The sequence below is a fragment of the Dermacentor variabilis genome, chromosome 11 (assembly GCF_050947875.1).
Source record: "Dermacentor variabilis isolate Ectoservices chromosome 11, ASM5094787v1, whole genome shotgun sequence".
Lineage (NCBI taxonomy): Eukaryota > Metazoa > Arthropoda > Arachnida > Ixodida > Ixodidae > Dermacentor > Dermacentor variabilis.
Window position 1 is genome coordinate 37,686,243 of NC_134578.1, and position 59,207 is coordinate 37,745,449.

The 59,207-nt window shown below is 45.3% G+C and overlaps 1 protein-coding gene and 1 long non-coding RNA gene across 9 annotated transcripts; one reads left to right on the forward strand and one right to left on the reverse strand.

The window, feature by feature from the left end:
- Positions 1-15,018: 15,018 nt before the first annotated feature.
- LOC142564323 (uncharacterized) lies at positions 15,019-44,631 on the reverse strand. Of its 8 annotated transcripts, none has more exons than XM_075675281.1 (10): positions 44,412-44,627; positions 36,900-37,194; positions 34,653-34,754; positions 33,736-33,891; positions 31,198-31,416; positions 28,284-28,445; positions 25,952-25,996; positions 21,383-22,039; positions 19,923-19,950; positions 15,019-19,823 (listed from the first exon to the last, which is right to left on the reverse strand). In XM_075675281.1, the coding sequence occupies exons 1-10, from the start codon at positions 44,465-44,467 to the stop codon at positions 18,904-18,906; spliced, it is 2,640 nt and encodes an 879-aa protein (XP_075531396.1). In that variant the 5' UTR covers positions 44,468-44,627; the 3' UTR covers positions 15,019-18,903. The 8 variants fall into 8 exon arrangements, with proteins under 8 accessions (XP_075531396.1, XP_075531394.1, XP_075531395.1 ...); XM_075675285.1 differs by having other exon boundaries at positions 19,649-19,809; positions 44,412-44,621; XM_075675279.1 differs by having other exon boundaries at positions 15,019-19,950; positions 33,742-33,891; positions 44,412-44,628.
- Positions 44,632-45,471: 840 nt separating this feature from the next.
- Positions 45,472-47,733, forward strand: LOC142563124 (uncharacterized). The gene is made up of 3 exons (XR_012824302.1): positions 45,472-46,046; positions 46,822-46,856; positions 47,659-47,733. It is a non-coding gene; the product is annotated as an uncharacterized LOC142563124 (long non-coding RNA).
- Positions 47,734-59,207: the final 11,474 nt, after the last annotated feature.

Consider the following 59,207-nt stretch of genomic DNA (forward strand, 5'->3'; position numbering starts at 1 on the left):
TTTCTGTGGTTTTGATTATTACGTTGCACCTGGGTACAAATCGCACGAAAAACAAGGAAAATTACACTGCTTTAATGCTGAAGTTGGTAACACTGCGCAAGCACGTATAATCGCTGCTAAATGCAGCGGTTCCACTTACCCACGCGGCCTTGGCGTAATGGTTTCGTTATCGGGCTTCTGTGGCAGCGGTTCTGTGGTCCACTCCTGATGTCAGACAATTTTGATAATGTTTATTGAATTGTTCATAACGCAGTAGTCACTTAAGAATGACCGCTTTCCAAAGTCACGCAGCCATTTAAAGCCACTAGGAGCAAATTTAACCAAATCCATGTGCTACCCGTATTCCCATCGTGGCCAAACTGCCGTGCTTGCAGCCCCCACACACACTTATGCTACAGCTATCTATAGTAACTGTACGAAACTCTGCGTAAGGAATAATGTTAAATTTCTTTTCCTGTTCATTACTTTTCACCATACAACTATTCCGGTGGTCCGGCAAATGTGTGAATTTTTTATAATGTATACGGCGCAATCTCGCTAGCAGGCGTCTAATCGAATCAGCGCCGGCTACAAGATATAGCTAGCCATGGTCGTCGTTCGATGCCCTTTAGAAAAAGATTTGCTCTGCGTAATTTTCTATGTGTCAATAAAACATGACAGTGTTATTAATAAAGGTGGAAGACGAATATACCTCCATTTGAAGTTGATGAAAGAATACGGCTTCCAGAGAAAGTCTGGGGTGGGATATTGGTGCATACACTGCAGAAGACCCGCTATCACCTCACCCTTTGCATGAGGGAAGTAGGAGTAACGTCAGACTGCTAATTTTTTTACTGGAATGTCTTCGGAATCTGCACACATTTTTGCCTGAAAAAGCGTCTTGCAATTTTCGGGATCTGCCCACGTTAAGCGTATCGTGAGGAGCAATGGATGGTAAATATAATTTCTGTGGTTTTAGGTGCTAAAACTACTCTCTGATTACGAGGCGCGGCGTTGTTGGGGAGAGCGTCCGTGGCCCAATGGTTACAGCATCGGGCTCCTTGCGCTACAAGCCCTCCGTTCGGATCCTACAGTCGTATAATGTGGTTGATGTATATATATATATATATATATATATATATATATATAGAGAGAGAGAGAGAGAGAGAGAGAGAGAGAACCGGCAGTGTCGCCCGAACCATTCACCGTGATAGCAAAGCTTAGCGTTGTACTTGGACTTTTCGCACGCTGTTCAAACTATACACGTGTGCGGCATCTTGTCACGACACAGCGCGTAAGGCGACCCCTGCTGGAGAGAAGTAAGGGTGCCCTGTTAGCTACGAAACGTCTGGCAATGCTGGCGTGATCAAGAGCGCCGCAACTTATGCGGCACGCATGGCACATTGACAGCGCACGAGGTGAGGCCGACGGATGATGATGAAAACGTATTATTGACAGAAAAAGGGGAGGGAAGTTAGGGTAAGGTTGGTCGGGCTCTTATTCCGGAATTCCGTTGGCTAAGGCCGCCGCCCTGGCTCTTACCACGAGGGCTTGCTGGTCCTCGAGGGTTGAGCAGGACAGAGCTGCCTCCCATCCTTCCCGCGTTGGCTGTTGTATAGTGTCTAAGGCACTATTAACCTGGCATGCCCATACCACATGGTACAAATCTGCTTTCTGGCAGCAGAATTTACACTCAGCTGGAAAGGATTGTGGCTCGATAGCATTTGAAGGAAAACCGCCGGTGTTCGTAAAACTGCCGCCATTTGGGAAACGCGCGAAGCGTCTACACACGCTGGCTTGCACGCGGGAAATTCTCAAGAATGCTCTATTCTGACCCTTCGGGCATGCTTGTGTGGCGTAATGTGTAGAGAATCGGACCTCTGTGTGCACGACACCATGACTGAATGCAGTCGGTAGTAATGTTACGGTGTGCATTTACTCATACATTTCAATATTTGTGTAGATGCATATAGTAAACATCACGGCAACCATTAGCCATAGGGGCACATACGCTGTAGCACGTATCGGCCCACATATTTTTAGGCTGCTCTTTCTCCGGCAATCTCATTCCCCAACATAACCGCTTTCGAAACTCTTTCGACGAAACAGGTTAGGAACATAACTGATACGGAAAGGTTTGGTGGTAACTCGGTAAGCGTCTAAGAAAGTCTTCGTCTTGAAAGCGACGTGAGATGCGTGCCCCGAAATATGTCCCAAGAAATGCGAAAGAACCACGTTCCGGGCTGCTTCGGCGGTTAACGCTGTTTTCTTTGGAAGGGGTGGCGTTTCTACTGGAGCATGTTCACTAAGAAAATTTAGTGCACCAATGTCGAATTATTGCTGAAATTTCGCGCGAAGAATACATTTCTTTTTAAATTTCCGTTGGTTAGCGGAGTAATTGATATTTTTCGCCTACATGGCACGTGCAGAAGGAAAACTCGGGATAATGTTGTACACCACTTTGCCATCGCAGGAGCAATTTCTATTGGGCCGTGATGTTAAGTTTTGCTGTCTATTTAGTTAAAACCAGGCAAACAATTATTTGAAGTCTTTTGGTGAATAATGTCAACTTTAAAAATGTTTTGTAGCGATGTCTAAGTTAGTGTGGTCGGGCAGAACAGGAGGACCTTTAAGCTTCGCCTGTAAGAGTGGAACGCCAAAGCATTCTGTGCGCCTCTGTGCGCCAATGATCCTGTGCGCCTCACGCTTACAAAATTAAGCTTAGGCTACTACACTTAAGAAATCAGCTGCCCTTAATTGCCCATTCTAGCGGTAACGGACTACTCCACGTGTTTGAACTATAATGGTTCTCCACTCTTTCCTTTTTTTTCAACCATTAACCTCTTTCTCGCTTCATAGGGTACAAAAGCGGACTCACATCTGTTTGTCCTTATGCATTTCCGTTTTCTTTATCCCTACTTTCCTTTAGACCATGGCGACGATGAACAAGTCGACAACTGATGCAATGTTTCCTCGGATCCTGTCACTTAGTGTGAAATTTGGAAAAGTGGAATGCAGCCATAATGTTCAATACACCATAATGCGAGCACTTCATGGATGAAAGGGCGATTATGTTCTAAGCTATTAACTTGAAAAGCAATCATGGTGGAAGTCAACAACATGGCGCACAATGACAATCTCCAAAATAGCACCCCTGGTTCCGTTTTTCGGAAGGGCAATGCAAATATACTAGGTGTTTTCTTGGAAGACGGAAGTCCTAGTAAATTGCCTGACCGATATAGCACAAGTATAACTGCGCTGAAATGCATTGTTAGAACAGGTGCACGTTAGTATAACAATAAATCTGCATGCATATAGTTTCCTTTCCTCTCTTCTATTTATCTCTCTCTCTCTGCATGCATAGTTGACTCACAATATTTTTCTAAATAAAGTTTTAACAGTTTCCTTGATCTCTCATATCGCAAATTAGCAATTTTTAGAAATTTTCAGAATTGTTTCCGTTTTGACATGCGCAATCATACTGGCGGTTAAACAACCTATTGTTTCATTCACTTTTTAAATAAACCTCTCTAATAGTCAGCAACGTACAATAATACCTGTAGTTCAATGTATTTCGTCGCAAGGTTTGGGAATAAATTTCTCAAAACTGTTGTCGTCCTGGGAAAATGTTCTGAATGGGCATTAAGTAGCCCAAAAATAAAGTTCCAGCATTTAGGCAGTATTTTACGCGAGGGCACCGTTGCATTGGTTTTGGAAGAAATTAACAAACTATGACGAGATGCATCAACTTAATCATCTTTCTGTACGAGTTTGTCGTGATGCCGCTGCACAAACAATCAGAGAAAAGCTGCATACAAGACATTTATTATGACCTCAGAGTAGTCGCAGCCGACACTACTGCGCGACATCAGCAGAGGGACACTTGATAAGGATGAAAAAGTAGGCACGTCAGACACAATGAATATACACAATAAAAGTTCTAACGTTTTATTTGTTCGAAAGTCTTCAAAGGCCGCGAATAATATTTCGAATACCTACGATTGCAAAAAGCCCCTGGCCCATTCACCGGACGTACTAATTTCTAGCTAAATAGTTTCTTTCCCATCCCAATTACATCCAAAATTGTCGTTACTTATTATGGGCACTGATAAAACCCAGATCAGGCGATTGCGACTACAGTTGCAGGATCCTTTTTAACAGAATCAAAACTATTTTTTTTATATTAGAACACAAAAAATGTCACTTGAGTAGCAGCTGAACAGGACAGACTACAAAACTTGAAAGCGATGGGCAGTGCGAGACACGACTAAAACAGTAGTTCCGTTGCCGGTGTAACAGTTAATCGGTCGGTGAGTTAGCAGAACTGGAACCTGCGTTATCGGCATCAGCGCTATGAGATTGCTCGCCGGAAGTATTCGACCTTTATTGACCACAGTCATAAACTTTGTACAATTCTTACTTTCACAGAAACTGATAACAAAAAAATCATTCGTCAGATCAACCCAAACATGTAGGCTTCCTCCTTCATTATCCTCACCACGACCTGTGCATAATAAGGGCTTTCAAAGCGCGTTTTTAGCATTGTGGTGAGGCAATCAGGAGCATTGAGCGATCCCCCTCTTAACAGCCATGTGGATTTTATCTCGACATTGCGCGCATTGGTTCTTGAGCAGGTAGTAAAGTCGTCTCAGCGTTCATTAGGACGCTGATAAACGCCGCGGCGTATGGTGCATACTAACGAACACAGTTGTAATCCGCACTGCAGGTTCGATTTCAAATGCCCGATACGGCGCTCAGCTCCCCCTTCCTTCACGCACATGCGATTTTTTTTTCAGGAGGCCTTATCTTTTTGAAGACCTATTTAGGCGGAGTTAAGGCACCATAGACAATCATGCCTTTCTTTGCATTTTCGGGTGCTGCAGAAACGTTGCAGTAACTGATAAAGGCTAATTTGTGGGGTCTTTTGGCATATTACTCGGCGCATAGAATATGTAGGTCACATTATCATTGCGTTGCTGCTTTAGGGAGCAATAGACATGGGAATTCCACTTTTCTTGCGTCCACGAATGCTCAACCAACAAGCACAGTTATACTGTTTTCATGTGGGTCAGTTCTATGCCTGCCAACCTAACCTCAGCCCATGCTTAATACCAGCCACTGGGGAGATTAACTAAAAGGTTTAAGAGACAGCGCGAAAATTGCAGATACTAAGTGGACAACCAGCAATGAAAGACGGTCGTTTGGCTGTAAGCTGCAAGAAGAAGGCTCATTTTGAAGGCTCTGAAAAATTTGTGAGAACATTTGCTTCATCAGCCGATATTAATTTGTTCCAGGAAACGGGCGAGGAGTGCGTTTCTTGTTCGTGTGCACTGTTACTTGCGAACACATCTATAAGTCCGGCATGACATTAGTAAACTGGGACCAAATGGACCTCATAGTAGATGAACCGCTGACACACGACTCTTAAATGTTCTCGTGAATACCTTGGACACTGCCTTCGTTCATCCTCGCGATGGCTAATTGCATGCGATGGTGCTAGAAAAATTATATTTGAAAGTTTGTCAAGACCTGTTGCAGTAAGATACGACAAAGACAGCTTCATAATGCAAACCGATGGCACAACATGGATGAAGAGTACTTTATGAAGAAGCCTGCAACGAGTGCTCTAACAGAGGTGTAGTAATCCAGTTTAGGCCAAGAAGCGTACGTAGTCCGACTAAGGTGTTGCACCTTTCGACAACATTTAAATAAAAAACTCAAGATTTTTGACGGATAGTACTTGCTTCAAACGTCAAGAGCACAACGAGTGTAAGGAATTATTTTGAATTGAGAAATGAATCAACGGTAAATTTGAAGCGCACAGCTTCTGTTCTGCCCACTTAGCTCAGAATAAAATTATTCCACAAACATGATACACTGACGTGTCCTTGAAGTAAAGTTTATTAGGGAAGCCACTCTTTAAAGCTTGAAATACACATCGGCATCTCCAAATAGCCTTGTCATATCGCTAAAACCACTTAAATTGGATTCATCCGAGATACAGGTTTGGAAAACGTCCTTGATTACCGCACAACAGTGGGCAATCTTCATTCTAAGTTGGCGGGGCAATTCCTGAAGATATTCATCCGCAAGAAACTCCTCCCGAAGGCCTTCCCTCGCTGCTTTGCACCTCTTGAATAGAGCGATAAGAACACACTCGTACGCGTGCGTTGGTGGAGGTAACGTAAAAATATCGTCTACTTCCTTCAACACACCGGGAGACAAGAACATTCCTAAAGATCGAAACTTCTCCAAGTCGTCGGAAACGCCGAGCTTGGCCAAGTATTCTTCTACGGCGCGATGCCACTCCAGCAACACTTCGAGCGATACGTCCAGTACCGGCAACATCGGAAGGTCTGCAGCCGGCAGTTCGCACTGGTTCTCTGCGCCGGTCGAACCCGGTTGCCTGTGACCTTCGACCCCGTTGACCGCACAGAGAGCCATGCAATGGAGGTCGTTTGCTGCATGGCTGGTCTGCATTGCAAGTTTTAAGCAGTGCTGAGTCCAATCACCAGTGGATGTCATCAGCGTATTCTAAAGGTTAGCACTGGTGCAGTCATTTCTTTTCTGACCAAATGCACGAGAACACGTGCAAATGAATGCATGCAAAACACTCTGGTGAGTGGCGGGCACAGTCTCGTAGTTTGCATTATAAAGTTTCCTACAAAAATTGCTACACGAAACTTTGGTGCTAGGGCCGATGGCAGTTCAGTTAACATGGTCAAGATGGTTACTACAATGATTTGCCTAAACTTGAACATTTCTGCTGAAAACGGCCTTGTGGCTGAAAATAATGCCCATTCTAACCAAAATATTACATGTATAAATGCTATTCACAGCGAATATGCTTATGTGCAGAGTAAAATTGCTCAGTATTTAGAAAAATAATGGATTGCTTCAGAATTTAGGCTAATGAATGCAAACGAACATTCGGTGTCACAAGTGCAAAGTTCACAAGCCGTGTACTGAATTGAATTCCTGTGTTTTACGTGCCGAAAGCACTATCTGTTTATGAGGAACGACGGAGTGGGGGACTCCGGATGAATTCCGACCACCTGGGGGTCTTTCACATGCCCCCAATGCGCTGGACACGGGAGTGTGTCATTTCGCCCTCATCGAAATGCCGGGAATAGATCCCGGGAAATCTGTCTTAGTAGCGCAATAACCCAGCCACTAAACCACCAAAGCGGGTACAAACCTAACTGCTCTGATAGCAGTTTAACGATAGCAACATAAGCGTAAGTCTGTAGCGATTTTAATGACAAACATGGTTTTTATTCGTTTATCAGTGGCGCACTATAATCGTCGCACTCGCATGGCACTTCCTGCCGCCGCTACAGAAAGGTTACTTGTACACTGAAAAGAATGGGATCTCATTCGCATGCATCTTATCTTGTAGTCGGACAACAGCTTGTGGCAGAAGAAATGAGAGCACAATCACAGTGTGCATTACCTAAACGTACTAACTACAGGAGTGCTCTTGTCGCTCGGCAAAGTGAGCTGCCTGGACTTAGCAGCCCGCTGTCTAGTATTCGCGGTCACAAAAACTGTCAGTGTATTTTTAAGCTCAAGGCCTTTGTGTCTACTTAACCGCAGCCTGAAAAAGCTTGTGTAGCGATGAAAAAAAATGAAGCCCAAGATAAAAGGCACGTGGGAAGAAAAACACAGGCCCGTCGTAGCGATGGGAGTGATTGTGGCTGGCCCTGCGCCTGCGCTAGAGCCCAACTGAGACTAAATGGTTCCATCGAATTGTGAATTGAAAATATTGCTGCTTTGTCTTGTTCAATTCGTCGCGGTCTTGTATCTATCATAATTTTAATTTCACAACGATGTTCCATCTGGCACAAGAAGTTATGCATCACGAATATATATTTGATACATGTAATAGCAGCGTGTTTTCTAATGCAGTCTTCCAATTTTCTAGCCGTGAAGAAAGGAGACCAAACTTGCATCTTTATTACAGTCGTCTCAGTACCTATGAAAATAGACACAATGGGCAAGGTATATATGCGCAGCGAAAGGAAACTCATAAGCGACCTATCAATTACCAGCATTACCACTGGAAAGTTCTCTTCGTACCTTTCCAGCAATGTTGATGACGTATCTGTTTGGAGTACAGTGGGCGCACTTTGAAAACGCGTCCTTTAAAACGCGATCAGCACTGTCGCAGTCGCAGTGCGAAGAACCAAAAGTTACGTCATTTTTCATTATTCGGCGTGCTTGTTTCAATGTGTAAAAAGCGTAAGCACAGACGAGTCTTGAAGCAACACATGTTCCTGTGTTCATGAATGCACTATATCCCTATTTCCTAAAAAAATGCTTGATATTATTATTTACCGTCGCGAACTATAACTGTGTTTTGGTTCAAGAAGACCACTATTGATACTGTGCCAGACTTACCTTCGCGAAGAGCTATTCTTGTGGCGCTTCATCCAAGTTAGGCGACCCTCCCAGTGGGAATTCTTATTGAAAATTGTCATTAAAGGGGTCCTGAACCACCGATCAGGCTTGCTAGTAAACTTAGTCCGCGGTTAACATACGCTGTTGCGAACATCACGGCCAATTTTTCTAGTTTGCCACCGAAGCTCGCAAGCGGAACACCAAGTCACCATCTCCCACCCTTCTCTCAAACTCTTTCCGGGACGTTTTATTGATATAGAAGATTGCCATACGCAGCTGCTATTAGCGAACAAAAGATATCAAGAAAGAAGGGTGATTGGATAAGTGCGCTTCTACCGATTGTTACTACGTGTACTATTTAACGAATATTTATGAACAGGCTAAAGTAAGCGAAAATCTGCTTTGTAACTTCGATATCAATTAGGTGCTTCCGGAAGAAGCCAACTATCATCTGCCCGCGCAAGGCTGCGTCTTTCCTGCTTATCGGCGTCGTAGAGGTAGAGTGTCCTTAATTTTGCATTCGTTCTGAACACTGAAGAAGCATGGACATCAAGCGAAACTTAAGGTCAGACAAGACGCATGCTTGCCATTGCACGCTCGCTGCTCGAAGCTCCCGACTAGCTGCCTTGGCAGACTTCGCTTCGTAAGTATCTAGTTACAACGCTTCAAAATGCGCAAGCTGGATGTCTCTACTGTCCTTGTGCAGGAAAAAGCCTGTCCGCAGCATGTAGCACGGCCAGGCTGGAGCATATGAGCGCGAGCATGCATTCAAGCCCTTTCGTGCACAAAGAAAACGATGCGCCTGCGCACTGCAGATGCAAGTAGCAGCGGTATGCCACGTAGCGTAGATACAGTGGCACCCTCGGGGTGCCGCGAGAAGTCCACTGGCCGAGCGCACTCGATGAGGAAAACAGCGCTTTGCTTCCTTTCTGGTGCGTCGTAGGCTCCAAAATTGGGACTACTGGCGTCTACGTGAACATCGGTGGCGTTCAGTAGGCGAAGCCGTGTGTGCACACTCCGCTCTGCCGTAGCCTTCGCAGTTGAAGGCATTGAAGGAGCGGAGGCATGGCAGAAGCATCACGATTGCCAATAACTCCGCGTCTGCTGAACGCACTGAAGCCCTTTTTGTGACAAAGTATTTCTGAAATAGCCTATTATGACTGCGTCCTACACTCCACTGAAACGCTCAGTGCTGAACGCACTGGAGCACTTCTTGCGTCAAAGTATTTCTGAAATAGCCTATTTTGAGTGCGTCCTACAGTCCACTAAGAAGTTGTTCAGGGCCCCTTTAAAAATAAATAGATGCAATTCCTCTGTTGCGCGTTTTTAGAGCGCAGCTCTTTGGCGTCCGTTCCTGGGTTTCGCGTCGTCGTCGGCGTCGTCGTCGTCGTCGGCCTCGTAACCAGCTCCACCCCCCTTTCATCCCCCCAGCGCTAGCAGCGACCGACTGATACCGCTGGATGCCGCTGACGCCGCTAGAGAGTCAAGATAACGTGACTGCATAGAACACCGTCGCCGCCATGCAGAAAGAGGAGGAAAGGGTCCCCCCCCCCTGTTCTTGTGTGGCGGATAGCTGGGGTTGACTCACTATCGCCGTCAGCGGCATCAGTCAGTCGCTGCTATCTCTTCCCTCCTCCCTTTATCGTGTTGTCCGCTTGCTGCGCGCGCTTCTGCCCCCATCGTTTGCCGCTGGGTGTACACGCTGCCCCCCTCCGCTTCCGCTTACTGCTGGTTGCTCTCGACGGCGGCGATGAGCCTCCGCTTCGGCGGCGCGAACTGCAGGGTCTTCTCGGCGGCGGCGATGAGCTTCTGCTTCAGCCTCGCTTACTGCTGGTTGCTCTCGACGGCGGCGATGAGCCTCCGCTTCGGCGGCGCGAACGGCAGGGTCTTCTCGGTGGCGGCGCTTAGCCTCTGCTTCCCCCACGGCTGTGACAACCTCGCGAGGCACTTGTATAGATCTCGTCTTTGAGAATCAAGCATTGGTGTACCAAGTCGAACATATATCAGTCTATTTCTCCGACCACAAAGCTTCCTTCATACTGTCAAGAACTGTTAGTGGAGGCTTTGTTAAAGGAATAAGTGTGAAAAATAAAAAAAAAATTATGTGATAGCGCATACATGTGTTGCTCGATTTCTTTGCCTCAATCTATCCAAAAGGTGAAACAGCTTATTTGCTGCGCTCACATTTCGCATTAGGAAGTAACGTAATCGTCGGTAATTCTTTTTCATCGTTCATATGCACCCTACGGCGTTGAAGTGTTGGCTCCTAATGTCCAACAGCAGCGTATTCGCCACTACACGTATTCCTTTATTCAATGGAACTTTCTTTTGCGCTCCGTTTGCCACGTGGCGTAACGTCATAGTTGAACTAAATGTAAGCATGCATGCACATTTCGTTGAGACAGTGCAACAATGACTTGTAAAATGTGTTTTGCTTCGTTATTGTAGAGTTTACTGAATTCTCATTAGAAAAGCTACTAACCTTTCGTCTGAATTTTCGCAATGGCGATGCTTCTAGCAGGCTCACAAGGCTGTCGAAGACGGGTGATCTACGTCTAGCTTCTGTAATAGGATTACAGTGTTTTCCGCCCCTATTTCCGTATATTATGCATTTGTCTACTAGCACATTACGACAGTTCCTGTGAAATAGTCAAGATGTGCTACATTTTCACAACACTTAACAGAACACTAGAATAGTGGAAGAAGAAACAATCAAAACAACGCTCTTGATAGTTTTCAAGTCCCACCAATTTTTGTTAAATATTAGGTTTTGGCGGCAGTGCTTCCCGCGGTGCCCAGGCAATAATGCGAAGCCATTAACGCGCATACAAGCATGACATTCAGTTCTTTCTTCCCGCTTTCAGTGGAATGCGGCCTCTACCGCAAGTAACCGTTCTTTTGATTTTGAATGTGCAAAGAGAGCCAAACCGCGGGCGCAGCGACTGATCATTCATTATACTGACACGTGTACTTGTTTATATTTATCGGGCGACCACGTTTCATCGCCTTACAAATGTTATCACACAGCGCGGGACGCGCCTACATGTATCGGAACTTTCTGGAGTGTTATCCATGTTTCCTTCCGCTCCCTGTCACCAAAGCTTATGTAATCTGATTGAATGTATGTGCGACGCGAATAGCGTGGAAGTTTGTGTAAGACACGCGGGTCCCAGTGATTACTCTGGAACATTCAACGACTTATTTATAAAAGGCGACACGCTTGACCCGCTGAGCAGATTTCGACGACCGCCGATCGTGTTGGCCGCTACTGCTGTTCTTTGAGTGTAACTTGCTTTTGTGGGCACAAGTTAACCCAATAAAACGCTTCGCCATTCACCGTTTTGCTTTCTTCACCGTCACTACCACGTGACAATATGTTCACTGCAGCTCGAAGGCAGCAGCCTTCGAAAAGATGTGTTGTGCGGGCTGACACCATCTTCAGTCCTCGTAATTGCATCGTAGCACCTAGTTTTGCGCCATCTCCGACTTTGCTTCTCTTCTCCTTGCATAATTTTTTTCATATACTAAATGTGGCAGCGATGTCATAGAGTAGAGATAGAACTCAGTTTCCATCCTTGAGATCTTGAGCAAGTTGCTTCGTCAAGGCTACTACATTATCGGGCTTGAGCTGTCCTCCGAGACTGGCGTAAGGAAACGCTGAGGGCCAGGGATAGCAATGCAGTCCACGTGCAACGAATAAACCTCCACCTACCCTAATAAGGACACTATGGCAGCAACGCGAATTAGCTTACTTGGTGTAAAATTTGGTCGTGATTTGCACCCTGGCTCTTGCATATCGAAGAATATTTATTCTCTTGGGATTTTCATTGAATGAAAATGGAAGTGACCTATGAATGTAAAATAGTTATCGTTCCGCGTAGTAGTGCGGGATTGAGGTCAATGGCGTTTGTGGGATTTCTAATGTAGCAGGTAGCAATGAAGTAAACCAGTGCGAATTCCTCGAAACGAGGCTTCGTCGCCGAGACAGGCATAATTCTTCAGCGACCCCTCTAATCTCATTGAATTGGACAGAAACACGACCTCATAGCGAACACCACCATCGGCTCAAAGACATTTGCACGCCACGTCGTTTCCTATGTACGCAAGTTCGTTTGCGCCCCCTGCGATATCGCCTGTTTAGCCTACAAATTACGCGTAGAAACTACGCCACTCCCAGTGCCTATATGTGCCGCTCAACGCTCCGCCCAAACAATATAAGAGGGTCATGAATTCGTATCCCGGTTATCCAGTGTTCCTAAATTATTCTTACTTACCCTACGGGAGGGGGCCGAGTGGAGCGGACGCGCTTCGCATGGGCAGCTGCTTTTATCGCGAGGTATTGCAGTTAACCTTAACCAAACTTCACGATTTTGTGTCATTGAACTCGACAAGGCAATCGGCATCGAAAGTCGCCAGAATTACCACGGTGAGTGGATTTGTTTACCTTGAGACACTGAGCAACGAGCACCTCGACATATTCGAACACCGTTCTCCGAACGCCGCACGCGCCCCAGGAGCGGGCCCGCGTGGCCTCGCGAGCACCGAGAATGGCAGGGGAAATGAACGGCAGTACTCACGAAATGGACATAGAGAACAACAGCCAAGACTCCACAGCGGCCCAGAGCAACATGGAATTCGATGAGAACAGTGGCAAGACGCTGAGTCAAGCTCGCCCATGGTTCCAAGCAATCAAGGCAAGAAAAAACAAGAAGGCGCCGAACGAGGACCGCATACAAGAGGGAGGAAAGCAAGGAAACCCCCAGAACCAGCAAGGAGGACTTAACGCGAGGAGCAACCCGAGAGTGGAAGCAAGCATGCAAGCCAACAGCAACCACCAACGGCAGCAAGATCAGGGAAGCCGAACCAACGGCAAGCCACCGCCGCGACGCGTGACGCCGCCGCTGCCAGAGAATGATTACAAGGTGGCATACCGACCAAGAACCGGCATGAAACTGTCCAGCTGGCCGGACGAGAAGATCACCGAAGGACTTGCAAGGGCAAGTGGTTCTCCTTTCAAAGAATTTTGCGCGAACGTAACCATCAAAACGCAGTGGAAGCAGAACCTGATAATTGCCAGTACCGCAGACGAGGACTACGCACTGAAGCTCGGTTCCATCAGCTGCATCGAACTTGGGGCGGCCACATACGAGATGACGCCGTACATCTAACCGCTCCCAGGAATAGTACGTGGAGTCGTGCATGGTATCACTGCGTGTACGACGGAGAAACCACTTGCGGAACTACTGGCAGCCAACAACTGTGGCATCCTGCATGCGAGGATGCTCGGCAAATCCACCTCAGCAGTTATCACCTTCGAAGGTCCGCACATCCCTTTCTATGTGAAGGTGGCCGGCTCGTACACACGCTGCCGCCCATACCGCAGATCGGTACAGTATTGCAAGGCCTGCGGAAAAATCGGTCACCGGCAGGACGTATGCCCCAACCCAGACAAACATATCTGCAACCGTTGCGGGGTGCAGAACCCACAAGCACATCATGATTGCCAGTTGCAGTGCAAACAATGTGGACTACCTCCCGAGATGGCAAGCAAGGAGTGCGAGAAAAGGCTCAAGCCAAGACCCCCACCTTTGTACGTGAGGAAGAGAAGTAAATCAAGAGGCCGACAACCACCTATAACAAGGGAGACAAGTTCAAGCTCCTCGCAATATGGAACAAGTAAGCCACAGCAAGAACAGCAGAAGATCAGCTGGGCGGAAGTGATAGCCAGTTCCAAGTCGACTACCGACCCATTTCCCTCACTGCCGACACAAGAGCGAAATTCGAGATACGAGGAAACCATCTCCTCTCTCAGAAGGGAAAACGCCGACCTGATGAAGCGGAATGAAGTGCTCATGAAGCGTCTAGAAGAGCAAGAGGTACGTCAGGAGGAATGGGACAGAAGAGTTCAGGCCAGGTAACAAGCCCTGGAAAGGAAGCTCCAACATCTCATTGACCAATTGCAAAAACAGCAGAAACCGACCACAACACCAACGCCGCCGAGGGAACATACTCCCGCGATAGAGGACCTAGAATCGGGAATAGAGTACAAGATGAACAAGGCCCCAACCGAAGACAAGGCCGAACTCAGAAATGAGTTCCGAGCCAAACTGGCTCAGGCCGTCGACACCATAAGCAAATCTGTGGCAGCCACCGTCCAAGCAGCCGTACAAACGCTCCGTCAGGAGTTCACCCAGATGGGCAACGAGCTCAGCCAACGCATCTCCATCCTAGAAAGGGAAAAAGAGCAGGCAAGGAAAAAGCCAAAATACCCCATCAGAGAAGCCCAGATAAACGAGACTCTTGGAAGCCAAGATGGCGAATAAGATAACAAAGAAGAAAGAAGCGACCGACATCCTCAAAATTTGGCAGTGGAATTGCAGAGGAATAAATCGGAAACGGCAAAATTTACTTCACCTATGCACCCTACACCAACCTGACGTCATCGCGTTACAGGAAACAGAAACATAATATTACGATGCGCGGCTACAAAACGCACATTGCCCAAGGAAGGACCCGGACCGCCGTCCTCATCAAGAAGCACTACACGACGCAGCAGCACCAAATCAACCACAGAATCGAACACACTCTGATTGAGCTGGTTCCTCTTAAGAAAACCCTGCAGAGCCTCTACATCCTGAATGTATACAGTCATCCGCGCGATACACTAAAGGACTTGGACAAGTTCCTGAGAGAAGTGAAGAAAGTCACCAACGGTCAAAAACTTCTCGTGGTGGGTGACTTTAACGCTCCACACGTGGCTTGGGGCTACCGATCAACCAACAAGAAGGGTATGGACGTGCACAACGCGGCACAACACCACCAGCTGACGTTGTGGACCGATCCTCTAATACCAACTAGAATCGGCAACAGTGTCTCCAGAGACGCCACCCCAGACGTGACCTTCTCCACTGGCTTAAGGCAAGTCGAGTAGTCGAGACTGGACGAGACTGGGCAGCGACCATCATATCATCCGGACCGAAATCATGCACCACAAAACTCCCGTGAGATTAGGTCAGGCCAAAATTACGGACTAGCCTGCTTTTCGGAAAGATGAGCACCCCAGAAGCCTAGAGGACATAGAGGAGTGGACCAAGAACGTGATGGACTTGGTTACCAAGTACACAAGAACCATCCAACTCACTGCGGACAATCCCGAAGTCGACCCACACCTACTTCACGTCTGGGAGGCCAGACGAGGACTTTTGAAGAGATGGAAGAAGTAGAAGAGAAACCGCAAACTCAAGATCCGCATTGCCGCAGTTTCGCGGCAGGCGGGGGAGTATGCTGAAAAACTCGGACGTCAGAACTGGAATCAAGTGTGCGACCAGTTACAGGGAACCCTCAGCAACCGAAAGACCTGGGCCATTCTAAAGACCCTTCTGGCGAAGACGGAATCAAAAACTGCCACGGGGCAACACGCACAAAGACTTATACACAACTTCCAGGGAACCGAAGGAGAAGCGCTCGAAGCCATCACCGGGAAATACATCGGAGACGAGCAACAACGGAAGACGCAGCCAGCCATTCACCCGGAGTACGAGGGGGAACCCAATCCGGATTTAGACCAACCTTTCACCAAGTCGGAGATCGTGGCAGCCTTAAGAAATCTCACAAGAAACATGATGCCCGGCAGGGATAAAATTAACAACAAGACCCTCCGTAACCTGGACGACGGGGCGACGGAGAGTTTACTAAAGTATGTCAATGAAAGCTGGGAGACCGGCAGCATACCGGCTTCCTGGAAGCACGCGGACGTAATGATGATCCCGAAACCCGGCAAGCCCATCAATCTACAGAACCTGCGTACGATCTCTCTCACGTCATGCGCAGGAAAACTCTTCGAGCACATGGTCCACAATCGTCTCTCGCCCTACCTGGAAGAAGGTGGGCACCTGCCCAACACTATGTTCGGTTTCCGACCTAACCTCTCCACCCAGGACATTCTACTTCAGCTTAAAGAAGTCATCGACGGCCTCAGTACATTCCACAAGAGTGCCATCCTGGCACTCGACGTGAAGGGGGCCTTCGACAATGTCTCACACGAAGCAGTGCTAAACAGCCTACATCATACCAACTGCGGACGGCGGACATACAACTACGTCCGGGACTTCCTGACAGGTAGAACGGCGACCATAGGCCTGGGGAATCTCAGAACCGAGAAGTTCCAAATACCGCCGAAAGGAACCCCCCAGGGGTCGGTGATCTCCCCGTTGCTGTTCAATATAGCGATGAGGGGATTGTCGAACCTCTTGGAGAACATCAGGGGTATCTATCACGCAATGTATGCAGATGACCTGACCACGTGGACGTGCACGGGATCGGCGGGCGAACAACAAGACGCCCTGCAGGAAGCTATCGACAGGACCGAGCAGTATCTACACCGCTGCGGTCTTTCATGCGCGCCGGAAAAGTCGGAGCTCCTGATCCTCAAAAAGAGGACAAGAGGGCGGCCTCCGCAGGAGACACCTGACCCAACGTTGACACTAAATGGAGTCAACATAGCCAAGGTGGACACACTCCGTATTCTAGGCCTCACTCTCCAGAAGGACGGTGCCGGTCTCGCCGCCATTAAAAACTGCAAGCGACAGTTACCCAAGTCGCGCACTTGGTGCGAAGAGTGACAAACAAAAAGCACGGCCTGAAAGAGCAGGACACAATCAGATTAATACAAGCCCTGATAATCAGCAGAGTCACTTACGGCACCCCGTACCTGGGTCTCAAGAACAGCGAGAGAGACAAATTGAACACCCTAATACGAAAGACCTACAAGCTGGCACTGGGGCTTCTACCGACGACGTCGACGGAGAAGCTACTCAGCCTGGGCATCCACAATGCTTGGGAGGAACTAGTAGAGGCCCACAAGACGAGCCGGATAGAGCGACTCAAGCTCACCAGCCCGGGTAGGGACACGTTAATAAGACTGGGCTACCCAATCGAATACGAGTCCACAAAACAGCGGGTTCCTCTACTCCTGAGGGAGAAGATCACGGTGGCCAACATCCCGAGAAACATGCACCCTGAATACCACAGAGAAAGGAGGCGAGCGAGAGTGAAAGCTCTACGTAAGGCCTACGAAGGACCAAAACAAGGAGAAGTCCGATAGACCGACGCGGCAAAGTACAAGAACAGAGCGGCCCACGCTATCAGCGTGATCAACGGCCAAGGACAAGAGGTAGCGGCGGCCTCGGTAAGCACTCCAGACATCGACTGCGCGGAAGAAACGGCGATAGCCCTGGCGGCCACTACGGGACAACGAGAGGGAGATCTAATCACAATTATCACCGACTCACAAACAGCATGTAGAAATTATCAAAAGGGCCGCATTTCCACACAAGCCCTCAGCATCCTCGAAAAACGAGACAATTTTCCAGAAGTGTACATTGTCTGGGCCCCGGGACACGAGTCCCTGGCGGGTAATGTAGCGGCTAATGCCGCTGCCCGAGATCACATCCTCCGGGCTATCCCACCAGGTTCACGAGCACCGGTAGACCAACAAGATAGCGTCCCGAAAAGATATGCCGATATCCTGAGCCACTAAAGACTGGGTAGAAGGATCTATCCACCCCCGCATCCCCAGCTGACAAGAGAAGAGGCGGTCATCTTCCGAAGACTACAGACCGGCACATTCCCGCACGGCACCCTGCTACACGCCATGTATCCTACGAACTATACTCACAAATGCGCCTTCTGCTCCACGCCCAATACCCTCTACCACATGGTATGGGAATGTCAAAAAAAAACCATCGACACCGCCCATCACCGGATCAACCGTCGAGCAGTGGGAGGCGCAGCTGACAAGCTCGACCCCTGAAGACCAGCATCACCTGGTGAGCAGGGCCAAGCTATCAGCTCAGCCCACGGCATCCTGGACTAGGGACGCCGCCCACCTCGGACGATTTTACCGTCGTCTCATTTCAACTAATAAAGTTTATTCCTCCTCCTCCTTACCCTACGGCGTGAACGAAGACACGCACGAACATGTAAACGAGGACTTGACGAGAAACGATGAGAGCCGTCGGCCTAACAAAATGAACAGACGGAAGCAGCACAATTAGTGTAGACGTCTTCAATGTCAAAGAAAATCATATTGGTCCATGAGTCGAACGCAACACCAGCAAGCTTCCAAAGCATTTTCTCTGCCGGGAGGCCGGCTGACGGAACTAAACCTTAAAGATCTGGAAGGCACTCATTTACTCATTTACTGTTTTCGAGACTTCCACTTGAAGATTACATTGATGTCGCACTGCTAGAGATAGGCTCCAGTAAGCTAAGTATCGATGAATAGACTGCTCCGAAAACACGCTGCTCGCATGTTCGATACTCGCCCTAGGGCAAAATTATTTCCGAAGCTTCCTTAGAAATCCTTGCGGTTTTGTTTGTTGCTTCAGTATTGTTGAAAGCGAATGAACATTTACGTTCTATGAAACCTATTTGCCCATACATAGGAGTTTTAGGGGCAATGTTAAGTGTTTCCGGACTTCTGCAAAGTGTATTCACAATGAGGCTTTTTGTTAGAATGAATGTTTACTCGTCTACATTTGCAACATCCTCAAAGTTCTGTTTGCTGACTCCATCTACGTTCAATGCATATTCATCGGCCTCATAAGCAGCAGTAAAGTGCCTCCCTGTTCCATTTCTCGATGTCTGTATGCCCCAACGAAAGCTGTGTGTGGAAGGTAACGGAGGGTTTCCATTCAATCCAGGTGACTGCTCTTGAGCTGAGACACGCATTGGTCTACCCGGATATTGTTTCAAATGCTCCACATGACGGCCAGTGCCCGATTTGGTGTCGCGATATTGTTTCGATACAGGTGCAGTTGACCTGCATTCGCAGTAAGGACCACGTGTACACAGCTGATGAAGACTTCTGTCAGCAGAATGTTCAACCTCCATGTAAGTGGCGTACTCACTGCTGGTCCCTTCTTGCAGCTTAGCCGCTAATTCTCTACATGTTACGGCACGTTCTGTTCTTTCCCTTGAGTAGATCTCCCTGCTGTCATTCCTCATGAGTGACAGCTCCGTGCTTGGATATTCACTGGTTCCTGCGGATGCAGTTGAATTAGCCGACGAGGTCACAATTATCGTTGTGCTATTGACGCCATGTAATGCAGGTGTACCCTCGGTGCGTTCTCTGACAGTGCTGACAGGCCTGGGATTTTCGCAGGCTAAGTGTTGTTGTAGGGGGCTGGATTGCGCTGCACTGAACAGCAGGCCACGTAGCTGTCTAGGGGATCGTTCTAAGGCCGCATACAACAATTCATTTGTGCTCAATGCAGACGCGTAGGGCGTGTGATGCAAATGGCTTCGTGCTTGCTGTGAGGTCTCTCTGTTCAATGGCGGGGGATCATTCAAATATACAGTGCAGTCAGCGTCTTCTCCTTTTGCACTGTCGTCGCTTCTTGACTCGACGCTTAGTTGCTTCATGTCTTTCTGAAATGGGGCACCTACATGTAGAGCAGTCATATCAAAAGCAACGAAATCCGAAGAGAAATGAGATGGCTTCGAGCTTGATTCATCCTTGAAAAGAGCAGAATGACTCTTACCTAATAAAGCCAGTGCAGCCGCTTGTTCCTGCAAAATAAGAGGAATTTATTGAGCATTCGAACTTGTGCCCAATATTTTGGTCAGTGACAAGTAGAAATTACAATAATCTTTATAAGCTCAGAGCATCTACTCGACTCCACTCTCATCTGCAATGCTCATAGGCTGTGTATAACATGATGAATACCTCTTTTCTCTCTTCCTTTTCCTACATTCCACTTTTCTTTCTCTTCTTTTTTGATTGCCCTATTTAGGCCGGTGCGCGTGGTATGGCTTTCAGGGGTTGATCGTTAGGCCTCTACTCTCATTGTTTGTGTGGTGTATTCATATGTTTAATAATAGTAATTATTCTTCTTATTTCTGGGTATTTACGTGCCAAAACCACAATAAGATTCCAAGGCACGCCGTAGTGGGGGACTTCGGTTTAATATTGACCAGTTGGGTTGGTTCAACGTGCAGCCAATGCGCGGCAGTCAGAAGTTATTGCATTTCGGCCCCATCGAAGTGCGGTCGCCGCAGCCGAGATTCGATCCCGGGATCACGTACATAGCAGCGTAAATCCAAAGCCGCTAAGCAACCACGGCGTGTAATAATATTAACGATACGAATAACTATAATAATAATAATAATAATAATAATAATAATAATAATAATAATAATAATAATAATAACAATAGCCTGGTGACTATTTTCATTGCACCACAGTCCCCATCCATACCAGTGAAAATATTTACGAAAATTTCAACTGAGCAAGACCTGTAGCGAAGTGACAGGGAAGAAAAGCACGGATATTAGGCTGTGAGTAAACAGACCTCTTCGAGCACCGAATATGGCTACTTATTACTGAATAATACTAGAACGCACGGCAATATTTTGGCCACACTGTTATTCATATTTCCTTTTTATTCGTTTTTCTTGAGTGGATCTCTACCACTAATTTTAGGTGTGGCCCGTAGGAATGAACTGGTGCTCCTTTTTGAGCGTTATCCATCTACACAGTCCTCTTATGGCAGCCCTTGAAACTGGTGTCTCAAATGGGTGCTTGAGAGCCAGGAAAGTACGGTGGCGAGACATTAACAGCTGCCGCTTCGTTCCTTCATTTGCTCGCGAATTATCCGTGGACGAGAATTATTGCCATATGGCTGGCGCCTATTGGCCGTCGCTCCGGTTTAACGCCGTCGATCGGAAAAAGTGCGTTGGGCCTCGATATCCACGAGAGTGGGCGAGTACTCTATAACACGAGAATTTTGCTTCGATGCTGCACGCATCGGAATTACATCTGGCACTCGGTTTTAGCATTGACTATGTACAGGCAATGTTTGCTTATGCAATATTCACAATGTGTTTCATTGCCAACTTAGCTTGATGTAACTAGCTGGGCAAGAGGCACTCTCAGATCTAGAAAGTCGTACCATACGTTTTCACACTACGTGGATCGCGTGCGAAAATTAATGCAACTTACCCGTAAAACACACTCCGACGTCCCCGTTTCATCTTTCTTCTCTCCTTGAAGAGTGTTAACAGTGGTTCTCGACGCTCTTTCTTCCGTAATGGTGAGTGGCTCTGGATTAGGGCGCGGCTGACGTTCCGTAGTACACTTCCGGTTTACATCAACCGGTAGCGAGCCAATTTCTTCCAGAAAAACAGGGTACGCACAGAGGTAAGCCACCGCCTCTTCACTCAGCCTAGATGCCAGGAAATGAGGAAGGTATTGCAGAGCTTGCGTCCACGACACTTCTTGCGTCCTTGAGAACACGCTTCGGGGCAGGAACGCCCTGACAAACAGTGCTGCTAGCAGACAGTCGAACTGCTGCACTGGAGAGGGCTGTGCCAGGAAATCTTCCACGCAGCTGTACCGACCCAAAAAAACGAGTGCGGGAGCCAAAAGAGCATATCTGCTTTCCTCTTCCATTCTTTGGAACGTGAGTGATTCTTCCATAGCCACGAATGCGCTCAGCCAGTCTCCTGAGGCCAAGTACTGGAACCAGGCAGGTGTACCGCCGACATGGGTGTTGTGTTCGAAGTAGAAAGCAGAATTGTCTGAGGACTGGTCAACGGGGTCGGGGTCGGCTGCTGCAGTTGCTGCAGCTGCTTCTGCGTTGCACTGGGAAGAGAAACCCTGTCAGTGCGAATCGCGGTTAGATTCCCGCAAAAGGAGGCAGTAACGCTTATTTTTTTTTCCTAAATACTGCTAAATATTTGGGTAATACTGTGGTGTTGCACTTTAGCCTTTGAAATCTCAAGTGCCACGACAACGCGAACCAGATGAAATACGAACTGGCTTGACCAGGGCTACATGCCAACGCAACACATTCTGAAAGGTGTTGATTGGAGATCAATATGGAGAGATAATGAAAGAAAGTGTCAGACCTGGACTAGTGTACGACCTCATCATTTTGACGAGATACGATGAGGACGCTGCAGATTAGGCAATAATAGGCTGAACAGTTCTACCTCAAGAAACTTTCTCAATTGTTTGGCAGAAAGACCGTAGATTTATTGTTGAAAAATGTTATAGAGTGGGCAGCACTGGACGGGCTCATTAAAACCAACGATGCATCAGTACTTTGTTGAAATTGTTATTCTCAACGTGAATAACAACTTCAAATAGCACATCAAGGGCATACATTTTTAAGAGGGTACAGAGTATGATGAGCACAGCTTTCACATAGCACCTTCCACGTCGTCCAACACTCCATTTACTTAGAAGTAGTGAGAACGCGAAAGTTCAAAAGTCATGTTTGCGTTTCACCATCAGGGTGTACAAACCGAAATAGAATGAAATGTCATCTTTAAGCTATACGGACGTGTCGTAATGACACTGATTTTTTCATTTAACAGCAACTGCAGTGCATCATACACGAGACCATTGCATGCCACCAGGAAGTATGCCTGCTATTGGGCATTTCAAGTCGGTTGCGTGAAGGTGGTTCACTTGATTCGCGTACTTTTCCTGCAACACCCCCGTGTGATCTTGGCTGGCTTGTCACAGTTTCTAAGGGTTGTCTTGTTTCGCGTTCCTGAAAGTTAAGAGTACTGATGTCCAAACAATCTAGCAAAGCTGTGCGTGGCAATGCAGAGTGAAAGTTACGCTTGCAAGCCGAAAGTTGCGCGTAGCAGGAGGGCATGAGCAGGGCTAAGCTTAATGAAGCATGGAGATCACGGATGTACAGGAACTCGTTACCATGAGCAGTTATTCCGCACACCAGGTTTTGATGAAATATACAAACGCAAGAACCAAAGTGCACTTCAAGAAACGTCGTAATGTGATTCCCTCTATCTTTTCATTTCGCCACGTGACGTTCACGCGGCGTGAGGTTCTCACCGCGTGCGATGACTTGATGTACTTTGAACCACGTGCCGGCAAGTCCCCGTGAGATATTGTTCTGGTGTTTTTACCCCCGCTTTAATTCCATCTTTGTTGTCTCAATGTTACCCTCTAAATATGAACTGAACACAGACAGAATGAGATAGAACTGTAAGGCAAATAAACCGGCCCGAGCTACAGCTGGATCTGGCCTGCACCTTCTGAATTTGAGAAGTAGAACGAGGGAAAAAAATGATTATCATGACAATCACATTGTGTAACCTCAAAAGTCGCATGTCTACTTCAGTGGCCTCTAAAAGGTCAGATCTCGACTTGAAATGAATGTTGTATTTGCGAGAGTCAGAAGAGTAGGTTAAAAGCATAGTCACTTAATCATCGTGGCACGTATTCCCGAGAAGCGTAGATGTCAATTATTCTAAAAGAACGCTATCGGGTTCCTTGATGACAATTTTTATTTATTCTCAGGCACGACTCATGTGGTGGCTCGGCAAGCAAGTTTGAACTGATAGTTCGTAACATTGCGACCGTCGGCTCTCGTAGATATTTGTCGATAGTGAATTTGTCGAGCAAATTAGCCGCGAAGAAAGACAACCAGTGTTAAACGAAGTCATTTACTTTTGAGAGTAAACTGAACAATAGTTTTATTTTGAACGAGTTTCGTGTTGACGCGATCACGGGTAAAAAGCGGTACAGCCTATTTCCCACAGCCCCTCAATCGAAGACATCATTTGCTAATGAATCGGCCCTGGCTTCACTATGGACTCCTTGCTTTCACACAACATCGTGATGTAATAAACGAAACTTTCTGTGTAGAGGAAGTGGAGGGACCTAACCTATGTGGTTTTTCTGAACTAGGTCGTCGGGAAATTTTATCATTCTTTAGGTGACATTGGTCAGAAGAATGACTTGTGACGTACAATGATTTTTTGTCGCACGATGGCGTATGGCGTATTTACAGACAATAATTTAACATCTTTATTTGCTACAGCTGAGATAATTAAATCCATTAGGTAAAGGATCAACTGTGAATACCGTGACAAACCTACAAAGCACTCACATACGACCTAATGTTGTTTCTATTTCACAAGAAACTTGGAGACGTACCCTTACCAACAGAGCTGAGAAGGTATTAATGGTGTTTGTAATAGTGAAGCTTGACAAGAAGAAGGTGCTGCCTTACGGAACACACAAATAATTCGTTCAGCGCGACTCAAAGGCATTTCCTGTTCAGAGAACAGCCATAATGTTTGCCTAACAGAAGATGCCACCGGGGTAAGAACATGGAGTTACTTATTTGCGAATAGCTAATAGGCGCTCATAAAAATGGCCGCTTTTGTTGAGTTTGGCAAAATAAGGGCATTGGTCACGAGCTATGGGACGTGGCTTATTAAATTTTCAGGTTTCATGTGCATGTGACAGACAATATTGAGTGCAGTCGCAAGAAAATCAGTTCCTTTGGTTGTCTATTGGTGAGTACATCGTTTCTTGCGAAAGTGCGGTTGCTGTGGACGGAACATGAGCCAAAGTTAGCAACTTATAATCCTTGACAAGAAACATCGCATATTTAAGGAAGTAGCTTGAAAAGTTCTTTTTGTTATTGACAGAAACGGGAAAACGCGCTACCTTTTTGCCAGAAAACGGGGAAATGTCGTTTTCAATGCACTATAATTTGCGCAAACATCAAATAGAGCGAAGTCAGATTGCTTATCGACCTTCTGAAACGAGTAGTGAACATCAATAAAATGCGATTATACGATGAATGACCTTAAGGGTTCCATTAAAGACATGCTACAGACATAAATTATCCTTAATTTTTAAGTAAATAGCAAGTTGTTGAAATTGTACTGATTGTGCTGATAGTTAAAGACGCTTAGTTGCTTATTCAGCAGTTTTGTGCTCAGGATACGACTCATAATACTGGTGTCGTAGTTGAAATATTATAGGTGTGTTTCACGACGTTCCGCATTGGTATGGTTTTATGGCTAAAAAGAAGTTTTTTCTGCATGTAATTTTCGTTTGAATGCCGCTATGCATTCCATTAACTGACCCACTGAACGAAAGCTTAGCATGCACGCAGTGTTATTTGAGGTAATAGTAAAAAAAGAACACTATGTTGGAAAGGAATGCAGAAAAGTAGCACAGTCACACAAATAGCGTAAACCTGGATGCCAGCTAAGCATGCAAGGAATATATAAATGGAACAATTAAGCATCTCACAGGAAATAAGAAGCGAATAAATATAGTGCAGAAAAATGTCCATCACGACAACCGCTGAGGTAACCAAAGCAACTATTGAAGTCGTACTCAAGTTTACATAGTATTTAAGGAAACAGTAAGCCAAAATATATGTGTAAATTGCAAAAGAAGAATGGCAGCCCATTGAAGCTATCGTATTATAGAAGCGCACTCTTTTCGGCTGCACTGTTAAAATACTTTAGAGCAAGACCATTAACAATAATTGTTGCGAGACAAAATAGGCCAGATGGGCATAATTAAACTGTTCGGCCGGAAAAGCATACGTGAACTGTTTAAGAGAGTAATTGGTTTGATGCTGATACATGGGCAGCGCCCTTAAGCTACGCGCTCAATAATGCAGCTCACCAGATTTGCCTAAATACGCATCGCTTTAGTTGTATGGTTCCATTATGTCATCTGCCTTTGTTGTAAAAGTCTTACGGATGAGCAAAAAACATCGATTCTTACCGTGTGTACGTTGTCTGGGTTCGAAGTACAATGTTCCATATGCGACTGCAAATTAAATGTGAGAGGAAGATGTGATCAGTCTTGAGCCAAGCATTTATTGGGGCATAAGTTCATAATAAAGCTCCTTGTTATGCGACTTACGCAGAAACCTTATTTTGAAATAAATATTAGGCATCTGCATTATTATGGTGGCAAGTGTGTCTCGTGCAAGACTTCAAGAACTGCGGTAAAAGTGGTGCAAGAATTGAAATTACATATGAGATTTTATGTGTTAAAAAAGGGCCTCATCAGAACGCAAGCTTGGTTATATTTAGTCCCTGAGGTTCTTTAAGACGTTAAGGCACTGTTATTGATCATTCTTGCTGAAATTTGTAGTGGCTGGATGCAAGCGTACTAAGTGCTTTAATTTTCTCGTGTAAACTGTATGGTAAAGAAATGACCACTCCTTGCCGTTTCAAGTGTAGAGTATTACAGTTTTTGTCAAAAATATAAAAGTGTTATAGAAATCCCCAAAAAAATACCGCGACCGGTGCATAAAGCATAGGTAAAGAGCAATGACTAACATAGGTTATTAAACTACCCAAACGAACTTTGTTGACAGGGGAAATGTTCCTTCGCTGATCCTTCACCTGCACTTTTGCTAAATGAGCAAAGAATACTTCAGTGAATAAAGAAAGGCACGTGTTACTAAAATTTCTGAAGAGAAGGAATAACCTACCAACTACAATCGATATCGCCAAGCTGAATTCATCTGAGAACAAAATAATATTCAGCGCTTTCGCAGAGCTCTATTACAAACATTTTCATACATTTCTTCTAGGAAAACTGAACGCCCCTTACTAATAACGACAATTAAAACCAAGCTTCTAAAAATTTAGGCGTTCTGCTTCGGTGCACTAATGTCAGGCATGGGCGAGGTACCACAGTATTAATGATAAGGTGACCACACCTTGAGAGAAGAGTGAACAAAGAACACGCAAGTGTAAGCCATTTACATATGTCTAATGTCATGGGATAAATTTCCACAGAGGCGAAAGTGACAGGATGCAGAAGTACCTAATGTCTTACAGTGATCTAGTGTAATAGCTGCACATAACGTGAAGCACTTCTGCCTGGTCTACACCTTTTCTGTTTCTCTGAGGAAAGTTTGCTTTCCAAAGGGGCAACATACTAATATTACAAGATCCAGGCCGAATAATAGCTTTTATGCAGCAACTTCCAGAAAGAGCCCGCGAGAGAATGTGGGCTACTATCAGATGACTACTTAGAACGAAGCGATTGACATAAACAGTGCTTATACTGAAGCTACACTTACATTAACTAGCATAGCTCCACTTAGTATACACAGCTAAAATAAGCATTTGGAATTGGTGTTTCTTGAAATAGCGGTGACGTTCATTTGTTATTCGCCTTCTCAAGCTACTGCGTTACCCACTGACGCACTCTTCCTGCAGTGGCCGCATCCGATGGCTGTAGTTCTGTAATTATGTTGCCCCCCTTGAACTTGAACACTAAAGCTCTGTTTCGACAAATAAAAGGAAATGCAGGGTTCAAGCCTTTGGAAAGCCTTACATATTATACGTGAAGTCTGTAGAGTAATAGTAGTAGCCTTATAATTGTAAGGCAGTTTAAGTCGACCGACAGCTGCATAGTGAAAATTCTGCCACATTAGGTCAAGGTTTTTGTTAGTTGGAGATAGAAAATGAGTCAGAGAAGCATAGAATTGGAATAAACGTGCTCGGTAGAAACTTTCGAATTTAATCGTCCTTGCATACCGCATATACCTAAACGCTTTTCTCAAAATCGCCACTGAATGTCCTTTGTTTCGCTGGAAAGTCTGAAAGCTTATTAGCACGCAAAATACGAGCTTGTAATGCATGAATGTTCTTAGCTGGAACAAGGTTTTGTCATATTATTCTACCACCTGTTGCATACAAGTGCACCATCATCGTTTCCCCGAATAGTACACTCAATATCACCGCAACTGAGACTCTCTTATCCTGCAATGACCACCAAATACTTCGGTCTATATTTTAGGCGGTAGTATTTTATAGCAGATAATAAATTACCAAAAGTTAAGCATAAAAATTACTGGAAAGGAAAAATGGCTCGAATAGTGCGCCCTCACATTTTCAGGGAATATCTTGTTTATGTTTACCTTGTATAAAGTTTTGTAATTTGCTTTTCGAGGTATTAAATATATGTAACCCCTGGAAATGCCCCCTGCCCGCTTTCGCGTAGCGTCTTCAGACATACGAAGTTGAAATAAAATAAATAAGGTGAGAAAGTATCCTCACACGGCAACAGCGTATTAGGAGACATTACAACTTACCGGCATATATACGGGAAGAATCTGTTCCTCGCAGTACACGCAAGGCTTCGGAGCTTTGGTGCAATTTTCTCGGTGACGTGGCATGTTCCTTTGCTTAACGTTTCTTTGGCAAAATCCGCATTCTTGCATCATGGCAGGGCCGCCGTTTTCTCCTTCATTGTGCTGAAATCAGAGGACGCCAGAAAACGTAGGCTTTGAGTGGTTGAGGGGCTACGGGGATTAAGTGAAATGGACAATGGTCACCGCATCTGTACTTTTGGAACAGCCGATACCCGCTGTTTCAATGATCTTAACGCTGAAAAAAGGGAGTGTTGCAGATTTCTTCCATTTATTCAAAAATATCTGATGTGCCTTATGGGACGTTGCGTAAAGGAGCGGTAGTAAAAATTTTTATCTCACAGAGAAAATATACCAAAACTGAAGAAATAAGAATATCAAATCTATCCCAGTTTCAGGGGGCTCAACGTCTTTTCGCCAGTTGTCACTATTTCGCGACATTCAAAAGTAAGAAATAGGACGAGTGTACTTAAGAAATGAAAGTTACCAGGCGCATATCAGACATGTACAAGAAATAGACATTCACATGCCTCACGTGACAGCACTTTGAAAGATGAAGTACCGCGGTTGAACTTTACGTTAAAGATGAATATTCCATGAGCATTGCATCCCTGGCTTAGCTTGACAATTTACAAAGCTCAACTACATCACGAAGTGCTTGAAGAGTGCCTGCATGTTGCTAGCCGACGCGCATTGCAAGGTAGATGAAGTGGCATAGAAAGTGTACACAAGTGTTTTTGGGGTATAAGAAAGGCGTTTAAAACTCGTTTTGAGGTTAAATCAAGCCGAAAATGACAAAAACTGCGGGTGCCAACGGCAGTGGAAAAGGCCTGGAGTGACTATAAAAAGAAAATGTTGTGACGAAACACCAAATATTGTGGCTGAGTGGCGAATGTTTTCTACATCGTCTCCGTCACATTTCGAGAAATCAATCCTATGCTGTTTTCGGGTGGGAGGTGGCTGCTATAGTTATCCTATTCGGTCACAACGCACCCATTTGGGTAGCCTGCTTTTATTCCTTTTCAGAATTAGCTCGGCTAAAATTACGTAAAATATTCAACCCCAATTTAAGGACTGGAACATGCGGAAGTGTGTGAAAGTAGTCAAAGAGCCTTGCTGTGATTAGCTTTGGTGGAAATTCCTAAGAATTTAGCCTGCATTGTTGTGTGGTCACAGAAGACAAAAAGTATACATCAAATACCTCTAAATTTCTGTGTAATAACAGAAATATAGATAACAAGGCGTCACCAAGCCAAGTGAGAGAGAAATGGAAGAGGGGTGAGGCAGCCAGCTTAACAGACGCATCCAGCCAACGTCCCAAGCAATGTTAGATCGTCATCTAAGTCTTTCGGCAAAAAAAAAACGGTTTTTAATGACAATCACAAAAAGAGGTTTAAGTTCTCTATTTACCTTGGGATGTTTCCTTCGGCATCTAACCCGGGTTATTTTTAAAAAAAACTGTCTTTTAACGCTCATAATGTACCAGTCAGCAATGAGCGCCAGCTTTAAAAGGTATGACATTTAGCGGACTTGGGGTCTGAATAGCATAACTCGGCGAGTTCTGCTTTTTCTGTTGGGCTTGTCGTATTTGTTTACATTTTGCTTCTAATATAACATTTTTATTTTTATTTAATTTATTTATTATTGCCTCATGGGCACATTACGAATGGAAGCAGGCAAACTGAAAACAAGTAAGCAGATGAAAGTATAAATGTAGCTGAGCATAGAGAAACAAATATGATAATGAAAAAATGATTACGTAGGTTCCTCCTAACGGAAAACTGAAGTAATGTATTTCCCAAACTGGAGGAGATAGTGGCAAAAAGAATGTTCTAAGCGAGGCGATTCCAACCAATTCATTACGTACTTTGTGAATACTTTTCGTTACAAAGGCGTGGGCATTGAGCGCGGTATTTTACCTGAGCTGGTTTTTTATATTGAACTTTTCTTGGCACGTGTGAGCCTGTATTCGCTCTACCTCATAAGCAAATTCATTACCAGAATAAACTGTGTGCAGTGATATGGCACATACTAGCTATGGATGTATGCATCGGGTTCTGATTCATATAAGTAACGAAGTTAGTGGTTCGAGTGTGCGTGTGTACGTTTTGCGGCTGTCCTTGTTTGTTAAATCTCAGCTCGAGGTTCTTCCACCTGTATTTGTCTATCTGTGCCTCGAGGCTCTTTGACGCAGCTCTTCATTCAAACAAAACAACTTGAACTATCTGCGCTGCTGAACAGAATGGTACGCTCGTCACAGAAATTCCTAAAGCAGAGAAGCAATCCACCCCACCCTATTGAACATATCACCGGTTGTGAACGCCCCGCACCCCTATTTAATAAATTTCGACATTAATCAGCAGACCGTTTCGTTATGTCACCTTCTGCTGATGGGAGAGTTATCTGCAGTGAAGCATTGAGGGAGAATAAGTTACTGGTCTACCTAAGGTAAGCACACTTGTCGAAACATTCGCTCAAGCAACCCGTATTGTTGGACCATGGAGCAACAATTCAAGTCTATACGTTCTCTATGAGTCCCTGTCTTGTCAACAAATACTGGGTACGCACAATTGTGCCCTGTTCTTTTATTGTGTCGCGTGTTCTGTAAAAAGCGGCGGAGTGATAGGAAACAATGAATAGCCAACTAATAAGGCGGCAACCTAGCAAAGATGAGAATTTTATTGTGACGTCATTTGCACGTTCTTGTGTCCGATGTTTTTTCGGCGTTGTTGCATTACGTTTGTCGAACCAACTAGGCAATCAATTCGTGCTTGCCTAGAACACCTTGTGAAAACCACATTGAATTTAATCACGAACTTGCGCAAACCTATACCTTGCCGCAAAAACTTTTACATACCTGCATGGGAGCCGCTGCGCCGCCCATGGCGGACATAACCTGATCACGTGGTTGAGTAGCGGCAGTCTCCAGTTCTGCAGGCCGACGTTCCTCACAGAGGTATTTAGATTCTTCTGCGCTTTCAAATTCAGAATATTTTTGGGTAGCGCTTGGTTTAGACGCCCGGGAATTGTGAGAACATAAGACTGGAGTGTTCTGTTCCTCTTGATATCCTCTCTCCTGCAAGTGAGTAACGTTAGGGTAAATGGCGACTATTGTGACATTAAAATGATCACGCAATTCTTAGAAATGCTGGCATATACGAAAAAACCATGGCGCCAGAGATGATGTGACGACAGCGTGGCAGAGCTGAACAGTATCTATTGGCAAATGTGGGATATAAATGTTACAAAATACATGCTACACTCCCAGTGCGGTACCATAACTGCCACTCGGAGAACTGCCACTTCTTATCGACTGCTGCTAAAATCTTTTGACATGACCTGTCAGGGTCCGAATTGCGAGACGAAGTGTTACGTTCTGTTGCAAAAAAGCAAAAAATAAAATAAAATCAAAGATGTCACGTTAAGAGATAGAAATGCGGCCATATAAGCTAGATATTAAATGAGGCAACCTAACGTTCGGGTTGAGAGAGGGGGAAGCTCGGCAGTCCTTTACATTATTTACAGCATTCAACATGTGACGTGCTCAATAGAGGAGTACTACAGTAGGTGGGTAATGGAAGGGACATGCAGTCGACGCCGTTTGAGGAATAATTTTAAATAGAAATGTGTTGGCACAGGGTGAAGCAGGCTGGATTCAGACGCAGTTCATTTGAGACACACATACGTCTGGCAAGTGATCTGAAATGTAAGTAGACGGTAGTGAATAGAATAGACATGATTATCAGGTGAAGAAAAAAGCTGCACGAATGTACTAGATCATTGAGATTTAAACCAGTCAAAAGACGAAGAGCAGAGGAACAAGTCACAGAATAGGGTAGAGAAAAGATAAACGCAGGTAACAAACTGGGAAGAAATAATGGAGGCGTGGCGTCTGGACGCGGTCATCTAATTAACTAGTTAATTCACATTGAACCATAGTAAGTTCCCATTGAACAAAAGCATGAGGTTGGCTAAATCATGAAATTGTTAGAAGAGATATACCCCGTGATATCACGCAGCAGCAGCATGTATGTCATGGGAATTCAAACGGCATTTGATGAGGGCACAAGTTTATGTGCTCAGATAGGATCAGGATATCGGTAGGCAGAACATGTAGCTGGCATACAAGAGTTAGTTAACTGCAGATCACATCGAGAGTCCTTGCTTCGTGCTCATAAAATTGTTTTAAAAGAGCTAATGACGAGGAGGTTCCGAACCTTGCAGGCACAGCGGGCGTTATACCTTAAGCGGGATATAATCGAGCCCTTTGCCTTCCAGAGTAGATGTACGCGTACTCTACTATTTACTGGGGGGCTCAGTGACGAGCATGCGTCCCACGTTCTAGTATGCAGGGCTAGTGTTCTATCACCATCTTTGTCATAATTAGTCATCCATGTACAATACAGGACAGATTCCTCACAAAGTTCTCGTTTACTCCCCTCTTGGGTCAAATGAACTCCATGCTGTGACAGCAAATTTATCTTATAACACACGAGTCTCTGCCATTATCTACGGCGTTTTTCTTCACCCCCCATTCTTGAATTCCTGTTAAGCACAACTTATCTGCTCTACGCAGTAAGTTATCCGTTAATTCCTGCTGTAATCTGAACTAAAATGAAAGCTGCTGATGTTTGTCGTTCATTCTACATAAACCTCGCTCTATCTGTTAAAGCTGAGCCCAAAATTTTCGTTACGTAACCACTGCGCGTTGCTGGGCTCGTTCGCGAGCTTTTTTACATGCTTCAACTGCTGGTATGCTTGTTGGCAACGATTTCCATTCTTGAGCATAGTCATTTAAGAAGCAATCGCATAAAACTAGTGTGTCTTGCTACGCACTGATATCCTCTGGAAGAATATTCTTCACACAGTCCCGCAAGAACGTGTGTGGTTAGCTTTTTAACCCAAATACAACCGCCTACAGGACAAATAAATGGTGGTCGATTAGAGTTATACGTAAGGTACGAAGGGAAGAGAAGAGCAGTCAAATACGGCATAGAATTAAGAGGCCTGATGCAATCATAAAATTTGCAGGCATAACTTTACATAAGCTACCACTAGCCAAGGGCAATTAGACGTTTCTGGCCTTCATCCTGCAATGGACAGAAAACAATAAGTAGCCGGCACTTCGTATTCAAAACATACTTGTTGTTGTAGTCAGTTTGCTTGTCTTTCCGGCTTCCTTATGAAATGTTTTTGCTTAGTACCTTTTAGATTCCGTGCCTCGGTGGACAGGCAATACATTGCATATTACTGATAAAGGCAAAATTACTGATAAAAATAATTTTTTCAATAGCAGCATAATTACTATAATACAGAGCGGTTTCACCTATACACTGACTTCTTCCCATTACATGCGTCGTTATGGATCAGGATGATATTTCTTTTACATGAGTACCTTTACCGTCTTCACGGAGGCGCTGGATTTCTCTGCTGCTTCTGCTGTGTCTTGCTGTGACTTGAAGGCATAGACGTGAGTCTCCCGCTTTTTGGTCTCGATGCTTTGGTCACAGCTGGTGCATTGAACACGTTGTTTGCATAAAACGTAGTGATCCTGGGAGACAAAAAAAGAGGTTAGAAGAATTGTGCGGTGAGCTTGTTTGTCTTTTCTAAGAATATTTTGTTTCTTTTTTCAATGTTCTGTCAACTACTTTTTTTAATGTGCTCTAACACAAGATGTGTTTGACGTATGAGGTTATAATTATTTGGTGGCTGCTGCAGCGACAAATAAGTCCGTTAGCCCAGATACTGCTAGGACGTATATATTTTACAACCTCCATACGCGACGAAGATAGAAGGATTCATACGAAAAGGATAGAAGGTTACATGCTGCGTTGTGTCCTTTTTCTTCTGTGTCCGTTCTTGTTAGGGCTGCTCAAATAAACAAAAAAATAATAGAAAATATATTTCTGACTCATTTGAAGGTGCAACGTTTTGTTGATTTCAAATGCAATAAACTCCCGCAGGGAATGCCCGCCATTGGATATAGCGGTGGTCGACCTAGCACGCTTGATTTGTTATCTGTGAATTCGCTCGCAATTGCTTGTTCGATAATCCATCAAAATGAACGGTCTTGTCATTGAAGTTTTGTCGTCATTCGTCCGATAGTCCGCAATCTGTAAGCGACACGTGGTGGACGGGCTAGTATCGTAAGAGTTCCCCCAAGTATATATTCAGGCAGCCATGATACGGTTTCAAAGAGCAAAGTAGCGATGAGCCACCGTAGCTAATCACGCAACGTATTTCTGTGAGCTTCTGCAAAGTGTCATAAGTTATGCGCAGTAATCGTACTCTCTAGATCACACGAAAACTTACACGTAGATTCTGCAGTTGCACTTTTGTGTTACAATTTTGTTGATTCGGACAGTCCACGTACTGTTCGCGGAGTATCGTGATGAGGTCACGAGCTTCAAACATCTGTAAAAAAAATTTTGAGAAACGTAAGTTTGAATGAAAAAATAATCTCGGAGGCAAAGTGTTTGAATCTTTTCAATACTTTGGGGATTAAATATTATTTGTTCAATAAGAGGGGCTGGAGTCGTTTACAGACCCTGTGCGTCTCCTTGAACACATATACTTACAGAATAAAAAAGAATTGGTTAGAAGCCTTGCACCATTGCACTAATAGGCCTTCGTTCATTAGATTTTAATAGGACGTTCTGGCGGGCTAGTTGGTTCATAGCTTTAGATGTTTCTTATAACTGCATGAAAAAAACCATGGTTGTTTTAATAAGCCATATTTTGAGCATTCATGACGTCATTTCCACTTTGTTGATCAGTGTGATATTCCCCTATTGTTCCATGACCTTGGGCTCAGCTGCGCATTGCCATAAACTGCCCTCAAGCGTGTTTTTTGATGAAACGTAACGACTTTTGAATTGTAACAAATGCACATATTTGTTTTACCTTTACACACATATATATACGCGTGTGTGTGTGCGTGCTCGTGTGTGCGTGTGCTCGCGTGTCTGTGTGCTCGCGTGTCTGTGTGCTCGCGTGTCTGTGTGCTCGCGTGTGTGTGTGCTCGCGTGTGTGTGTGCTCGCGTGTGTGTGTGCCCGCGTGTGCGTGTGCTCGCGTGTGTGTGTGCTCGCGTGTGTGTGTGCTCGCGTGTGTGTGTGCTCGCGTGTGTGTGTACTCGCGTGTGTGTGTACTCGCGTGTGTGCCCGCGTGTGCACTGCGAGATACTGACCGACTGACGGGCCTGAAATCGGGGTTGGCTAGGAGAAGGAACCTTAGCTTCAACGAATAACTGGCAATGCCCACTCCTCACCGCCTAACGGAATTCGAAAAATTTCACAGAATCGGACTAAAGATCTAGCTCAAGGTATTGTTCAAGTGCGACCATGTACATGCTCTTGTAGAGGCCCTGACTTATGCAAATATAGTGAGGTTGGACAACAACACTGTTTTGAAGGCATAAGGGAACAAACACACAATTTTTTTTTGCTTTGGTTTGCAAGCAACGAGGATTGTTGCGCCAGCACGCCATCATGGACACTACGTAAAGATAGCACGCACACCAGCATAACAACACGACAACAATAGGAAAGAAAATACAATGACAACAGCGTATCGCTTTCATTAAAGGCAACGGAAAGGTGAGGGTGACTTGTAATAAATGCACATGTTGCAATACCCTTCTATACTTGTTGGGAGCTTAAAAGAAAATTCATTTGATTTGTCACAGCAAAACAGCATGTTACTTGCTTATCACTCTGCATTGAAGTCCACCAAAATCGTCCTGCGCCTTTCATTTTGTCTAACTAGTCTGGCACTGTGACAGTATTGAAAACATCCCTTTTGTTGGATTTTTCATTCCAATGTAAATTTACTCAGCTCCGCCTTTCAGCCAAAACATACCATTACATTCCCGCTCTACGTAACCTAATTTTCACATAACCCCTTTATAATTATTTTCGCAATCACACCGGTTTATAGCTGGTGGACCTGATTTTCGTACTCATGTGTTACGTTAATTGTTTGACACCAGCCATAAAGACTGAACGGGAACCAACTGTGGCTAAAATCGACTCGACATCAATAAGGACATGTTTAATCGCTTTCGTGCGCCGCTGTCATCGCGGATGATGCCAAAAATTTGCTAAATTGCGTTAAAAACTCCCGCTTGTCAAAATGTTTTGCCTCGTCAGTTATAAGTTCGCTGCTGCTTGCGCCGTTCCATGGATTGTGAGCTGCCATCTCGAAATATCATAAATGACCAGAGACTACCCAATGCTCTTTCACGGCATTGCTACAAAACGCAAAGTACTGTTGGCGATATGAGCTCATACTTAGCTGTATAGACCAGAAACGCGTGGACGAACCCAGGTCATCCAAGGCATGGAAGGGACTAAGACTGCCACTTAAGCTCACGTAGTGTTCTCATGCGATGTTACCCATTCCTGTTTTCGTATTAACTCTGAGAGTAATTAACTGAAACGCTCTCATAAGTAGGCGCTTGTGTCCCCTGCTTTATATTTCCCTCCTACATTTTGTCCATTTATTGGTGATTACGCTTATGTAAATGCATTTGTTGAGCTATGCGCAGTGCGGTACCTCACCTCGTTAATATCGATTCTCTTTCGTTCGTACGTGCAGTAGATGTCGTATATGTGATGCTTCGTGCTCTGCTCGTGTAGACAAGCATCGCAAAACATGTGGCCTCCGGGATCTTGGAACATGGACAGCGAGATCATGCCGCACTGACCGCACAAGCAGTGACGGGATATCTCGTCCGCGAACTTCACCTTTGTCGGACCACCGGGAAGGTCCCGGTACATCAGCAATGTACCCATAATACTTGAGGGCACCGGGGCTTTCCGTGATGTTGGACGTGGCTTATGGCTGTGCGTCTTCCTGCGCGGCCAGAAGATTGCAACCTTTGAATGAGAAGAAGCAGCAGTGACAATTCGCGCCTCAGAAACACAGCCATCATTGAGCAAATAAATATTTAACATAAATTGCGCATATCGCGCTTTAAAGAATGCTTCATCGATGCTTGAAGGCCCACCGCAACACTGGAGCTGAAGTATGCTCACGCTCTCCAGGCGAGGAGGAGGAGGAGGAGGAGGAGGAGGAAAAACGTTATTCGTGTCCTGTACAAGGTGTTGCCAGCTGCCTGGCTAGTCCCATGTTGGGACCGGGAGGTCAAGCCTCCTAGCCCTATCACGGGCGTACTGGACAGCCAGGACTTGGGGTATATGATCTGGAGATCTGATCATTCCTAAAAACCGAGTCCGGGAAATGCCAGGGCCGAGCGACCCACACTCCCAGAACAGATGTTCAAGTGTCGACCACTGCTCCTTTCTCTTTATTAAAATCTACGCCGCCGCCCCTCCTCTTCAAAGCACTGTGATCAGGCTAGCCGATACGGATTCTTGACTATAACCAAGAAAATACGGACGCGTAAGTCGTCTTACTCTTGTCTTCTCGTCCCTTCTATAAAGTAAATATCCATACAAATGCGGGAAAGCGTAGAAGTGCCTGCATAGCGAACACCAAATTAATCAACAAATACAAGTTATACATACGGATAAATACGTCATTTATATTCCACACATTCCCTCTCGCCTTCTTCAGTGTAAGATAACAAAGCGGGTGTTGTGTTGTGGCTAGCCTACGTAAATGAAATTTGATGGTCTTACGGGCCAAACAGCCGATTTGTATATGAGTCAGGCTGTAAATCGGGATTAATTTTGACCACCGCGGATTCTTTAACATGCATCTAAACATAAGCACACGAGTGTTTTTGCATTTGGTCTCCATCGAAATGCTCTCACCGAGGCCGCGCTCCTATCTGTATTAACTTTCTTGGAATAAAGTAGAAACTTGAAACCCGCGACCTCAAGGTTAAAACCGCCACGGCGTGCTTGTTGAACCTCCCTGCCTTTCTCTTAGCTGCTTTTGCCAGGCTGCAACCATCATCCCCCAAATTACTCTCCACATTTTTTTGTTTGTTTCCCTTTCATGAGAATGATGTGTGTGCGTCGCTGCCTCATGCATATTTTGGCTAACAATGGCCCCTCTGTGAAAAAGCTGATAAGGAAATCGAAATGAAATCTCGTAATTATCTGATTATCGCGGTCCTGATTATCTCGTGAAACGTGACGAATCTTTAGGACAGCATCGCTGTGTGGCTCATTTCAACCACACAAAGGAGAATGACGACACCTTCTCTTACCGCTCGGTTGCTCGAAGAAGCGCTTCTGTCCTATCCCTAATATTTTTGTCTGGGCTCCGATTTATCGTTATTGTATATTATTTTGCTTTTTATATCGTTACTGGTATAGCTAGGCCGCGTTTTCCTGTCCCCACAGCTTTCGATAACGCTGTCACTGTCTTCTAAAGCCCGCATGTGACGGACCGCTAATTTCTAGAAAGAAAAACGCCAAGAAACGTTATTGGGCAGCCTCTGGTGGACATCCCGGAATTATCCGTCTCTCTTCGTGACATGTAAATGTCGTTTCTTTTAGTCGCGCCTTAAGTCCCTCTCAAAGGTGCCGCGGCGGTTAACGGTGGATTATACGAGGGAGCTAGTCCCCCGGTCTAAGGAATGCATCAATCACTTAAAGAAAAATTACTGCCCATAGTAGGCCATCCACGAATTATTATGAATCGCATCTTGAAAGCTCATTTCTGAGAGAATCGTGTAGCGGGAGCCCCTCACGCCCGCAGGCCCAGGAAAACTACTGAAGACGAAGACCACCTTCTCGTAGCTGCAGTCGTCCAATACCCCATCATAACAGCAAAAGAAATTGCCGAGCAGCTCGATGTTGACATCAGTCTGCCCACTATCCGAAGGCGACTTCACAATGGACTGAAGAGTCATGTCACCGCAAGAAAGCCCACTCTTACGGCAGCTCACCTTCAGAAATGGTTAGAATACACTACCGTCACAGAAATTGGACAACCCACCAATGGCAGCAAGTGATATTCAGTGACCAAGCCACGTGCTCCACTTGTGGGATTCAGCGCCTTCGCTTCTGAAGGGTCGCCGGTTCCCGGTTAGAGTGGCACGCGCATGCTTGTTTAATTAATTTAAAAAATTATTTTTTTTCTTTCCGGCAATTACGACGAGAACAACCTCTGGAACTTTGCTGCCAGCGGACGTGTCTCCGTAAATGTGTGGGGTGCCATGAGCTGCGCAGGTCTTGGCCCGCTGTACCGAATTCCAGGGAGACTGACAGCTGAAGCCTACACAGAAATTTGTGACACCGTTCTCCTTCCGTATGCAATTAAGGGACGCTTTCCAGATGGCTGCTTTCATTTTCAGCATGACGGGTGCCCCGCACGCACAGCATCTGTTGTGCAGGAGTATATGAACAACACTGTCATCGCACAGCTGGAATGGCCACCATGAATTCCGGACCTTAACATGATTGAAAAATATTTGGGGCATTTAATCTAGCTCGCGTGCATCTGTGAACAGGGAATCCTGAAACGTTGTCGCAAGCATTGGAAGCAGAATGGAATTGAATTCGTGAAGATCCGGCAATTGCAGAGTCGCTCTGCGCATCATTGCCCAGAAGAATTGAAGAGCTGCAAACAGAAGGAGGGTACACTATCAAGTGCTGAAGGCATGTCGACCCATTTCTGAATCGGGCAGTATCAGCAGGCATTAGATTCCATCTCATGGGCAAGTGCAAAGGGCTGAGAATAACTATTTCTGCAATTAATAAATATACAGAAATTTTGTGCCTTATTACTTTTGACTCTTTAAAAAAACTTTTGCGACTGCAGCCAAATAGTAGAAACGAACGGCAGTGTTAAACAGTGATAAAATTGATAGTATAATAGCACAGCTGCAACAAAAAGAAGGCACAGTGGATGTCACCCTCGTTTTCGTGGACTCCTGAACCGGGTCTTGGGGCAAGGGGTGAAGAAAAACAAGGAGAAATTGCGTAGTGGAGAGTACCGGTACAGTGATGGGGCCACTTGACACTGCTTTCGTGCTGTTAATGTGAAAGTGTTGATTGTACATGGCATAGATCAGTAGCTGATATTTCATCAATTCACTTAAGCAAACCCAATTATGAGTATTCGGTAACCGTCATCCCCCACCCCACTTGCACCATTCTGGTACCCGACTACCTAGAGTGGCAGAGACCATGCTTCACTTTATTGTTTTTCCTCCATTCACTGTTTTGCTAACGAAAATGCACGTGTATAGCTGTCCATTTTAACGAAGTATAGGACCACACCTAAGAGTACGATAGAGAAAGCCTCTTTCCATTCCTATGACCGACTTCTGACGGTTTTCAGTGCCGCTTTTCTTTCTGTGTGCTGCCGCCGTCGCCGTATTTTTCTGCCAATCACCCATATATTGCTTTCGCGTTAATTTCGAATACCTAGGGAGCTTTAACATGTGCTGACCGCGCCCAGCTAATAGGCGCGGTAGTGGGCTGTGCAAAGGAGGAATTAAGGGAAAATGTTAACTTTGACACCATCATTAGTGAGAAGAGTGCCCGATTTGTGGAAATGCTTGAAGGCTACGGAAGTTAGCGTAGTTTCATTCCCGCAAGATAAAAAAAGAATGCCGCGCAACAGCTATTTCTAGCAAGGGCTGAAGCTCACGATAACCATCTAACTGATTGCGGCCAGTCGCACAGTAACAGATGTACAATACATGCTGTGTCACCGCTGCCTGTTTTTTTTTTGTGGGGGACGCAAAGAAATTACGAAAAGCTGCGAGTTTCTAGACGGTAGTGACAGCTGCTCAGGGAACAGCAAAAGAGAGAGGGAAGCTACCTAATGTTTCCCTCTAGACTGATGGCGATGACTTAACGTGGCACTGCTAGTTTTGGTCGCAGCTCGATCGATCACTTTCGAATTGATCGCGATTGTACAATCACGCTATCTCGTGAATCAGCCTAGTTCTCCTCGTGCACTATTGTCTGGATCGACTCACCTTATTCGGCAAGATTACGACTGAGCGGATCCCTGAAACCACGGGAGGGGAAAAAAGTGCGTCCATTTCTGGACGAAATTGGACGCGTCAAGCTGCATATTTCTACCACGGAAGATACCTATAGGTATCCTTTGTTGCTTTACTGCGTTATTTCGGTGAGAAAAGAGCAGGCAGCGGGCACACCTGCAGGCGTAACGCAGAGGACGATATTCAAGACGATCCGTTTCGCGAGTGCTTTCCTGCGTGTGGGCAATTCGGCACCAAAACTGCAGCAGCAGCTTCGGACAAACTCGGCAAAGCCCGGGAGAATTCACCTATAGAACGTTTCGCTTTAAAAAAGAAAGTGAGCTGCATTTTTCGCACGCGACGGCTAGGTATCCAGACGAAAGTCGACGCCGGGGAAGCGGTGAAGCTAACATTAAAAGGCAACTCTCGCTTGCTGCGATTTTACAGGAAAGGAAAGCGGAGCGCCACCGAAATGTTTGTCCAACGGCTCGCTGCGCTGAACACTGATCTATCATGCGACTCGCAGATGTATCGAAGCGCGTTTCAAACGGCCCCCTTCAGCCATAATCGAACGTCATGAAAGTTCTGTCGACATATTCACTTGCGAAATGACAAGATATGCAAAACATGCAGGTTCATTTTGTTTAAACGCGTTATGTGAGTCAAGTACTGACCACTGCTTCGCATTCCGGGCATATGCTATTCCACGTGATTTTAGCAGAAAGATAACCATTGACCGTTAGAACGTTATCTGTGGCAGATAGCACAAGCTTGTTATGTAAGCTCAATAAGATTATTTTAGTATTTAATTTTGTATTTATCGAGTTCAGGGCACATTATACTTCCGGAATTAAATCCGAGCAGTAAGTAAGTAACAAATTTTACAAGATACAGGTGCTTGCAACCTGATTTAACCAGTAGGTTCTGAAATTACGTGCTGAAATGCACTCATCTTTACTTTAACACTTTCGAGTACTGCGTTTTTTATTTGCGGTAATGTTGGTGACATCCCGAAACTACGCCATTGCCTTGCATATGCATCAATTGCTTACCTATTTATCATCGCCAAGTTCATTTCGAGAAAACTATGAGAGGACAGTGTTGTGCCTTTTCAAGAAAAAGGTCTTAAACACGCCTTTTCAGCCATCACATGGCCTTAAGGCTAGACTGCGTTGCCGAATGCTGCCACTGCGTACTTAGTATAATTGCGGAGACGTATCGATGATTTTAAAACGCGCAGTCATACGACTTAGTCAGCAAACAGTACCGCGTAGAGGAGGTCATCTTATTCATCATGGCCGTTAGCTTATTTATGTACACTGAAGGATGACAGCTTCTCCTAGAGATTTCTAGTTACCACTGTCTCGCGTTAGCCTATTCTAACGTGCGTCTGCAAATTTCCTCACATCTTCACATCACCCGTTTCTCTGCCGTCCTCGGCTGTGCTTTCTTTCTCTTGACACTCACTCCTCGCACAGTATGTACGATGGTCCAGTTCCTGCCCTTAGTTGGCGATGTTGTCATGGCTAAGTGTATTCGAAGTCGCAAATTCTTGCAAGTATGCTTCAGGCCGCCCCTTGAGCTAACGAAAAAGCAATTGAAAATGTGAATTTCACGGAGAAACTAGTGTTAATCGTTTGAACGTCACAGCCTGAAGCCGTCAAAGATCAGTTGATTAGATACACATGATAAAATTTTAAGGACTAGTGCATTGTCGTTGCGATTATCTATTGTCGCAAGCGGCAGACTTGTCTGTAACTCGTAAGCGCTGTTTGCCGGACTAAAAAAAAGAGAAAGAAAAAACGTCCGCACATGGTCGCAATTAAAGACTAAGGCAGCAAAAGTTTGTTTCTATTTAGCAGTTACTGTCCCGCTGGAATCGCTGTTCTTGCTGCAGTGAAGCGCAAAGGTAGGGAAAATGACTAAAAAATGTAACTCCACAATAAGGGGTGTGTACTTGACACCGTGGCGATTCAGCGACAGACGCATAGTTCAACTGCTAGAGTGCTTAAAGGGCCGGGTTTCACGGAGGCGAGCCTGTTTCTTTGCGAACGTTTGGGCGTAACGTGTTTCTTCGCGTTCGCGCCTGACTGTGACGTTTCATTAAGTAGAGAAGACTAAAGTTGTCCGAAATTACGTCTTATCCTTGTCAACCTCAGCACGGAAAAGCTTTCACTCATCTACGGTGCGTTCTTCCCGCACTTTGGACATATGTGCGACGGTTGTAAACCCTCGAACAATATGAAGCGGAACATTCAAACTCCTTTCTAATGCCGAAGCGGCTATTTGTAGACATGCTTTTTCAGCCTACTAGGATACAGCGAAAACACGCGTTCTGCGAACAAGCTTATTGTTACATACTAGCGGAATCACTCAGCATGTCACAAGTACCCACTGCTTCACAACAAATTAGGCGTTGCTTCTCAGTACAGGCCCACTACGGTGCCATGGTCTCGCGTGCCAAATGCGCCGTCCAGTAACTTACCTTCGCGGTGAACGATACTGATGTATCCAGGGCTGTTCGAACCTTACAAAGTATTCGGCGGTAGAAATCACCGCGCCCGCTTTCGATGAAAATACGGTCGCTACGGTTTTCTTCGCTGACGAAAGGCGAGGAGGCGCGATCCGGAAACGAACACACCAACAAATGCGGCTGGCGTTTCCAGTCGGTCTGCCTGATTGTCGCCTTGGCGACCGAGCGTTGTGATAAGAACGTCGCTCTCAATCTGCAGGTCTTGCTGTAGTGGCGTTTGTGCAGAACGACTAATCGTTCTTTATTTTCTTTCGAGGCGTCCTTACTGGCATATTTACGCGTACCATAAGTTCGAAGAATAAAATGTGGTTGGGTAAAAAAGCGACAAGTATGACATACAGAAGGAAATATAACAACAGGGGCACTTGGCGAAAACAGGACAACAAATACTTCACTCTACACTCTAAGAACAATTTACACCCTTTGGCGTTCCACTTCTGGCACACAACGATAATCGTCATCTGCCTTGATGCGTTTCCTTTTTTTAACGCTGCGAGCCCGCAACTTTCCCGTAACGAACGGCACGCGCGTTATCAGAAGGGGCACTCCAAAGGGTGTAAACTGCTCTATGCACCCGGCAAAAGAAAAAATAAATGCCCATAATTTAAATTAAACTATCCGGCTTACTTCTGTTGCCTAGCAACAGGCGAATCGGCGAATGACGAGCCAGATGCATGCGTCATTCGTCAGACAAATGCCTCCTTTACAAGATGCCTGCCGCGTGAGCTGAGAAGATGGTTCCAACCCGTCTCCTATTTTGGCTTCTTCACCAGGGTCGGCTGCGAGTGCTACTTGCGACAGCTGCTCCAAACTTGAATCGCGTTTTCCTGCCTCCGAGATTTTAGCGGCGTTTATGGCAATCCCGGACGCAGGACGCGCGGTCTCTGGTCAAGCCATTGTTCCAGCGCGCGCCAGCCTAGTAGTCGTCACTTCCTCCGCAACAGGAAGTAGGGTTGGCAGCGAGCGCCATCTCTCTGCGACTACCCTGAACTACAGGAACCTCCGCTCTAATGGGAAAACTAGCCACGCCGCAGGCATCTAGTATAAGAGGCATTTGTCAGACCAATGCCTCTTTTACTACATGCCTGCCGCGTTCTCCGGGAAACTCGATCCGCGCCCTCTCCTGTTTTCTCGTCTCCGCGAAAAGGCAACGAGCGCCTCTCATGGCGAACGCCTGCAAGTTAGATCACGTGCGGCAGCCTCTGAGATTACCATGGCATCTGTCACCGTCTCGGAGGCCCGTCAGAACGCTTGTTAAGAGACGCCCGCGCATATCGGCGCTCCCAACGCGCCGGCGGAAGCATTCCGCAGCCGCTGCCGCCGCCACCGGAAGTTGAAAAGGCAATGAGCGCCGCCTCACGGAATTTGTGCTGAACTAAGGAAACCGCCGCTACAATGGGAAAACGAGCGACGCGGGGGGCATCTAGTAAAGGAGGCGTTGGCCAGACCATAGAGTTTGTAGAAAAACTCTAGAGGAAAAGCTGGGCCGGAAAAGTGGGAACCTCTAGGGCGCCGTCCTGTTGCTACTGGTCAATGTGGCAAGCGCAATTACTAATGAAAGAGCTGAAAGCAAGTACAGGTCACCTTATGCTTTCTCATCTAAAAACGCATACCTGATTGCTTTAAGAAGGTGGTACGTTAATATCAAGTTTACAGAAAGCGATCGCTAAGTCCGCGACACTGCGTAAATTACGATGTACGCATTCATGCAAAAAAGGATGACGCGAATTTCGGTTTGGAATCTGTTTTTTGGATGCGTAGTAGTTTCGTACAGTTTAGGTTTGACATGCGATCGCGCGTCGACATCGGACGCTATGGCACACACACTCGTGCCTTGTGTGCCACCGAAGCCCCGAAGTGCTCTGGCATATACCTGCACATGTAAGTAAACAAATGTATCTCCTTGTTGAGAATATCACGCGGGTAGGCAGCTCTTGTGGTGCATCACAATCGTTTGAGAAGCGTCACAGTAGAGCATTTTTCTGCATGCGGAGCGGTGTTTTTATTTGCAGGTTTCCCTTCAGTAGGAAATTGCTGGACAGGCGGACCAGCGCACCGGAATTGTACTGGCGAAGCCGCAAGCAACTCAAAGAATCTGTTTAATTGTTGCACTTCGAACAATCATGCTTCTACAAAGGCCACAGCAGACAAACAGCCTGATGCCGAGTATTTCTGTGCCACGAAGTAATCAAGAGGCGAGTGCCTAATGCGGACGAAATCGAGTGCATCGAGACTTAGAACGGCAGAAAGCTCAGCTACTTGGTAAGGATTCATTATCCAAAACAGAGGTGAGGCGTGCAGACAGGACACAAGAGTAGAGAAGTGGGCGCGTTCGTGTTGTTTGCTTGTAAATACTCTACTCTTGTGTCCTGTCTGCACGCCTCACCTCCGTTTTGCATAACGAGTGCATCAAACCACATAATAATAGCGTAGGCGTTTTATTAACTGTGCAATATTTTCAACACTTTCTTCATGCATGCCATTACATGTGGAATATCTTTTCTGGTCACAAATTTGTACAGCGAATCTATTTGCATGATTGACTCCGGGACTGCGGGAACGTTCACTTGCACTTGATGCTGAGTCTTTTACATGTATCCATAAACTGAAGATATGCACATCAGATCTCTGCGGGCATTTTCAAAATTCAATTATTTTAGACAACAGGCACATATGCAATACTGACATAATCCCGAGTACCACTAAGCAGCTGGGACACATTTTTGTTGACCATACTCGCAGGTCAAATAAGTAGATTATGTGGACAGCTCCAGCTCATTCTCCTTAAATCAGTGTGTACAAGGGGTATGCAAAAATAATTTTTTTCTCGCGCACCGATTATTTTGCTGTATAAGCAAGATAACCCACCCTGTTAGTGTAACGTATCTTGCACACCACACTAATATGTGCGTTAATTTACCAAGTGAGAAGAGTTACTTTTATGGCTCATTCAGTCATGTCACACTGCAAGCTGCATTCATCAATCATCAATTGGATTTTACAAATGTTTAATGAAACACGTTGCTCTTTTATGCAGATATGCAATGGCAAGCCCTTCCGTGTGTTCCAAAGGTAAAATTTAAGCTCTAAATTAAAAAAGAGATCTTTATTCAGAAACAAGCAAAAATGGTGAATGCAGAGTATCGAAGCCCAAGGTACAGAAATTATGAGAAGGGTCGAATGATTTTAAGGAAAGAGTCGTATTTGAAAATGCAAGACTCTTTAGTGGAGGTCAAGCAAGTCAATATAGGTAGAATACTCTGCAAAATTATGCGAGTGAGGGGATGTCCAACAATGGGTCAGGAAATGCGTTGTTTTTCTCCAAAACAAAAGCTGATTGCCATTACATAAGTCATTTTAGAATCATGACACTGGTGCTTGATAAATTCAGAAATAAACCAAAAAACAAGACAAGCAAAAATGAAAAAGAACAATTTAATGATGCTCTCTCCACACTGGGATAAATAAAAACAAACATATCACATCTAATGTGGACATATCAGACGCCTTGTGAAACACTAAAGGAAAAATTCAGTTTCGAGCTATGGAACTTGCCGCATAGATGTGGGGGCCTTGCACTAATAGTGAAAGTTGCCACTGCATTTAGAAATTGAAAGCATTCGTGCAGACAAGGATGATTCTTTATACTTTTGGCTACCACTTCAAATGCCTCCACCAAGTGTTACAATGCTGCACGCAGCCATACTAAGGATCTCGCAGCAACACCTGCAGGTAAAAAGCAGAAGCAGTCAAAGTCCTGGTGTGTACTGGACACTATGTTTGAAAATTTTGGGGCAAGAAGAGTGCAAGAAGCAGACATAACTGCATTGATTTCAATAATTTCCCATTTGAATGGCCTTTTCTCTTTGCTTAGACAATGCCTACGCCTAGTCACAGCAGCTCCCTCATACAGACTCCGCAAGCCAAGAGTCCGTGGAGGCAAATGCAGGTAAGAGGCAAGAAGCAATAGCACTGGTATCGACATTCATCTAATTTCTTTCTTTTTCTTTCGTTTAGGCAGCCAGCACACCTCGAACAGCAACCTTGACTGCGGGTGTGTCACCTTCGTCGCCAAGGAAACATTTGAGGGAAAGCGGCAGGCAATGTGAACAGCCGCTTCTCCATGTAAACGATACTCTTTCTCTCGGATGACTCCTACGCCTCGCCACGCCAGCACACTTGTGCACAAGATGCCGTGGAGGCACGTGCAGGTCAGAGGCAAGAAGCAGTGGCACTGGTGTCGACATTCACCCAATTTCTTTTTCTTACACTGAGGCAGCCAGCACACCTCGAACAGCCACCTTGTCTGCGGGTGTGTCAGTAGATTCCTGTTGTACATATGCTCATAATAAACTTCAGTAAACTTGAACTTGATAATAAACTTGAAGGCAAATGGGACATTGATGCATTGTATTTTTGAACATTTATTGTACACATACAATATATGTTACACTTCGCAGTGCTACAGAGCATATTTTGAAGCTTCCCCCTATATTTTGCACCTTTAATTACGTATGTGGTCTGTGGCCCTCAATGCAGTTCATGTTGTAGCAGCTGCTTTGTCTGTGTATCGCACATTGGCTTAAGCTCGTTATATCCACATACTTTTCTCACATATACAAAATAAAGTTCTATGTAGTCCTCAGTGTTACAACAAAAAATGAAAGTAAACAATCCGATCGTGGAATTGTTTTTAATACAGTGATTCCTATGACAGTTACTGACAAGTTGACAACTTGAATAGGTCAATTGGTCCATAACCTCCTCTATTTTTCAAAAATAAAGGAGGCTATGAATCCGTCATGGCAAGGAATTGTATGTATACATAAAAAGAGGGGGGTATGTATGTGTGTGTTTGTAGTAGGGGGTATAGGATTAGGGTGGTACGAAAAAATGTACCAACACCGTCCTCTAGACCCATTGCGTTAAGGTACCGTAACAAAGCATATTTTGCATAAGGTTCCCACAACCAACTCTGATATTACTGCACACGCCAGGCGACGCGAGCTACATTTGTCATGAGGCATTCGCGACTGCACCGGATGCCCTCCATATTATTCTCGTTAATCGTGCTCACTGCACCGAGGCAAAAGAAAGATCATGGGCGCAGGTGCCTTTAAAGTATCTCGGCCTTGCGAGGCACTGCTGCGCGTGCCAGGGGAGCTGTGCGTGCGAACACTCCCTGGCACACACCGGCCTCGGCGGCCCCAACCTACGTACCGTTCTGCTTCGAGCTTTGATTCCCCCACTGTCCCTTGGGTGCCCTGGAGTTCCTGCGCCGCCTGCTTTATTATAATCTCAGGTGCTCTCCTGAGACTTCCGTTTGTAGCTTACATGTGCCCTACCCCAACTGGATCAGTGCTTATAATAATAAAAAAGCCCGATCTATCGTCGCGACGATAGATCGCGAAAGCGGCTTTTGCAACATACCGCGCCCGTGCGAAGAGAATTACGGAACGCCAACGAGGAATCTGACCACAGCTTCGAGCTCGTAACCTCGTCGAGTGACACTCCTGCAACAGGCGTGACTGCGGAAAACCGCATACCACCGGAAACTTCAACAGGATCATCCCTCGATTGCATAACTGCCACCTGTACGGCCAACATGGACCACACCCGCACCGTCCCGCTACATAGAATAAAGAACCAACTTATAAAGCCCAAACACACGGCTGCACGTACACATCACGACAGTACAAGCGAGACGCCATGATGCTACGCTGCTACTGTTGCCGGATTAAAACTGACTACTGTCACCAAGTCTAGCAAGCGTCTCAGTAGCTGGCAACCTCGGCGCGTAGCAACATGACGGCGCTCTTGCGGTTCCCGATTTCAAAGCATGGGCCCTATGGGTAGCTTGTCCTCTAGAGTCAGTATAGTAACTCTATGGGCCAGACACACCGCCGGTGCTAGCGAGACCGGCGGCGCATCTGAGCGATGGTCTGTTCGGTCGCGCCCGTGTGCCTGTTTTCCTATTTTGGATTTAACCTGGTTTGGTGGGCTCGCGGCGAATTCTTGCGTTCCTGCTGAACTTCGACATTCACGCCACTGCACTATTGCACTGCGGCAAGATGAAAAATATTGTTCGACAGGATGCGGTGCAGTTCACGCAATTCGGCTTACGGCACGGCAGCTAGGCTAGACTTGTGACGCAGTTAACGAAAAACCGCGCGGCCGTCGTGGCGCAGTTAACTTGAATTAATGAATCCTACTTGGAGATGTTTGCGACGCTTTCTATTGGCCCGAATATTAGTTCAACTTATTTAGGTAGTTTTTGGGCACGCTAGTCGCACAGGGTGATGTGACGCAGTTTCCGTCTATATTGAATCTTACTGCGACAAGTCTTGCTGATTTTTCTAACCGCCAGCATTACTGTAAAGAATTGGGGTACTTTTCAAGCGCAGTGGTCGTGCCTGGCTCTGTGACGCGGTTAGCGGAAAGCAGCTCGGCCGCGGTGCGCAGTTAAGTTTCGTGCTTTAATGCACAGACAAGTTCATGGGCTTTCTCTGACGCACAACTTTGTTGAAAATTGTTTTCGGTACTCTTTTTTGTTACGAGGCACGCTCACCGTGCCTGTGCAGCAGCTCAGCCGTGGTGACAACTTTGGCGCATACTGAAGCTTACTGCGACATGTTTCTGACAATTTTTATGGCCCCGTAACAATTTAGGCCTTCTTTCGGTACTCATGCTTGTCGAAAACGCGACGAGCAATAGCCAAGAGTGATAACACGCGAGTGTGTTGCTTGCGCCGGCAGAATGCGTAAAAGATAACGCCAAGGAGCTCAAACGCCAGGAACTAGTAACTCGAAAATTCTTTCTTCCGAACGGAACCCACGCATTTGTCTTGAGTGCTAGTAGAACAAATTCTGTGAGCGTCCAGCATGTTCTGGTTGAGAGCCTGTGCTGTGGCCACCTCTGTGTATTCGTGGCGTACTATCGTGTCTGTTGTAGCCAAGTTCTGAAAACGCGCAGTAGCCCGTGTCGACGTGCTATTATAAGGTTCAGGAAATAAGGCCCGGCGAGAAGTGAATGCTTGGAAGTAGAATGTTTTCGTGGTATGTACGGTATTGTTTCGGTTGAGTCAGGTATTTTCTACGCCGTGTGTGCAAAAGCGAATTGCTTTTGTTCGTAATGTCGCCCATTCACCACTTTCGCACGCTTCGCCTATACACGCATTATTTTTGCATATTAATACCAAAATGACACTTGCTTGTAATTTTTTTTGCTGACGTCGTCTGGTGGAGCTTCCTCCGGGAACTACTGTTGCTTGCCTAGTGCCACCACGTTGGATGAATGCACAAAACGCCCGCAACGAGCATTTATATAGGATAAACATTTGCTCATTTCACAAGGCGTCTTGCGTCTTTATGAAATTGCACGTGGCACATATTCGATGGAGGCTTGTAAATATCGTTCGAAATCAATTTTAATAATGAAACGATTTCGCACGAAGACCGCGTGCGATTGAGCTGTAAAAGCAAAAAAGGAAAAAGGCGCAGCCGGCGGGATGCGTACCACCTAGTACTCAAAACGGGCGCGCACACAACCGAAACCGGAAGTATGGTTCCGGTATTAACGCCAGTGGCTTGGTGCGCTGCAGTCAACTCGGCCGCTGGGCTCTATGAGAGCGTCCGCTTTTGTTGTATTCCTTTCTCTATGGGTATGATCTAACGACTTCATTAATTTTCATCTCGACGAGTTTTTACTTTAGTGTAGGACGTTCTTGCTAGCCGGTTGGTTCGTACTTGAAGGAAGGTTAAACCTGCGCGCAGAAAAGCGAGCACCAGCGGAAGGAACGCGCAAAACACCATGAGCGCTCTGGTATTTCCACTTTTGTTCCTTCCAGTTTTTAAGTTAGCTGTTTTCAGATCAATGAAGCGTCTTGAAGTGAACACTGAAATGCGACCGCCACGGCCACATTTTGTTGCCGGAGAACTACAAAGAATTCCGTGCACCGGTACATTAGCAGCACATGAAAGAAACTAAGATGGTACAAGTTAATTAATAAATCCCACACTACAGCGTGCCACATCATCATATCGTGATTCTGGCATGTATGACCCCAGAATTTATTATTGTGATTAGAGTTCTTAGGGTACTTCGCAAACTTTTCGGGGGCGATCTATCTACCTCTCGGTGTCTCTAACCACTTTCCCAGCAAGTTGGCTAACTGAGTAGCCGATGGGATAATGTCTAGAATATCGAGCTGCTATGATAAGGCAACCGGCTAACAAACGAGTTTTTGGGCCATTTGGAGGACACGAGTACGTGACATTGGGTATGTACGGCTCTTTAACAAACGCCTTTTATCCCAGCTGGGATCACTCGCTAACTATAGGTGTGTGCGGCTTTTTAACGAACCTCCTAAACGCCGTCTCCGGTCCCTGGGTGTGGTCCACTGGGTATTTGTTACTAGATATGTGCCTATCTTCAATGCAACTTTTGACGCCGACTTCAGTATTTGGGTAGGTGCCATTGCAAGGTACGTGTCGCTTTTTCAATGACAAGAAGATTACGTAAATTTTTCCGCTGCTCACTCAATTTTTCACTCAATGATCTCTTAGGAAATAGGTATACGATTAAAAATCCTCGGATTTGCGCCAGTGGCCACTGATTTGGCAGCCTTGAAAAGAAAAGATTAAACAAGTATGCGATGCCGAAATGGCACAGCGGCAACGCGAATATAGTCAAGCAAACTAGCATTAATTTAACAACTAATTTAAAATTTATTCTCGAATTCGGTCCATGTACAGACGCCTCTGCTTCTCCTCCAGGCGAACGTTCTTCTCTACTTTTGAATCCCTGCAAATGAAAAAGAATGCAAAAAAAATTGTAGGCACAATAATTTGAAGACCTCACGAAGGCCAAAGCAATTCAGAAAAAAAGAAGGAAAGACGACCTGCACAACCTATATGAAGGTCTACGTAAATGCGATTAGCATTGAAGCTCTGTAGCGGCACAGCATATTGCTGCGGCAAAGACGCGCTTTGAACGAGACTTGCATGCAGCCGTGTTTATAGTCCCACTTTCTACTGAACACGTTGCGTCACCTAACGACACCACCGGAAAGTCCACGTGTGGCGCGTGTGTGAATATATGGTCATACAGGATTGCCTGGATACCTATGACAGTGTTTCGGTTTCGCGCACCACCGGATAAATTTTGATTGTACTTTTATTGTCAGTGAAGAGCGGCGCATAACCAGACATACCCAGTGACTAAAGTTAGAGTCAGAGTTTCAGTGAATGACAGGTAAGATAAAGTGGCACAGACACCGTTACCGAAGTTAGTGCGGTGGCTCGTTTCGAAACCTGTTGCCTCTGTATACAGGGTGTCCCAGCTAACTTTAGCCAGTGTTTAAAAATATGCCAAAACCACGTAGCTGGACAGAAGAAAGGTAGCGTGGTCTGCCGTCGCTTGGAGATAAACTATTTCTTTTTTCATTCCGCCTGTATATACAGTTAGCTTTAATTATTTGGTCAACTTCTCAAATATTATAATTTGATGTAAAGTGTCAATGAGAAAAGTGTACAGCGGCATGAAAAACTCCCTATACCGCTTTCTGTGGCTCAATACGTACTACATTAAAGTGTTGTTCCGAGCGTGAAAGAAGCCCACAAATGCACGCAAGATTTCCCCGCGACTGGCCGCTCGAGGCACTTTGCGTGTATTCGCGGGCTTCTTTCATTTGTTCATGTCACTCTAAAGTTTTCTCATTGACACTTTTCACCTACTGACGATATTTGAAAAGGTGAATAATTAAGACTAATTTTGTAATTAGGCGGAATGAAAAAAAAATAATTTGTCTTCAAGCCACGGCTAACAGCATTACCTTGGTTCTGTCGCTCCACGTGGCATTTGCATATTTTTAAACTCTGGCTAAAGTTAGCTGGGGCACCTTGCAGACAGCCGACGCTGTACCCATTAAACATTCGACCACATACCCAGTGACTCAAGTGGACGGGAACACAGTTAGATGGAAAGGTAGATAGTGTACTGAAAGTGGGTTAAGTTATCAAAGAATGTCATTATTACGTAAGCATTCTTTGGGCACTTCATGCACTTTCCGAGGGCCAACTATCGATCTATGTATATTTGGATCAAGCCACCTTCCCGTTTATCTGGGTCACTGGCTAGTCTGTGGTCGAATCGATAGCGCATGAGACTGCGGTGCTAAGGGAACAGGGTTCGAAAACAACCGTCGCACCAACTTGGGTCACTGTGTGAGAGGAAATGTGTACGCGTGTGCCGGTCTTCAAATAACCACTTTCACGCCTAGATGGGTCACTGTCGAAGCGGAACTGGGCAGGTACCGCAATTGGAAGAAACTATTTGACGCCGACTTGGAGCACTGGGTAATGTGCCATTCGGTAAGACATCTCGCTTATAATGCGAAGGAAGGCAGACAAAGATTAGAAGCAGACAGGAGGATCGTCCTGTCTGCTTGTAGTCTTCGTCTGTGTTCCTTCACGCTGTAAAGATATGTTACCGTACCAACTCGCCCGACTTTCCATTCTTATACCATTTGCTTTGCACTGGTGTTAAATGATCCTTTTTGAGGCCAACTTGGGTCCCTGGTGTGTGCCAGTAGATGTGTGCCGTTTTTCGACGCACGTCATTCACGCCAACTTGGGTACCTAGGTATGTGCCGGGAATGCGCCCCTCTACAATGACGAAAAAGATGCCTCAATTTTCTTCGATGCTGAGCGAAATGGAACCCACGTAACAAGGGTTTTTCATGGATTGCAAACCGTCGCGTCAGCAGGCTGCGTCACAAAGGGCGCTGGCTGTGTGCCACTTTTCAATAAGCGTCTTTCATGTAAACGCTTTAGCAAGCTGCGCAATTGATACCCTGGGTGCGTAGCGCTCTTCAATCACCCTCTTACCCCGTAGGCTCAATGGGTATGTGGCCCAAACTTGGCGGCAAGTGAGGGAACAATTCGCAGCACTTCGCGGACACTGGCTCGCCACTCTTCTCAGCAGCGCCCCTATATGGCGCAGTGTGTCCCGAAAGAAGCGCAAGAGAGGAGCCTGGTTGCCGCATGACGCCTTTCTCGGCGCCGTGCATTTCTGAGGACACACGCAGGCTTCAGGGCGGCGGCGCTAGATGGCGCAGAGCCTTCATACTGAAGCGCGAATGAAAGCATCTCGCTGAGTGCAGGCCTAATCTAAAACTCATTTCGAGAGTTGCAACGCCTTGTGTCGCTATAATGATGCAATGCTCAACGCATTACATTCTATGTTATGCGAAATGTTAGACCGAATAATTTTACTTACCTGGACGCCGTGTACTTCTTGTGCAGGACCACGGCGACAACTATAAGCACCAAGGTGACGGTAGCAAGTGAAGCCAAAAGAGTCCTTGTTGTAGAAAGACCGGCCGTATTGAGAGCTGAGGAAAAAGGAGTTTTCGGTATTAATTTTTTTTGTACATAGCCTAAATTGGGAGCATCGCCTCTGACATGTATAGTTCAAACACTGAGTGCAATAATGGCATTCCTTGAGCAGAGAAATACCGTGCAAGATAGCATCGTTTCGCGCACAAAATATCCCAAAAGGGCTTTACCGGTTTTCAACAAACAAGGTGTTTGGCTTCAGTGGAACTACTGACTGCGAGAGCGAGCGACGATACATGTCGGCTTGTCATTGATGTCGCGCCCGCGTTGTATTTACTCTGACGGTGTTGTACTGTCTCTATGGATCGGTTAATTCAATGACCTCGAAAGAGTATTGCCAACGTCAGTGCCAGACTCTTGCGCAACATTTTATTGTTCAACAAATGTACAGACAGGACGTTAGTAAATTAGCGGATGAGCACGCAAACATACGCAGTATAACAAGCTCTAAGCGGCAACGCGGTTGTATTGTTGAGCTATATAATGGTCGCTACAAAAACGCAAAAAGCTATGCACGTATGTGTTCCTTCCAGGAAAGAAAAGCAGTGGAAATAATCGCTTTAATGTACAAAATCAATATATGCAAAGAAACTTGGGGAAGTCTGAGGCATCTACACAATAAATATAGAAAAGGCTATCGAATATAAGTTGTACCTTGTGGTAAATACATCCTTTAACATTTATTTGCCCTTTCTCTCTTCTTTCAGTGCAGACTAGCAAGTCCGCTGTTGCCATCTGGTTGAACTCCCTGCCTTTCCTTTTATCTTTCTTTCTCATACTATTTTTGCACTCAGCGACTGCTCATTCACAAGAATGTGAGCTAAAGACTAGGTAACCGACAATTGTGTTGATAGACAACCATTTAAAGTAAAAAAAATGCGAAAGTGTTATCAACTAACTTAAAACACCTGTTGGACATTATTTACAAAAGCCAATTATGCAAGCCGAACTCAAAAATTTCCAGAGCATGGAGTTTACCAAAAAGCACGCTAAACCCAACTTTACTGCTCGTGAGCACGTAATTTGGTAAAACTACGTGGCGTTCCTATGGTGAAGTAACTATTGCACGTTTTGATTCGACAGCAGATGCACTAGCTCCAGTGTAACACCGCTTCTTTTCGTAAATTTGGTGCTCAGAAAACATTTTTGATTTCTTGTGCTTAGACTGCAACTCTCATTCTATGCAGACCACCAAAACGAGATAAACATAGCCGTAATTGTTTTCTCTAAACAACAGTAAGTGATCAAATAAAACAAAATAAATGGGAAAACTTTGTGATATTGGGTTCACTCATGACGGCAGTTTCCTCGGCGACTGATTTCTCTTGTATTTCTTGTGTTTTGTATTTGTGTACCCACCTATCGTTTGAGACTCTCCAAGCAAAATAAATGTTAACATATGAGAACGAATCCACAGAAACACTGTGAGGTTAATATTTTTTTTTTACATACGACTCTCCCAGTGAAATGATGCAGCGAAATGAAACGAGGCTACTTCAAGTAAAATAATATAAAATGGGAGTATGTCTTCTTCTTATGCTTGTAATTAAAGAAGTAGCAACTAAGCAGTCATTATGCCTTTCTGCATTCATTGGTTAGGTATACACGACTCCACCCATATAATGCGCTACTACCCACCAATATATACACATTATGTGATCCTTTTCACAGGTACAACAGTTGAATAGATTTGCTTACCGCTAACAATTTCCTTAGGATCTCTGTTTATTGTCCGTTAGCTTGCGATAAATTATCGGTTCCATTAAAATACCCGCCCTCCTCGATCTTGAGCCTGCAGTGTGTATTAAATAAAAATGAATAAATAATAAACTGATATAGCTATCGACCTAATTATATGCGCAAGAAAAGACTTAAGAAAAGAAATTCACAGTAAATTCTTTTAGGAGCTGATGAAGAGCACTGACGCCGCCCAAAGGCATTCTGACGTGTACGGATAATGCATAAGGTAAAGCTGCACATAGTGAGCGGGCGTAGAATGAGGATTATTTGGGAGAAATGATGAAGCCTATGAAAGACCAAAGGAATTGGGCAAGGAGACTGGTTAGTTGGCCGACAACAGTTATAGCACACGTTTTAACAGCGCTATGGTCAGAGATAACAAATCATCATTCAGGCAGGACCAGCATTCCTCGCGTGCGAGTATTGCCGGTTCTAATGTTAGAGACAATACTTGGAGTAGAACAGTTGCCGATGTTGACAGTAGAATAGCAGAAACCGCTACTGATCACATAAGACAGCCATTTATTATTTCAGAAGTTCGAGAGCATGTATTCAAGAACGTGCACTCTCTCAATTCATTCAAATCGAATCGCATGTGTATTTAATGTTGCCAATTACATCAAATTTGTGTTCCAACTTGTGTTCCGACTAGTTGAGTACGTTCAAACTTCCAGTATAATGCGGCGTTCCTCTGCAATTTCCTAGCTTTCTGGCTGGCTCAGATGGTTGGTGCCTGGTTGGAATCCATGACCACGAGGAATTTTTTGTTAACTGCGGCGCTTCACTTCAAAGAAATCAGTATTGTCTTCCTGTGTAACTTCATGCTACAAGTGCTGGTAAAGGTCCCGATGCCTATACGGGCCTGCATGACAGACTTTAATAACGACGCCTGCTAACACTGTATTGTGCACGCGGTTATGCTTATGTCTTGTCCTTTTATACTCTTACGAAAACCCTCTCCTTCACGTGCGTAATAGCCAACAAGGATTTTACCACTGGTTAACCTCCTCGCCTTTCTATACATCCTTTCTATTTATCTCTCTGGCTGCTCGTGTAAATGATCCTTTGATAAGTTGTTGCTTTTGAAGAAAAGCAAGGGCACGCAGTACTTACGGTCATCTTCCTGGAAATTGTGCTGTGACGCTCTAGGTCCACGTTTTACAACGCCATCGACCTCGTTGAAAGCGTACACGGACACCTCGTATCTGGTTCCGGGAGTTGCCTCCGTGTAGTTGTACGATAACTCGTTGGTTGTCGCCTCGAAATTGGTAGTGCCTTCACTGAAGCTCACGTTGTATCCGCTCAGTGGCCCACGAAGGACGTCTGGCGCCTCCCAACGTGCAAGAACCCAGTCGGTGCCCGCGGAGTCGACCGTGAGATTCAGTGGTTCAGACGGTGCTAAATGGTGGTAGAGCAAAAGTAGGTTATGGTTCATGGTTACCGCTACTTGATTACAATAATGCAGGCCTAATCTCGTTCCGCATGAATACGAATATGGTGCCAATGCAAATATGCTCCTCCACTTATTAGAACTTGTGTGGAAAATGATGAAAAGTTATATATATATATATATATATATATATATATATATATAGTAGTAAGTGAATTTTGCAAGGGTCGAAACGTATTTAGAAAGCTAGGAAACACGACTTCGTGGTTATCTTTAGTTTATTTGCCCAACAGTTTCGGTTGGCAGACCGCCCTTCTTCAAAAGATACACATACACACACACACACACGCACACACACACACACACACATATATATACATATATATATATATATATATATATATATATATATATATATATATATATATATATATATATATATATATACACCTTCTTATCTTGTTTCACAGCAGTTCCAATAAGTGAAAGAGGATACCGGCAAAGGATGCTCCACTATAGTTGTATTTATACGAGCGTCATGAAAACCTCCAAATACAGCTTTCTGTTGCTCGATACGGGCTACATAACATAGTTTTTCACAGTGTGAAAGAAGTCCCCGAATACACACAATGTGCCTCGAGTGGCTTTGAAAGTGCACGCAGCAATTTTGCGTGCATTCCCGGGCTTCTTTCGCGCTTACAAAAACACTTTGATGTATCACCTATTGAGTAACAGAAAGCTGCATGTCATTCATGTCATTCTACAATTCTCTCTTTGACAATTTTCATCTAACTATATTATTTGAGAAGTTAATTACCTAAGTAACAATATTTCTCTAATTAGGCGAAATGAAAAACAAATAATTTGAGTGTCTCCAAGCAATGGTGATCAACACTA

Excerpts from the sequence above, each read along its gene's own strand:
- LOC142564323 (XM_075675277.1), bottom strand. The coding sequence starts at position 44,467 with ATGACGCATGCATCTGGCTCGTCATTCGCCGATTCGCCTGTTGCTAGG. Across the intron at positions 34,755-36,899 it reads AGAGAATCGATATTAACGAG|ATGTTTGAAGCTCGTGACCT; the intron begins GTGAGGTACCGC and ends TTTTTTTTACAG. Across the intron at positions 28,446-31,197 it reads GCGCAGCGGCTCCCATGCAG|CACAATGAAGGAGAAAACGG; the intron begins GTATGTAAAAGT and ends CTCTGATTTCAG.